We start from the raw sequence: 71,932 nt of genomic DNA, 5'->3' as shown, positions 1-71,932 counted from the left end.
GACCCCGCCGTTTCTGGACGGTGTTCAAATCTCCCTCTCTTTGATGATGTCTTGGTAGCTCAAAAGAAGAAGTCTTGGCAAAACGCCCTTTCTCCCGAAGAAAAGGCGACAGCCGATGAACTGTTTGATCAGATAGTCACTTTGAAGAATACAGGAGGCCAGACGATGTGCGGCACTGAAGTAGTTTTAGTGTTCCTACAACGTCGAGTGCAGCCGCTGATGTCCCGCCCTCACCAGTTGTGGCTTTATACTGGCAAAAGTGACAAGTCAAGGATCAACTCTGCCGACCTATCGGCAGATGAGCTTCGAGACGAAGTTCGTCGCCTAACATGCCTTAGTACGAAGGACACCATTGTCTTGACATCGGCCCGCCCTCCTTATGATCTCAAACACCTCCCGTCCGAGGTAACCTTACCGCTCCTCGTTTACTGTTATTACTTCTTTTCCTGTTTGTGCCTTACAAGTTTCTCTCCTTCTACAGGCTCCCACTGTTGCCCAATGTTATCCTCCCTCACCCGAGAGCGGCGTGGTACTGGAGGATGACGATGATGATTCTGAGGGAACCGAGGACGTTCAGCACGTTCTTGAGGACAGCGATGTCCAAGAGGAGGAAGCTGCTGAAGATGACGCCTTCCTCAGGAGCAGGCGTCGTAAGCAGGTACACAATGACCTTATCACATCGGCTGAATCAAGTCCTAGAGGAGGAGATAATGATGCCGACGAAGCTGCTTCGCCTCCCCCTGCTAAGAAGAGTTCAACAAGTTTCTTCGTGGACAAAGATGATCTGGACATGTGAGCATCTATACTCTCTCTTTTTTAATTTATTTCTTGTCATCCCGCATGCTAACTGTGCACTGTACTTAAGTAGCTCCGACGATGACGATGTTCCTCTCGCGAAGAGGGCCAAGCTAGCCTCTGAGAGAGCAGTATCGGTTAAGGAGTCAAATCCTTCTCCTGCCAAGTCAACACCTCCCTCACGAACGGGTGTGGGGAAGATCCCAATATCGAGAGTTATTCCTTCTGATGATGCTCCCACCCCGTCGGCTGGCCGTGATCATGTAAGTACTTAATCTATCTTGCTTTGCCGAGTTTCTATCGTCTGACTCCTCTTGATTTTTACGGGCTGCAGCCAATTTACGCTACAGTCGACGCTGTGGCGGACTTTGCTGAGCAATTCACTCGCCTCGAGGCCGAAAACTCCCAACTTCGGAAGGCCGTCAAATCTTCGGCTGATCAGGTGGTTGAGGCCAACAGGCTTGCTACCGATGCCAAGAATGAGAACGCCTTGTTGAAGGAAGAAGTGAAGAGGCTGAAGCGTCAGATGAAGGATGATCAAGATGCCAGGCGTGCAGCGGCGGCTGCAGTCGATGAGAAGGAAGGTGTCCTCCGTGAATCCGTCAAGAATTTATTGGGTAAAAATCCTCATGGTATTGCGCTTCTTTCTTGATGTTTCTTCATTGATTACTGATATGTCTCTCTTTCAGAGGCCGCCAATATAACTGTCAGCCGACGCCATCAGCTTCGGGAGGACTCCACAGCCGATGCTTTGTCACTTGCCACTGAGTCTAATATCCAGGTCCTTGGACTACTGCAAAAGACCAAGGGAGCACTATCGAAGCTATACTCAATGATCTTCCCAAAGATGAAGCTGGACAAGACTCTCGACGAGATGGCGGAAGCTTTCCTTGTCGATCCTTCCGAGCCTGTGGAGGTACTGAAACGCCGCTGCCGCTTGATTGGAGCGGTTCTTACTTTTCAGTTGCTTATGGGCCATGGGATGGGGTCAGAATTGGAGGAGTTTTCTAAGGCACTGCCTGTTGATGATGAAAACCATCTGGTCGATCTTGAGCCTTTCAAGAGATCGGCAATAACTTGCGCCAACCGACTTCTGAAGCTGGTGGATGAAGCACAAGCCGAGCCTGTTCCTGAGTCTGCCCCTGGTTCATCGTTGGCGAATCCTTGAACTTGTTATTTGACTTGTTGTACATAAGATCATCTGTAACTCGAAAAATTCGGCTCTGTTGCCAATTTAAACATCCTTTTGTCTGTATGATGTGTGCTCAATGCTCCCGATGGGAGTTTTTATATTAATGCTTGGTCTGAACTGAGGACTGTACTGCAGATTCCTTCATCTTCTTCCCGTGCCGAGCTCTTTCCGAACCCTTCGAGTAATGACGAGTCAGGCCTTGTTCGTCGCTTACATGATCAGGTGTCTTGTCTAAATAAATACATCACTTCTCTTCGTGCGATGGCTGCCTTGGTGAAGAAAAAGGGAGAGATAGCGACTGCTGTCGAACAATACGCTCTCGATGGTCTTCATGTTGATACCGAAAGCTTGGGCTGTAAGTATTAGCCTATCTTCTGATTTCTGGCATAGCTTGAATGTTCTTTTATCTGACATTCGTTCCTTTTCCAGTCGTAGCTTCGGATGCGGCTGAAGAGGACAAGAAGATTCATGAAGAGGTTGAGGCGATGACCGATGTTGCGCATCCAACGCATGGTTTATGGCTGCATCGTCCGAAGGCTGTCGTCATGGCGAAGTTTAAGTACCGGGTGATGAAGGCGCATTACTATTTTGATAAGTACTATGCCCATCTCACGATGGTTTGGAACACCTTGTTTCCTCTGGACCAAGCACCCGAAACCCTGTCTGGCTTGTTTACCCGATTCAAGTCTCCTGAGAGGATTTGACAGCTGGTGCGGAAAGAGCTTCTGGCTGGTGCTGAGCTTGCCTTTGCTTCAATATTGGCGTGCCATCCATCTTTAGACTTGAGAGCCGTAGCAAATACTGAAAGGGATTTAGGCCAGTACTATGATGTTGCTAGAGGTCCTGCTTACACCGTCGTTTCTCGGATGGAATCATGCCTTGAAAAGGAACTGAAGGCCCACTGGGACCGGGGAACCCGATTATAAATGTAATAACCTTATATCTGCATAAGATTGTTTACTGCGTACGCTGCACGCTATGTTAGTTTGATTGATACTTTATTGTCGAGTGCGGCTGAGTGATCAGTTCAACCTGCTTTCTCGACGACTTCGTTGAATTTTATGCAATGTTATTGCGAAGTCGATATGTAATTTATTCGAGAGCTTGGCTTCGTCACGCGGTGCACCGATTTGAGCCTTATCTTGTGATAATGTAACCATCGACTGCAGCACTCGCGTATTTTTCGAGGCTTGGATTAGTTGTTTTTGTGTGTCATTAATCTTAGCTCTCGCTGAGAATATTTAATTAATGACACTGTGTAAGCACATTTCTTTTGGGCCAGCGCTCCCGATGGGAGTTAGAGCCGATGGTAGGGGTTCCAAACGTTATGTTCGGGTGCCAAAGCCTGAAGCAAGAAAAAAGGTAGAAAATCTGATTAGATCTTTATTCATAATGTAAAAGCAACCTTATAGGCCGTTGTAAAAACAATCGTGTCCTATGTATAGAACCGTCGCAACTGCGCGATGTTCCACGGATTCTCGACGTCTTTGCCTGAAGCTGGATTTTTGAGCCGATAGGCTCCTCCTGGTATCACTTCGGTGATGATGTATGGTCCTTCCCATGGAGATTCTAGCTTCAAGGGTCTTTTTTGCTTCAGCCGAAGTACCATATCCCCAACATTGAAACTTCGACTGCGTATTCGTCGGCTGTGGTAGTTTCTCAGCGCTTGCTGGTATACCGTTGTTCTTGCCAAGGCGATATCTCGTGCTTCGTCAAGGAGATCGACAGCATCTTGTAGCGCGATGTTGGAAGAGGACTCTGTGTAAGCTGTCACTCGAGGAGCTTCAAATCGGACGTCGGCTGGTAGGACTGCTTCGGCTCCGTGCACCAAAAAGAATGGAGTATATTGAGTCGACCTGTTGGGTGTGGTGCGCAAACTCCAGAGTACAGATGGTAACTCTTCGACCCAGGCTCCGGCTGCGCCTTTAAGGCGTTTCTTAAGGCCATCTCCTATTAAACAATTGATCCTTTCCACCTGGCCGTTGGTCTGGGGGTGAGAGACTGATGCGAATTTCAATTTGATTCCTCCATCATCACAAAATTTCCTGAACTCCTTGGAATCAAAGTTGGAGCCGTTGTCTGTGACGATGCTGTGGGGCATACCGAATCGACAAGTTATTCCCTTGAAGAATTGAACCGCTGTTTCAGCTTTTTGGTTTCGCACAGGTACTACCTCGATCCACTTGGTGAATTTGTCGACTGCAACCAATAAGTACGTGTGTCCTCCGGGTGACGATCTTGGCAGCGGTCCAACTTGATCGAGTCCCCATTGAGCGAAAGGCCATGCCAAGGGTATTGTCATTAGGTCCGTTGCAGGAGCGTGTGGTTTTGGTGAAAAATGTTGGCAGGGATCGCACTTCATGACTAGATCCCTAGCATCCGACGCTGCCGTTGGCCAGTAAAATCCTGCCCTGAAGGCTATTGCCACAAGGGCCCTGCTCCCTGCATGATGCCCGCAGGTTCCTTCGTGTATCTCGCGCAACAGTGCTTTTCCATCGTCAATGGCGATGCACCTTTGGAAGATCCCTGAGATGCTACGCTTGTAGAGCTCACCATTTATCACGGTGAAGGCCTTTGAACGTCTGACGATTCGCCTAGCTTCCACAGAGTCCTCTGGCAGCTCTTGCTTTGTCAGATATGCTAGGAACGGTTTGGTCCATAGTGGCTCGAGGAGGAGGACTTGTTCGGCAGGAGGGGCTGGAGATTCTTCAGCCGAAGGAGTTTGCTGTGAGCTTGCCCCTAATTCATCAGCCGATGATTTTGGAGATGCCGACGTCTTTTCTTTTATTGATCGTTGAGTGATCACTTCGTAAAACACTCCGTCTGGGATGGGGGAGCATGTAGACCCGATGTTTGCCAAAGTGTCGGCTTCCTCATTACTGGCTCTGCCGATATGTTTGAGCTCGCATCCTTCGAATTTAGCTTCCATATTCTGACTGCCGGTAGGCGATCATGTTGTCGCTGACTGCATCGCACAGGTTCATCGACTGCTGCACCACCAAGTTTGAGTCTCCATAGATTTCTAGGCGAGTAGCACCACACGCCTTTGCCATTTTCATTCCGTGTAACAGCGCTTCATATTCTGCTTCGTTGTTTGTCGGCAAAGAGAAGTTCATGCGTAGTATATACTTCATCTTATCTCCCTGCGGTGATATCAGCACCACTCCTGCTCCTGCACCTGTACTCCGTTTTGACCCATCGAAGTACATTATCCATGACCCCGACATGTCGGGTGCTGCCGGCGTCTATGATTGGATCCAATCTGCCACGAAATCTGGGAGGATTTGGGATTTTATCGCCGTTCGATTAACGTAAGTTATGTCATGTGGCGCTAGTTCGATAGCCCATTGGGACACTTGACCTGTGGCTTCCGGATTGGTCATTATGCTCTTCGGGGGTGCTTCACTTACAACTTTAATCGGGTGCTCCGTGAAGTAGTGCTACAACTTGCGAGCTGACCTCCATACTGCATATGCCAGCTTCTGGTGATGGGGATACCTCTGCCTTGCAGGAGTGAGCACTTCACTGAGGTAATAAACGGGCCTCTGCACACCATGAACTCTTCCTGCTTCCTCTCGTTCGACGACTAAAACGCTGCTGAAGACTTGTGCTGTTGCGGCTATGTACATGAGCAACGTCTCCTTCTCGCGTGGAGTCACAAGCACTGGGGAGGTCGATAAGATTTTCTTCAAGTTGTCGAAGGATTCCTGTGCCTCCTTTGTCCACTCGAACTTTTCCGACTTTTTCATCAAGTTGTAGAAGGGCAAGGCTTTCTCCCCTAGCTTTGCAATGAACCTGCTGAGCGCTGCTAGTCGGCCTGCCAACTGCTGCACTTGGTGCAGGTTCTTTGGCGACTCCATATCGAGAATAGCTTTGATCTTTAAGGGATTGGCTTCGATTCCTCTGGCTGATATGAAGTACCCAAGTACTTATCCTCCTGGCACTCCGAAGAAGCAATTTTTGGGATTCACCTTGATTTTGTATCTGTCCAGATTGTCGAAGGTTTCCCGCAAGTCATCGATGAGTGTGGCTGCGTGCTTCGTTTTCACCACGATGTCGTCGATGTAAACTTCAATATTTCTTCCAATCCGCTCCGCAAGGCAGGCTTGCATGCAGCATTGGTAAGTAGCTCCTGCATTTTTCAACCCGAAGGTCATGACGTTGTAACAGAAAACGCCGTGTGGAGTGATGAACGCGGTTAGCTCCTGGTCTTCCTTCTTCAGCTTAATCTGATTGTACCCGGAGTATGCATCGAGGAAAGAGAGACGGTCGCACCCGACCGTGGAGTCGACTATCTGGTCTATTCGAGGCAGTGGGAAATGATCTTTCGGGCAGTGCTTGTTAAGGCTGGTGTAATCGATGCACATGCGGAGGGCGGTTGTGTCCTTCTTCGGCACCATGACGGGATTGGCCACCCACTCAGATTCCTTAAGCTCTTGAATAAATCCTGCCTTGCGGAGTCGATTAACTTCTTCGCCAATTGCTCTTCTCTTTGGTTCAGAATATCGTCGCATTGATTGCTGTACTGGTTTGGCTGTCGGGTCAACATTTAGGGCGTGCTCAGCGAGTTCCCTGGGGATACCTGGCATGTCGGATGGTTCCCATGCAAATATCTCCCAGCGCTCACGGAGGAACTCGATGAGCGCGCTTTCCTATGCGTTAGTGAGGTCAGCCGAAGTATTGACCGTCTTCTTCGGATCAGTAGGGTGCACCTGCAGCTTCTTAGTTTCCTTTGCAGCGTCGAACTCATCGGATCTTACGTTTCGATTGTCGGCTGGTGGTTGTGTGTGGTCTGTAACGGTATCGATCGCGTTGAGTTCTTCCTTGGCTCCAAACTTCGAGGCGATCTTCTGAAATTCCCTATCGCAGTTGTCTGATCGAGCAAAGCTGCCGTGAACGGCTATTGGGGTCCCGTTGTTGCCTGGCATCTTCAGTTTCAGGTATGCATAGTGAGGCACGGCCATGAATTTAGCAAACGCAGGCCTGCCGAGGATGGCGTGGTACTGAGATTCCCAATCGACTACCTCGAACTCGATCGTTTCTTTCCTGAAATTACTGGGCGTGCCGAAGACTACGTCCAGCGATGTTTTGCCAAGCGAGTAAGTGGGTCGAGTCGGTATAATGCCGTGGAACCCGGTGTCAGATTCTCTTAGCATATCGACTGTTAAACCCATTGCTCTCATTGTGCTGGCGAATAGCAGGTTCAAGCCGCTTCCTCGATCCATGAATACTTTGCCCATATTGTACCCTCCAATCTGCGCTTCAAGGACAAGGGCCGCGTGACCGGGCCTTGGGACAGCTTTCGGGTGATCTGCCCTGCTGAAGGTGATGCTTTGTTCTGACCAGTCGATGAAATCCGGTGTATCAACCATGGCGACTTCCGCATATTTTACTTCTCGGGAGAACTTTTTGATTTCTCTCTTTGAGAAGCTGGTTTTATGGATCATGTTGATTTGTCCACGCAGCGCTGGAAATACTTCGGCTGGTACATATTCATCTTTTTCCATTGGCTCGTATGGTTCTGGTACATACGGTTCTGGCGGATGGTCGTAGGACCTTGCCTTCTCCTCCATCATGTGAACTCTTGATATAGCTTCGGCTCTAAGATCATCACAGAACCGTCGAATCTCTAGGAGGCAGTTCCTCAACAAATGACTGGACTTCTCCCGACCATCTTTTGGATCAAAGTAGGAGTGGAGGTAACATGGCGCCTCGAGTTGCTCTGTAGCCGAAAGATACGGAGAACGGGTGCGGCCCCTGATTGCCGATGTGTCGTGGCATCCTTGCTCGAACTGTCGAGGGTGAACTGTTGTTCTGCCTTCCTCCTCACGGTGTGAGCTTCTTCGTCTCTTTCTTTGTCCAGCCGTGGTGTCGAGATTCCCTCGGTCGCTCTCTTGTATGCTTCTGGGCGAAATTTTTAGGGTTGTCGCTGAAGGGACACCCTCCAGAGGTACGGCCTTTGAGTCGGACGCACCGGCCCTAGGGAGGCGAAGGAAACCTCCAGAATCGATGACGAAGTGGACGCCACCGAAAATAGCCTCCACGTCATGAGATGATGCCATAGAATTTGGGTGAAGTACTTCGCGGCGCGGCACGAGCTCGAAGGACCCGCAGCGGATCGGATCCCTTGACTCTGCCGGCGTCGGTGATTCGAGTAAGAACGCCGCGGACGTGACTAGTACTGCCGATGACTTGCCTTGTGCCGACAAGTTTCCCACAGACGGCACCAATTGTCGAGGGTACTCCTCGCCAATGCCCTCCGATAGGGGGTTAGGGTTGATGGAATCCTGCAAGCTGACACGTGACATCGGTTCACAGACAAGCGGGGAGAACGATTTACCCAGGTTCGGGGCCCTCGATGAGGTAAAACCCTTACGTCCTGCCTGTCTGTTCTTGATTATGATGACAATGGGTTACAATGGGGTGCCGAATAATTCGGCTGAGATCTCGTCGAGATGGCTATTGCTAAGGTGACCTAGCTCTAAGCTTTTGCTGGCTAAGATTGCTAAGATTGATCGTGTCCCTCGGCAGCCCCTCTCCTGGCCTTTATATAGGAGGCCAGGTCTCAAGAGGTCTCACCGAGTACGACTAGGTTTACAGTAGTTTTAGATCCGATCTTTCCTTGTTCGATCGCTTCCTTGTCTTGCCCGTCAAGGAACCTTCTGGTGCACCGTCCTAGTGGCCCATCTCGCCTTCAGGTGTCTTCATGGGCCTCCAATTAGTCAATACAGGATAGGGTAATGTGGGTTACCCGAAGGGTAGTGCCCACGTCAATCGGCGAAACAAAGTAGAGTACGCGAAAAACTTGTCGGAAACGGCGCTCTTGGCGCTTGCTTTTTCATAGCTTACAAAAGGAGTACAAGGGATACATACATTCCTGCTCTCAAGTGTAAAATGGGCGGAGCAAGTTGACATTCCAGGGACGTTTAGTCTCTTCGTCAGCCTTGTCCGGCTTGTTCTTTCTAGCCTCTTGGGCATCTATGAGATAGTAGGAATCATTGCCTACTGCCTTGCTCACGATGAAGGGACCCTCCCATGGGGATGACAGTTTATGTTGTCCGGCTGTCCGCTGGATCAGCCGGAGCACTAGGTCTCCTTCTCGGAATGCTAAGGGCTGGACCTTCCGGCTGTGATAGCGTCGAAGGCTTTGCTGGTAAATGGTGGATCTGGACGCAGCCAGCAGCCGGGCCTCTTCGACCAGGTCGACTCCATCTTCGCGAGCTTCTTTGGCTTCAGCTTCTGTGTAGAGCTTGATCCTTGGCGCGTCGTGCTCGATATCAGTCGACAGGACGGCTTCGGCCCCGTATACGAGGAAAAATGGTGTGTAGCCGACTGAGCGGTTTGGCGTTGTACGCAGGCTCCACAATACACTGGGCAGCTCTTCAATCCAGCAGCCGGCTGCTCGCTCGAGCGGCTCCACCAGCCGGGGCCGGATGCTGGCTAGGATCAAACCGTTGGCCTTCTCCACTTGTCCATTAGACTCCGGGTGCGCCACAGAGGCTAGGTCCATCCGGATCCCCATTTTCTCGCAATAGCGAGAGAAAATGCCTTGAGAGAAGTTGCTGCCGTTGTCGGTGATGATGCTGTGGGGGTAGCCGTATCTCACGATGATTTCCTTGAGGAATGTGACGGCTGTGGAGCCGTCCAGCTTCTTGATTGGCTTGGCTTCGATCCACTTGGTGAATTTATCAATCATCACCAAGAGATGTGTCATGCCGCCTCGCGCCGTTCTGAACGGGCCCACCATATCCAAGCCCCATACGGCAAACGGCCATGTGATGGGGATGGTTTTCAAGGCGGAAGCTGGCGAGTGCCTCTTCTTTGCGAAGCGCTGGCAGCCGTTGCACTTCTTCACCAGTTCTTCTGCGTCTCTGAGCGCAGTCGGCCAGTAAAAATCGTGCCGGAAAGCTTTGGCCACTATGGCTCTGGATGAGGCGTGATGGCCGCACTCTCCTTGATGGATTTCCCGTAGGAGTTCAATCCCTTCAGCCGGCTCGACGCACCGCTGGAACACCCCACTTAAGCTGCGTTTGTACAGCTGGTGGTTGATGATTGTATAGGCCTTGGCCCTTCTCTCAATCTGCCTGGCCTGGACTCTGTCATCAGGCAGCACACCGTCGGTGAGGTAGGAGAGGAATTCTTGTGCCCATGAAGGTATGCATCTTATCTCGAATACGCTAACCAACAAGGCCTCCTGCGTGGGAGCTTCCGGATTCGACTGCATGGTCACCGGGTTCGGCTTGCTAGCCCCCGAGTTTGGCGATGAAGCCCCCGGGTTGGACTGAGAAGTCCCCGGGTTCGGCATGGAAGCCGGCGGGTTTGGATTTGAAGCCCCCGACTTGGGCGATGAAGCCCCCGGGTTCGGCTGAGCAGCCCCCAGGTCAGCCAGCACGAATATTGAATCCGAGTCCGGTGACGGTGTGATGGACGGCTTCTTGAGAACCGCCAAGGCGACACCCGGCGGAATAGCTTGCCGGGTTGAGCCAATCTTGGATAGGGCGTCAGCCGCCTCGTTGTTTGCTCGTGGCACATGGTGGAATTCGCAGCCGTCGAAGAAGTCGGATAGCTGCTGGACGTGGAAGCGGTACGAGGCCTTGTTGGCGTCCTTCGCGTCCCAGTCGCCAGACGCTTGCTGTATAACCAAGTCAGAGTCGCCGAAGCAGAGTATGCGACGCACGCCAATCTCCTTGGCCAGCTTCAGCCCATGGATGAGCGCTTCGTACTCCGCCACATTGTTGGATGCGGCGAAGTGGATCTGCAGGACATAGTCCAGCCGGTCTCCCTTGGGAGAGGTGATGACGGTGCCGGCTCCCAAGCCGTTGCGCATCTTCGAGCCGTCAAAGTGCAGCTTCCAATGTGTGGAATCCGGCACAGGCGGCAGGTACTGCATCTCGGCCCAGTCGACGAAGAAGTCCGCGAGGATCTCCGACTTGATGGCCGTGCGTGGCTCGTAGAGGATGGTGTGGGCGGCTAGCTCCAGAGCCCACTTGGCAACCCGGCCGTTGGCGTCCTTGCTGCCAATGATTTCCGCCAAAGGCGCTGTGGCAACCACCTTGATGGGGTGCTCCTGGAAGTAGTGCTTGAGCTTCTTGGCCGCCATGTACACGCCGTAAGTGACCTTCTGGTAGTGGGGGTAGTTCTGCTTCGACTGGGAGAGCACTTCGCTAAGGTAATAGACCGGGCGCTGAACCAGCTGCTCCCTGCCATCTTCTTTGCGCTCCACCACCAGGACGACGCTAACCACTCGATTGGTGGCAGCGATGTACAACATCATCGGCTCCATTGAAGCCGGCGTTGCGAGGATTGGCGCGGTTGAGAGCATGCGCTTCAAGTCACGGAAGGCCTCATCCGCCTGTGGTGACCAGACGAACTTGTCCGACATTTCTTCAGCAATTGGTACAGGGGCAGTGCCTTCTCCCCCAGCCAGCTGACGAAGCGGCTCAAGGAGGCCAGGCAGCCAGTGAATTTCTGGACGTCCTTGAGGCACTGCGGCAGTTCCATCTTCTCTAGGGCACTGATTTTCTCCGGGTTGGCTTCGATCCCTCGCTGAGAGACGAGGTAGCCAAGGAGTTGGCCGGACGGCACGCCGAATGTGCACTTGGCCGGGTTGAGCTTCATCCGGAATCTTCGCAGATTGGTGAAGGTTTCTCTCAAGTCATCAAGGAGGGTAGTCGTCTCCTTGGTCTTTACAACGACATCATCCACATATGCGTGAACGTTTCTGCCGATTTGATCCTGCAAGAATTTTTGCATGCACCTTTGGTAGGTGGCGCCTGCGTTTTTCAAGCCGAACGGCATAGTCGTGTAGCAATAAGCCCCATACGGGGTAATAAACGAAGTCTTTATTTGATCATCCGGATTCAAAGGAATCTGGTGGTAGCCTGAATAGACATCTAGAAAAGACAACAGTTCACAGCCGGCAGTCGAGTCTATGACTTGATCTATGCGCGGCAGGGGGAAGGGGTCCTTCGGGCACGCCTTGTTCAGGCTGGTGTAGTCGATACACATGCGCCAGGAGACGTTCTTCTTCAGGACCAGGACCGGGTTCGCCAACCAGTCCGGGTGCAGCACTTCCATGATGAAGCCGGCTGCCAGCAGCCGGGCGATTTCTTCACCGATGGCCTTCCTTCTTTCTTCGGCGAAGCGCCTGAGAGGCTGCTTCACCGGCTTGGCTTTAGGCCGGACGTGGAGGTGGTGCTCAGCCAACTCCCTCGGCACACCCGGCATGTCTCTTGGAGTCCATGCGAAGATGTCCCGATTCTCACGGAGGAAGCTGGTGAGCTCGCTTTCCTATTTCTTGCTCAAGACGGCACTGATGGTGACGTACTTGTCCGGCTGCGCCGGGTCCAGCAGGATCTTCTTGGTGTTGTCGGCCGGCTGGAAGTGAGTCGTCCCAGCCGGGTTGCCTGCAGCCGGCATGTCCGTCTGCGCGGCCTTGGCCAAGGTGACAGCGTCGTGGATGAGCTGCTTCTCGGTGGCGATGACCAGCGTCTGGGCCATCTTGGAGCTCTGCGTGGCGCAGTCCATGGAGCGGCGATAGTCGCCAGCTATGGTGATGACCCCTTTAGGGCCAGGCAGCTTCATCTTCAGGTACCCATAATGGGGCACCGCCATGAACTTGGTCAGGGCCGGCCTGCCCAGGAGCGTGTGGTAGGGACTGACGAGGTCCACCACCTCGAACTCGATTCTCTCGGTGCGGAAGTGATCCGGCTTCCCGAACATCACCTCCAGCGTAATCCGGCCGATCGGCTGGCAGCAGTGGCCCGGCACGATGCCATGGAAGACGGTGGGGGTGGGACGTAGCTCGGCTTCTTGGATGCCTAGCTTGCGGGCGGTGTCGCGGTAGAGGATGTTGATGCTGCTGCCGCCATCGATGAGGACGCGCGAGAAGCGCACGCTGCGCCGGGTCGTGCCAATGGTGGGGTCGAGGACCATGGCGTAGCTGCCCGGCTTCGGAAGGACAGCCGGTGTGTCGCGGCGATCAAAAGTGATGGCCTGCTGTGACCAGTTTAGGTACTGGGGGACCGGCGGTATGACCGCGTTGACCTCAAGGGAACGGCTCTGCTGGCTCATCTTGTCCTCGGGCTCGGAGGTGAAGATGATGTAGGTAGCATCTTCGGCCAGGTATCGGCCATGGTGCACTTGGTTAGCCTCGTGGTGCTCGAGGTTGGTGTTCCCTGCGCCGGCTTGGCCACCCGGCCCGCCGGCTGGAGGGGGCGTGGGTGGAGGCAGGAGGGGTTCACCGCTGGTCAGCCGCTTCATGAAGTGGCAGTCGCGGGTGGTGTGGTTGGAGAGGTTCTTGCCGCTGTGGTACTTGCACGGCGAGTCGAGCATTTGCTCGAAGGTGTACTTCGACTTCCATTGCCGGTCTTGCTTTTGGCGGCGGCTGCCGCCTGCCGCGTTGTCCGACACGGCTGCCACGTGGGCGGAGCCGTACCGGCGGTCCGGCTGGTCGCTGTGCCGCTTGCCGCGGTAGTTGTCCCGCCGGCTGCCATGAGAGGCGCCCTCTGCCGGCTTGTGCTCGGCCGACTTGTGGTGGTCCCGCCTGGAGGGAGTCGGCGCTGGTTCAGCCGGCGCCTTGCCGGCTTCTTCAGCCAGCACGTACTTGTCAGCGATGGCCATGAGGGAGGCCATGGACTTGGGCTCGCTGCGGCGCAGCTTGTGCCACAGCATGGTGTTGGGCCGGCAGCCGCCCATGAAGAAGCTGATGGCCTGGATCTCGTGCACGCCCTCGCAGGAGTTGCGCGTCTCGCACCAGCGCGTCAGGTACGCGCGACCCGTCTCGTCCGGGCCCTGCTTGCACATCTCTAGCTGCTGGGGGCGACCCGGCCGGCGGTAGGTGCCGGTGAAGTTGCTGATGAAGGCCTCCTCGAAATCAAGCCAGCCGTTGATGCTGCTGGCTGGTAAGTTGTTGAGCCAGGTGCGGGCGGAGCCGACTAGCATCAGGGGGGAATACCGCACCGCCCAGCGCGTATTGCCTCTGGAGATGCCGACTGCGGTGGAGTAGTCCAGCAGCGAGTCCTCCGGCTTGGCGGTGCCGTCGTACTTGGGCGTGTCGCGGGGGAGCTGGAAGCCGTCGATCATGGGCTCATTGGTGATGCGGGGCCCGAAGCACTTGGGGCAAGCCGGCCCCTCTTCTTCCGCGATGCGGGATTCGACCAGCCGGTCAAGGCGGCCCCTGGCGTCGGTGGGCTCGATGCGGGGGCCCAGCCGGGAACGTGCCGGCTGGCGGGTGCCGGTTGGCTCTGGAGCCGGCCGGTGCTGGCGCCTTGGCGCCGCCTGCTCGGAGTCATGCTCCTGGTTCCGGCTTGGTGGTGGCCGGCTGCGGCCGCTGTGGCCGCTGTCCAGCCGGCTTGTCCGGCTTGAACCTGCGTCCGTGGCGCGGGAGTCTTTGCGCCGGCTTGGCGCGGGCGAGGAGGACTCGGCCGTGTCCCTGTGGGGGTCCTTGCTGTTGCCTGCAGCAGCGCGGACGTGAGGAAATTTGGGAGCACCATACCTGGGGTCCTTGGTCTGCTCAGCCGCAGCCCGGCACAGGTCAGCTACGCGCTGTGTCTGGCGGCGTAGCTCTTCTCCCTCGAGGAGGCTTAGCTCCTTGGCAGCGGCTTCGGCTGCGAGGATGTTCTTGTCGGGGGTGTTGTAGACGGGTAGCTCCAAGGATGGAGCCGGCGCTTCCGCGCCGTCGCGCTCGATCTCGGCGCCTAGGCTGCCTCCTCGCCGGCGGATCATGCCGGCTCGGCTGGGGTTGTTGCCGCCTGGCGTGAAGCCATGGGCGTGGTCGTACTCGCGCTGGGTGATTGCCAGCTGGCGCTTGGCAGTGGCCAGCTCGTCGGCCTGCTGGAGGAGGAGCTGGCGATGCGCCTCCAGGTCCGCCTCGACGGTGGTGGCGTCGGCGCCTGCGGTGAGCGGAGAGCTCAGCTTTGCCCGGACTTCGTCCAGCCGGGATGGTGGCGGCGGCGCCTTTGGGCCCGAGCCGGATGCGTTGGGGTCGACGTTGCGCTCCAAGTTGGGGCCGCGAACGCGAGTGGACTTGGTGGGGGGCTCCTCGCCAGCCATCATGACTTGCACGACGGCGGGGCTGGCGGGAACGCTGCTGGCGCCGGCTCGCGGAGGAGGGCTTGCGCAGCGCAGCACCTGCCGCGGGTAGCGCGGCGGTGCGATGGTGGCGACGTAGACGCCGTGGCCGCCGAAGGAGATGACGCTACCGCTGGCTGGGAAAGGCCGGTCGGCGAAGCAGCCAGCGTTGTCGCTGACGCGGTCGAGGGAGCCGAATCTCCAGATCAAGCCTGAAGCGACTCGCTCGCCGGTGCTGATGGTGAGGCCCGTCCGGATGAAGACACCGGCCGAGGACGCTGAAGGCCCCATGGTGGGCGCCAAATGTCGTGGTATCGTCACGGCATATGCCATAGGGTGGCTAAAGAGAGTGGTTCCTAGATGATCTCACGGCGGTATCCGGATGCGGGTATGGGGACGAGCGACACGGCGACGTACCCAGGTTCGAGGCCCTCCGATGGAGGTAACACCTCTACTCCTGCTATGAGTGTATAAGATGATCACACAGTACAATGGTGCTCCTAGAGCTGTGTCCGGCTTGCCCTGTGAGGCTAAGGAAGACGATGGTCTCTCTCACAGGGCAACGCTAAGGGTGGAATGAAGTGAGAATGATCGATCCCCTGCACGAGAGGGGGTAGTGCGGCTTATATAGACGCCGACACTTTACATAAAAGACCCTATAGTCTACTGGCCGGCTTGGCCGGCTCAGGCTTCCGCTCCTTCCCGAGGCGTTGACGTCAGTAGCCGTTGAGACCTCATGGCCTGTCCCATCCGGCTGCCTGAGTCAGCGGTATGGAGAGGAAGCGTCCCTGTCGCCATCATGCCCTATAGTCGGTACGGATCGACGTACGCCATGATGGCCTGTCCGGCGCGTGGCACTATTGATCCACAGTGCCCCGCGCTTTACGGGAGATGAGGTCAGCGTGGACCTGCGAACCCGAACCACCTACCCAGTTCCTTCTAGTGCAAGACTCGCCAGCCTCGAGTCGGTCTGAGGTACAAACCCCCAGTCGGATATGGCTTGTAGAAGCCGGCCCAGCCACAGCACTGACGGCCGTAGCCAGGCCGACTAGGACTTAGAGCCAGCCGGCTTCCGGACCAGCCGGCCACGGCTCCAGACGGCTGCTCCTCAGCCGGCCTTTGCCGCGAGCCGGCCAGTGGCCAGCCGGCTGCTCCGCGTCCATTGCCCTACCCGGGGTCTTCCCCCCGACACTGCATGACACATTTTCGAACAACAAAACTTGTGTGGCCCATGGGTGGACCCAAACCAAATGTTGAGTGGGATAGTTCTAGTGAAAATTCCAATTTTTTTGCAACTTTTCCTTCAAATGTAAACAAATAGCAGTGAAATTTCAAAAATTAAGTGGGGGCTACTGACCCCACTCAGCTATACATGGGTTCACCGCTGGTTTGGCCTGTACTCGTGATTTTGCAGGCTGCGGTTTGAAGGGTCTGCTTGAGATGCTCTTACCCATAAATGGAAATGCTTTTTTTTAATATAGATCAATAGGGAGGACCCCTCCCCAGTTCCATTGATAACATCAACGAAACCAAAAGCATTTCTATTACCCATAAATGGAAATGCTTCATCCTCGCCAAGACAATGTGTCAGCTTCGCCCTCTCCGCTGATTTCTATTACCCTCTCCTCCCATAAATAGATGTTTTAGATTTATTAAAATTTTAAAAACACCTATTTATGCATAAAGGTCGTATAATATATGTATGTAAAGACCAACAAAATTATAAAATTCAGAAAGAGACATATCTACGATTTTCAATTTTCCAATCTAGATAACTGAAATGAAAGTCAATGGCATAAAATTTTAACTGAAGGCATGTCCGAAACATCAACTGTTGTGATATGTAGGGAGTAGACTGGACAAATTGAATTTGAATATGTACGACTAGCAACAGATGAATAATGCGACGTCCCAACGGATCAGATGGTCAGATAGATGCTTGGTCAACCAGGTTGTGATTGGAGCAAGAGATGAAGACGATGATCGAGCCGGCATGAGGGTGAAAGGCTGGCGGAGGGGAGGAGGCGGAAGGATCGAGCTACATGACGGAGATCTTTGTCCAATTACACCACCTCGCAATGCCATTAGATATCAACAATTTGAATGCTGAAGTGATCAGTGCTTGACCCGATCGCGACTGATTCAAACTAAACCTTGCCCGTCGTACCGGGCGGCCGGCCGACGACTTGACCCCGGCCGCCCTGCGTCCCACGCTGACTGAGATCGTGCCATCGGTCAGTCCATCATCCATCACGCATTCACGGCATGAAGTGGACTCTCGCCCCCACCCCCGCCCCGATTTCAACCCTTTATCAGTCTTTAGTGTTAGTCTTGATACCTCGTGTGGAACAGTTAAGATGTAGGGTTTGCCTACGTCTCAGGTAACTGAGATTTTCTTAAGTCTCAGTCACCTCAGAAAAGTGCAACTGCAGTTCAAAAAAATATGCAACTGGAACGAATTGCACTTTTCTGGTAGAAATGTGCAATTGCACTTTTCAACCAGAAATGTGTAACTCATGTACATTTTTCTGGGTGACTGAGACTTACGAATTGGGGATGCCTATGTCACTCAGTCACCTGAGATTTAGCAAAACCGTAAGATGTATGGGTATCTCTAGATCCCCGGTGTATTCTAGATACCAAATATGTTCGAGTTGGATTGGGAATATAAAATCGGACGCACCGCCTTTCTTGTTCATTTGGATCGACAACAGATCCAGCAGCTCGACACATTTTTTCTTCCATAAATTTTATTTATAGAACTTAATTTACATAGGTAAAAAGAGAAAAAAAATACAAAATATATTAAAAACATGCCTCCAACATGTGGGCAGCGGCAATCCTCAAGGCCTCTTCCTCGGAGATCCCCGACATGTGGGCAGCGGCGTAGTGCGGCTGGTAGACGAGGATGGCGAGCCTCGGTGCCTCCTCTTCGTCCAGTCCTTCAGCATGGCGGAACTGGATCCTCTAACGTTGGGAAGGCAAGTCAGCTAAGCTACAGCTGTCAGTTAGTGTAAAACGAAGAAGCAAAGTCAGAGGATTGTAGCCAAAACACTGTTTCACTATACTGTAGCAAATTACTGTACATGGTTACTGTGCATACAAATCTTCTAAACTAAAAAAAGTCGCTTATAATTTTGATTGTAAGCAATTATAGTACATGGATATCACACATATATTTTTTGCAAGTTAGTTTAGATCAAAATAATCCTAATCATGTGAATGTGAAGAAGGAAAGTTAGAGGGGTGTAGCATACCTGACTTCCCTCCTCACCGTCAGAGGATCCAGTTACCAGCATGGCAGGGAACTGGTCATGCGTGCCCTCCTCCTTGGCCTTCTGCACCAAATAGGCGAGGTAGCAAACGTAATGGTTGGTGTTGTCCCGAGTTTGCTTGTGTAGGACGTCATCGCTGACGAAGACATCCTCTTCGAGCGTTAGCGGCTCGTGCGCTACTCCATCTTCACGTCTAGTGCAAGAGGAGGGCTGTAGAAAATCTCGTCGTCGTCGAGGAACCCAGAGTGTCACCTTAGATCAAACTCGATGTGGCCAAACGTGACCCACAACGGCAAGTTCACACCAAATGCGAGTCAGCGAGCAAGTCAAGAGGCATTAGGCCGCGCCGTCGATTGATCTCCCGGCGCCACTCCCGACCCTGCCACGGTTGTGGCCGGTCACTCTGAGTCGGGCCGCATGGTTAGAGAGTTTTACCTATTTCTTATCTGTGCCAACTGAAATGGATATATTTAGTGAGTTTATGTCGTGCCGATGCCTTAAGTGGGCCAAGACTGGGTACCCTCCACCTTTTTATATTTTAAAAATAAACTAAACTTTTTAGATGCATCAGTATTTTAGTTTATGTTTTTGCCAAAAAAAAAAAGGAAAGGTACCTAATATTGAGCCACTTCCATGTACACGGAAAAGTCGAGTTTGTTGGAAAATCAGACGGCACTCGTGGTCTCGTGCTATCATGCCAACCGGTCTACGTGAACCAGGAAGTGACGTGGGATCCACGCTTCGGGTTGGCACTTGGCAGACTGGACAGTTATCATCGCGTGGCGTGTTGCGTCGTCTAGATATGGCCACCGCCGATAAATACAGCGGTGCGCAGGGCAGTTCCCCTCTATTTCTTGTCCCGTTCCGGCGTACAAAGACACCGGTTCCACGCGCGTCGCCTGCCGAACCACCGGAGCCATGTACCCGAAGCCGGACGACGCGGCCGCCCTGTACCCGAGGCAGGAGTCCGCCCCGGCGACGGGCATCCCGATGAGCGGCGCGGGCCGCTCCGGCGGCGTCGGGCCCAACGCGCCCAACGCGTACTACCACCAGCAGGCGGCGCCGACGGCGGCCGCGTTCGCCATGCAGGCGCCGCCGCTGGCGGCGTGGTCGACGGGGCTTTGCGACTGCTTCGACGACTGCAGCAACTGCTGCGTGACGTGCCTGTGCCCCTGCATCACGTTCGGGCAGGTGGCGGAGATCATCGACCGCGGCTCGACGTCGTGCGGCGCCAGCGGCGCGCTCTACGCGCTCATCATGCTGCTCACCGGCTGCCAGTGCGTCTACTCCTGCTTCTACCGCGCCAAGATGCGCGCGCAGTACGGCCTGCAGGAGGCGCCCTGCGCCGACTGCTGCATCCACTGGTGCTGCGAGCCATGCGCGCTCTGCCAGGAGTACCGCGAGCTCAAGAAGAGGGGATTCGACATGAACCTCGGTAAGATCTGACACCTACCACCGCCCCTTGCATCTCCATGGCTGTATCCTAGTAGTATATCTTTGTGCTAACTAGGGTTGGCGTTGGTTGATCGATCTTTGCAGGATGGCACGCCAACATGGAGAGGCAGGGGCGCTCCCCGGCGACCATGCCACCCCTTATGCACCCAGGGATGACCCGTTGATCCATCACTATATGCTGTCCAACGGCGACGGGGTGAATCGGAAGTAATTTCACTACAGAAACCAGTGTCGAACTTTAGGAATTACCGCTTTATTTATTAATAATGCGTGCATATGCATGCTTTGCAAAACTGTTGCTCGGCCGATTGAGAAATATCCATAGTCGTTCGAACAAAACTGTCTCGAATTCTGCGGATTCCCCATTGTTGCGTCTTCACATAGGTTATTGCACCACAAGCAGCGCCGGCTCTATATTTTCTGTGGCCTTTGGGCAAGCTGATGAAAGTGGCCCCTAAAACTAATATGTATGTCCGTATATACAAATATATGTGTCTAGTTTTACTAGCAAAATATTAAAATTAACATTCATCGATGCATTCATAGTATGAGTTTCTATAAATAATGACAGGAAGACAAAAGGAGTAGCAAAATATAAGTAGTAGTATTTCTTGCTAGTTTTATTACTCCATCAACAATAATGCTTCAGTGCTTCACAAAAAAACTTCTTCGAGCATTTCTTGATGCAAAATCATTGAGGACCACTTCAAGATCGATGTTGTCCAAGATATCCTTCTCAATACAACATGTAGCCAAGCCATTCAATCTGTCTTGCAACATAGTTGACCTCAAACAATTCTTTAGTAGTTTCAGTTTAGAGAATCTTCTTTCAGCTGACGCTACGGTCACAGGTATAGTTAAGAGGATCCGATAAGCAACTGATACATTCGGGTAGCAATCTACCGCTGTAACGAACTGAAGAATCTTTGGCGCTGACATCAAATCATTTGGCAAAGTTACTTGCGATACTTTTAGCTCAGAGAAAAAATCATCAAGGTCAACATCATGCGACTCTTCATGAGTAAAAGTTTTTGCAAAATCAGTGCAAGATTTCCGTAGACTACTCTCATCCAAGGACTTCAGCTTCTTTAAGTTGAATAAGAATCCAAACACCTTTTCAAACTCCTTTAGCTGCACAAATTGATCATTCAATGAAGCAATTGCCGTGTCTACAACGACAAGAAAGTAGGTAACCTTGAAGGATTCAGTAGCTGATAGTTGTAGTTCATCATCTTCATCATTTATTTCATCAAAATGCTTCTTCCTTTTACTTCGTTCCATGTGTTCATGTTTGTCAAGTGCTCAGAACTACTCTCATGTGCTTTGAGTCTTCCACTCAGACGCTTCCAGTCGCTCATACCATTAGACGCTAGCGAAGATCTGCTGTGACTTGATTTGAACAACTTGCAGCAAAAACAATAAACTTTGTCCACCTATTTGGAGTAAACCAACCACTTTCTGTCGGTAACCTCAGAATTAGCTAAATTTCTGGAGTAGTAAGCATATGAAAAATGTCTGCCAAGGTCATCCTCACGGAATTCGAGACCCAATTCTCTCACAGGCCCCTTTTCAATTAATATATCCCTTTTGCAATTGTCAAGATTATCCCATGTTCTAGGATCATATAGAGATAACAGAGAATGATCTTGTTCATCACCATTCCGGGCATCAGGCGAAGGCTGCAAATTATCCTCCTCCGCACTATCATCATTAACATCAACATCAAGATCTGCATTTAAATTCAACAAAATATAGTTAGTATGTTACATACATACTTATGCAAAAAATTGATGCTAGTTAGTGACTTACTGTCATCCAAGGGCTGTTCATCGACCACATGGTCTGCACTTAAACTTTGATCATCATCTTGTTCGGGGTCAGATTCTTGCCTTTGATTATCGCCATGGACATCAACACTAGTTGTTGCTGAAAAATACTTATTTATAGCACCTCTTTGTGATTCAATAAGTTGATTCGCTCGCTTTTTTTCGTTCCTTTTTGTAGCACCAGATTTATGTTTCCGCTTCGGCATTGGAAAACTTATTGTTTACACGGATGACGGATCAACAGATGACTCCAGAAAAACACAATTTTCAATCTATAAAAAAGGCAGAGCATAATACCTTAGTTGCATGCAGTTAGGGCGTGTTTGGTGACTCCAGGGCGTCTCAGGCGGCGGGCGCTGTGATGCTGTCCTCTGGGCATTGGCGACCTGCTGACTGCAGGGAAGTCCTTGGCGGGCCGGCGAGGCAGAGCGACAGAGCGAGAGAAGAGACCAGCGCCTCGAAGAGACGAGAGGGAGGCGCAGGAAGGCGATGCGTCCAGGGAAGCGACTGATGCGTTCGCCGATCCGCCGATGGAAAACGAGGCGTCGTTTCGTGAGTCGTGACTTCCGTAGTTCCTTCCGTGCTTGGACTGGACGTTTTCTTCTTTCCTTCTTTCCCTCCGGCTGGGCTTTTGGTCTTTCTCTAAAAAAAATCCCAATAGCAATGTATACTGTACTATATACAAAGAAAATATATGTGCTGATGGGCCCCCCAAGATGGTGGCCCATGGGCGTTGCCCATGGTCGCCTATAGCCAGAGCCGGCCCTGACCACAAGTACAAGAACTTGCACTCTATGTGCATTTTCATACAAAATCTTGCAAAGTGTGTTCAGGTGGTACAAGAACTTGTCCTGGATGTGCACCGTTGGTACAAGTGGTGCCTGGAGTTGCCACGCATTCTTGGTCCACCGTCAAAGCATTTTTTGCAGAGAAGTCCTTATAGAAATCAAGATTTCGCGCGCGACCAGAAGCTCTGTTCCCCTCTCGTCTCCACTCGTCTCGTTCCCCTCTCCTCTCCTTATAGAAAACGAGGACGGTCACGAGATGTACCGTAGTGCGGAGGTTCCTCGCGCCACTCTCGCCGGCGAGGATCGTCCACCATATCCGCTGCCGCCGCCCATGAACTCGCCTTCGTCGTCGCCACCCATGAACAAGAGAAAGGAAGGGACGTCCCGTTCCGTGATTTCTCCGGTGGTTATACAGAGATGACCGAGGACTTGTGCGCAATTATCCTTTTTCTTCAACGGTGCAATGAAAACCCTTCTCTTCCGCCTGGAAACTGCCATGTGTCACCACCACATTGAATTGTATGAGCTGTTGACATCTAGAACAAGTTCTTGTACCACCTGAACACATTTTGCAAGATTTTGTATGAAAAATGTACATAGAGTGCAAATTCTTGTACTTGTGGTGCAATTACCTCGTCTTCACAACTATAGCCGTGTGCTGAAATTGAATGCGTGCCCAGGTCCCCCGCTGCACCACTTTCTTGCATATGGAGAGCGGTCATCACCTTCTTCTCCCAACATCACAAAGGTTCAGAGATTTTTTTGAACCTGATGACAACATCATCTCACGTACATCAGCAACGGCTCCGTCAACAAGAGATAGATCTGGGTGCATAATTGGTCGATAACCTCCATCATCTGGTCCTTGAAGATCAGTTTACATCTCTTCAAAGGAACCAAGACTAGCCTCCACACCAGCAAGATATTAATCCACGGATGGCCATTAAAAATCATGCCATTTCTATTTTCCATAAGCTCCGGAGAATAACATACACTACAGAATTCAGGATAACATGTTTTTTTTATCAGCAATGCAAAATCTACCAACAGAAAAATACTTGTCTCCAATGTTTACATTAAAAAAAACCCAGCAACTACTGGCCATGTTTTTTTGCTACAGTGCAGTGGAAAAGAGATGGTGAATAGATTCCTTTTCAGCGCAAATCATGCAATCTTTGTTTATTCAAGTATTTTTTTTTATCTCTAGTCATAAGCTTCTTATGTGCAAAAGGATACAACTGGAATGAAAATAGGTGTAACCCCTCCATAATTAATTATAGAGTAGAAATATGAAACGGAGTATTTTCCTTTATTATCAAATTGCCAAATGAACATACCATTTATGGTTCACAGAAGGAGAAAAATCCTCCTAAAAGCGAGTTTTAATCGGTATCGTCCTAGACCCGCTTGAAAGTTTTGCTTCGCTCATTACAAATAGCATAAAGATCAAAAAGTTGAACAACAAGAGACAAAGTGCCCACCCACGTATCCTCCCAGAATCTAGTTTTACCCCATTTCCTATTTTCCATCTATATCGAAACTGGACACTTTTCACAAACCACATAAGCCCTTTCCAAAAGTGCGAGACACCAACAATTCTACTACAAAAAATGTTCATGTCTTGTGTATTATATTTTGCATCAACAATGGTTTTCCAAAGTTTCCCATAATCTTTGGAATACCTTTTTAACAAGGAACCTAGCAAGCAAAGATTAACATTTGTTAAGTTTGGAACACATATCGCTGCTTTGATAATGATAGTGCCATGAGGGGATGCTCACGATTTAGAGTTAGTAATGGAACTAGACGATAAGATGTTTGGGACGGTGTAACTCAGCGGTTTACCCATGTTCACGCTTCTCGGTGGAGGATTGCTACATCCTGCTAGAATTAACTATATAAGCACAAAGTATATATTACAATGATGTGTTGTACGTATTGAGTCGTTTTCTAAATACTTCCTCTAGATCGGCTTATAAAGGCGTCAAAATCTAAGGTTTGATGGAGGTAAAGACCTAACCGACTATGGAATCCTAGTCTATGTCGGTAAATATACCGTGACTTATATTACAAGTATTTATTCTTTTGAACCTTTTGAAATCCAGCTTGGACCTTCCTTAGTCGGCTCGACCTCCATCTTCTAGCAACTGGGCCACCCGACTACCTTGAAAACTTCACCATCCAAGTGGGCCACCTAGGGCCCGCTAGATTAAGCCCATGTCGTGATATAACCTACTCGACATAACCCCGACAGAACATTTTGAGATTTGCACTATCTTGATGAAGGACTTTAAGATGATCATCCACCTTGCTTTGTCTTAGTCGGAAAACAGTCTTCAAGGGTTCCAAGATGTCTTGATTTGGAACTTCTCCGTTGTAGCAAAAAAGCTGGTCGACAATCGGTCATATTTTTCTCCGCGAAGATACTAGCCGACTGAACAAGAATGACGTCTACATGAATAATTTCATATCATTACAGCTGACCGGTTGATGCGGCGCTTCACTGCCTCATCCCCATCTTTGTATCAGGATGGAGCGATATCCGTGACTTTCGAGTATCACGCCTATGGAAACAAATCAACACATTTATTGTATTATGATATGATTTCAAACATATCGATCCCATTCCTTTTCCACCGAGGAGAGGTTGGTACAAATACGTGGCTTGCTATTCCCCTGTCTCACTTCTCACTTCTCCATTTCCATCTTCCCTTTAAGCATGCATGAGAAAACCCTTGCCGCTGCTACTCACCGTGTCGCCGATTTAGTGTCACCGACTCCAGCATAGGTCAATACCATTCCACGACACTCTCACCTTCAAGACCCTTGCCCAAATACATGGAGGACAAGCGCATCAAGATGCCTCTCGCGAGCCAGGCCGAGAGGGAGAAGTCCATGGCGTCACAGTCCTCCAGCGGCAACTCTAGCGACAACCTGAACCCGCCGCCGCCGAAGAAGAGCATCGTGGGGACTTCCAACACCATGCCGCCAACACATGAAGATAAGGAGCAGTTGGTGCTAGAGAGATCTGAGGCCACCCTCAAGGTGGAAGAAGAAGAGGAGGAAGACGACACCTTCGAGAAAGACTCCTAGCGCTCTTGCGAGATCAAGGCGGCGGACCTCTAGAACATGAAAGCGGAGGGCTTTCTTAAAGCTGGCTCCTGAAGGGTGGTGGAGAAGGGATAGCGACCAAGACCTCAGCGAGCGCGTATTGACCAAGGCCCACGTTGAGCGTGGCCTGTCACTGCTGCCTTCGAAGTTCTTCATTGAGGTTCTCTATCACTTTTCAACGTCTAGCCTCACTACCTGCTGCCAAATACTACTTTGTGTCGTAGTGGCTTCGTCGCTCTCTACGAAGTGCATCTCGACATTAGAACGAGTTTAGCAACCACTAAATATGATGCCAAGTATGAAAAGTTTGAGCTCTCTCCAAACGATCCCAAACCCGATCTCCCAACAAACAACATGAGAGCTATAAAACATAAAACATATAAATTACATACCTTTTCCTTGTGCATATTCTACTTGAGCTAGATGATGAAGATATTGACTACTTATAGTTGGAACATCTTCTTGACCGCGCTTGCTTGGTGAAGTCTTGTGAATTGCTCCCTCATACTCCACTATGGGAGAGCCTCTTCTTTAGCCATGTCTTCACATATTTGTGACCATAAGCGGACCCAGAAATTTGTTAAAGCCTAGGCAAATAGACTTAGTGTGCTAATTTTATATCAAATACATATGAAACAGGGGCAAAAATAAGCCTGCCGGCCGGCCGGAAGCCTGGGCGGCTGCCCGGGCAATAGGGGTGCTAGATCCGCCTATGTTTGTGACCATAATGAGGACGACAGGGTTCACGCATATGATATCTTCAAGATGGCTCATCTAACTTGCACTTAATTTTTTTGTTTCTTCATTATGTTGATGTTTTGAGGGTCACATGAGAGCACTCCATCTGTTTATTCAAGACATGAGGAGACACCTGCCTCAATAGTTATCCGGGCTCTGATTGCATATGTACACAGGCTTTGACGTTTAAATATGCATACTCTTTGTAGGAAAAAAGCCCACAACCTTCATGTTTGACCTTTTTCGTTTGACGTCATCTCCATGGAGTTATCCCCAATTTTTAGCACCAAACTATACCATTTGCAATTTAAATTGAAATATTCATGGGAAAATGGCCAAATTTCATTTGAATGTGCAAAATTAGCTAAAACAATTTAAAAAAATCAAAATTTGTGATTGGTTATCCACTATAATCTAATTTGTGTGAAAATTGGAGAGGTTCCATCTTGACCATATTATTTGCACCTGTTTCACAAAAATCCCCATTTTATTACTTAGAAAATGGGAAAAAGTACTGTAAAAAATGTTAAAATTTGTTTTGATAGTATTGTTTATCATGGAAAGGTGCACCTATTTTCCAACGAACACATGATCATTAACCATGCAATCCAAATGGTCAGTTGGTCATTTGGCGTGAAAGTCATAAATGTTCGTGATAGGCCGTTACGCAAATGCTTTAGAAAAAACTTGTGAAAATTCAAGTTCATGTTTTTCCCTCCGAACTAGTACACGTAAAAAGATTCCATGCCAATGTATTGCATTTTTTTTAATATTTTCTTCATTTTTTTTTCTTTAAAATGGAGTCAAAATTGCTGACACATCTATTCATAGCACGATCCTGAATCTCTCGATAACCTTCAGGGATATTGCATAGATTTCTACTTGAATATATTAAAATGAGTTTTTTTAAAAAATAGGACCAAACTTACAGACATACATTTCGAATTACTTTTGAGAAATCTATCGAAATTCATTTAAATGTGATAAAGTAGCTAGAAAGTTGGAAAACTCAAAATATTTGGGAATTGGTAATCCAATATGGCCCAACGTTCGTTGGAAAATTGGGAAGGTGTCATTTTCCTCCATATTATTTCTATCTGCTTCAAAAACCTCATTTTGACACCTACAAAATATAAATTATTATTTCTATATCGAAACATTAGAATTCCTTTTGCCAATATTATTTTGCATGGAAAGATACACCCATTTGCTAAAAGTATGCACATTATTGTAAACTATAAATGAATATGAGCCGGGGATAGAAACTAGAAAAAAACAAATATTTTCTGAGCATCTATTGGGAGACACTCGACAAAGATGAATGCACCATCTCTTCTCGGTCCACCGCATTATTGGCACATGATAAAGTATCAAATTTACCTAAAATGGGAGATAATACTATATTCGTTGAGTGTTGAATTTTGTAGGGCGAGCTAAAGTCAGCTTTTTTTGAAGAATAAAAAAATAAAATTGCACTTTCAAGTTTAAAAAAATCTGAAAACAAATCTAGATGTAGATAATGTTGAGTTCTGTCAATGCGCAAAATTTGAACTTCATATACCTTTGAGGCCTTGTAAAAAAATTATAAAATCTGACAGATTTTGAGGCTTTGAAAGTTTGCACTGTCCACTATTATAGATGTTAGATTCTATCATTTTCGCACGGCCGCGGTTATAAGATATTTTGAGTAATTTTTTTTATGTTACAACATTGTTAACATCAAGATTTCTTTGTCAGATTTTTTTAAAACTTTAAAATTCTAATTTTTGGATGTTTCAAAAAAGAGCTACATGTAGCTTAAGCTGGTTTCCGTAAGTAAGGCTGGTGCCAATGGGGGCGGGAGTGGAGGCGGCTGGCGCCGGGCGGTACCAGTGCCGCACTCGGCTACCGCCGCGTTAGAAGCGACAATGAGAAGCGAGAGAGGGGCGATAGCGGTGCTAGTGGGGGCGGTAGAGAGGCGGTAGGGAGGAGAGAAAAGTGAGAGCTGGCACCATAGCCCCGTGCATTGGCACCGTGGGGTGAGAGTGGGGTGAGAGCGGGTGAGAGTAGGGTGGTGCATTGGCACCAGCCTAAATGAGTATTAGCAAACACTGTAACGCTTAATCTCCTAGGATCTATAAAACTATGCTACCACCTAAAAAGGCCAACATCTGGCTTTCTGGCGAATGTATGCAGCTTCGCGTGTCAGCGACGTGGTGCACTAGAAGGGATGAGCAATGACCAGTTGTACTACCGGTACGATTTTCCCCAGGGACTCGCAGTACCATCCTACTATTTTAGTACCACCAGGCCGTTGTTTATTCACTGGAAATCTCCTATATCTGGAGGCCGTGGTTCTTATCTTGGTTGGATCCGATAACCCGTTTGATAGGGTGGACAGGTGTCGGCAGATACGAGATCTCAATGTAGGTGTTCGTCCGCGCACGGCCTAACACTATTTATCTTATCGGCATTTCTACCCTTCTCAAGTTCCCATCCTGTAAGATCTCTCATCTATACGCTGTAATGCATCGGTGTGTTAGCTCAGTGTATTCTCACGGACATGTGAGCTGATCCTTCTGATCATAGTTTATTACGAGTACCAATCTTCATTTTTGTGGCACCATACACAAGCAGTAGAACATCAAAGGGTAAAACCACGATCAAAATAATCAACTGAGCTATCTCCTTCATGTTGGGCTGCCACGATTTATCCAACATATCTAACCTCAGTGTATTCGTTTATAAACATTCTGGGAACATTGTAGTACATAGTCACAATATCAGTCTCACTTGGTACATAATTTCAAGTAAGAAACATAGCTGGAGGACCAAAAAAGTATTCAAATCTCTATCTGAAGTGTACTCAATCTAAACTAGGCCATGGATTTGTCTCACTATTACGTATTAACAGACTTGGCTACCGAGTTGTGTGTTAACTTTGGATATGGTTTCTTATAAAATTTTCCATATACATGAGAGGGGACGGGTGGCGACCTGTGGTAGGGAGTGGGGGGGCGGTCGGCAACGCCGTGTGGTAACGTAATTTTTGGCTGCATTAATGGTGCGCGTTATACTGCGGGGTGGATGACGAACGAAGGCCTCCAGCGGAAAAAAATAGCTATGCAATGGACGAAGCGGCGAGCGAAACACGCCCGGGCTTGAGGGAGGGCGTGGTGTCGAGATATGTGGTTTCCCCTGGCGGCGGAGACTTAGGCCAGGGCGCTTCTCTGGAATATGAGGTGCGGATGCGGCCGTGTGAGGACGGAGGAAGAGGAGGTAGAGTTGTGAGATGTGAGAGCCGAGATCCAATAACTGTGCTATGGAGAGAAATTAACCGAGGCATCTAATTGGGCAGGCGGTAAATGTTGTGGGTATACTTCACGGGTGTACCATCGACATTGGCTAGATTCGGCAGGCTTGGGTGACCCACAAACGGTGATGGTGGCGTGCGGCCCATCGGCGACCCAGTTGCTGTTGATCAAGATGAAGGAAGTCCAACCCAGGAACAAGGAGCCGGATCCAGCCGACCTTCCCTTGGAGCCGGATCCGGCCTGGCCCACCAGGGGTAGCCGGATCCAGTACGGCGTATTAGGAATAGGCGGATCCATAACGTGCACGACAATGTAATGTTTCATAGTTAGGCAAGATTGTAATCCGGTTAGGACTCTCCGTAGAAACCCTAGATCCTAGCGCCTTTATAAACCGGATCCTGGGAACCCTAGTGGTACAACCATAACTCATTGTAACAACGCAAAAATGCCCAGATAATTTCAGACAAGCAACAATAGGCCCTATCCTCGAACAGGTGTTCCGAAACTGGGTAAATCGCGTATCACCGTCCCGAGTGCTCTCCGTCCTATGGCTCCTACTTCTTCCCCCCTCCATGAGGATCCCTCCTCCAGGGGATCGTCGAATAGGCAACGACAGTAAAAGAGGTGAGGACAGACATCACGACGAAGGACGGAGAGATCGACGTAGTGCTCCGTTTGGCAGAGAACAGAACGAAGAAAATGTTTTGACCGTATTGAAAGAATAGGAAACCCGTTTAGTCTTTTTAAATAGTAGAGATCAAATACACACCCATCCCATTTGTGACTAGGCTACTTAAGACTCCTCCACTCAAATATCTGCAATGACTCCATTTCTCCTCAAATATTTTTCATATATGGTGATTTCCTCGTCTTATGTGAAATATTTTGCATATAGACATAAAAAATAATATGTGCTGGAATTCGACAAAACTAGCACATTATTTCTAAATATAACCTATTTTATGGAAAATAATACCGTTGAATTTCAAAAGTTGTAGATATATGTTTTAAACATGTCAAAGTCAAATGATTTACTCCACTCCACAGTAAACAATTGTCTAGACGAGCTAGACATCCAAAGATTGTCCAAAAATGTATATTAATTTTTAGCATTACCTAATAATTAATATATGGGCGTGGCAAATTCTCATTCGATAGTTAGTTTATTTTTCTATTCAAGCGATTTGATTTCATCTACTATGTGAATATTTTTTCTTAGTTGCAACCCATTTACAAATTTAAAATATCATTTACATCTTGTGGCGAATCCAACTCAATATGGATTCACAGATCAAAAAAAAAAGCAAGGAGCTCCTCATTAGAGGACAGACCTTTCGCTCGAGGATACGGATTCGATTGACCCGAGAAGACATAGTGGCCTATTTTTTTTTTCTACGGTATATAGGCTACATGGAAATACCAGGATGGTCCATTGACCATCCTATCAACCCGCTTTTGTAACAGAAAAATCTTAGGCACAAATTATTTGAAACTAGAAAGAAAATTTAAATTGCAACTCATGTAAATAAAAAAAAAATCAAATCTCAATCGTATCCCACTTATGACTGAAAAAATGGTACTTGCAATCCACTTGCAACTCATGATATCATGATGTGCATGAATCACAATGTGAATTGAACATTATTGAAGTTGATTCGGAGTGATGTTTTGGCACATGGGAGCGTATGCTCCGTTTATTTTGAAATACATGTTAGACATATTTTAAAATGTCAAAAAAATTGAAACAAAAATTTTGCACGTACATCTTCATGTGCTACGCGCTCACAAAGTCGTTTCATGAAAAATTGACATGTCATGTGACGTGTGTAAAAATTGACATGTCATGTGACGTGTGTAAATTTTTTTATTAGAATTTTTTAACACTTGAAAATATATTTTTATGGTAGAGGAATCATACGCACCTGGGAGCCTAATTAAGTTTGTGAAGTTGGACTAATAAAACACACTAGCGGTAGTGAGCGGGCGTCCGCAGCCGAAATGGGTCGATGCTAACGGGTGGAGGGGCGCCGTGTGGGTGAGCCCACTGCCCACGCACCCGCGACAGCCAAGGGGGCGACGTGTCCAAAGGTGTATCACTCCCGAGCAACCTTCTTTAATCCTCCGAAAACCCTAGATATTTTTCCTTCCTCTTCCTCCTCTCTCTCTCTCCTTTCCAATAGCAGGAGCAATGGCTTCTGCAATCGAAGAATTGCGTTCCACCTCCTTCTCCTGCGAACTCCTCGCTGTCACCGGCCGCGGGCGACGTGTGTCTCGCCGATTTGCTTCCATCGGCCATCTGTTGCATCGCCTAGCATACGCGGCGCGCACACCGATCTCTTGTTGGTTTCGCTTTCGCCTCCCCGATTTGCCTCCTAAAGGCCCAGCATCAAGCTCTCCCGAGTCCTGAGCAGCGGCGGATGGCATCGGCGCACACGTCTCTCCAGCGGCTAAGGTGAGCGGCGAACTACTTAATTTTGCGGGTCTTTCTCTTTCCATGAGTGTTAATTCTGCGATTATGGCGTTACCACCTGCAATGGAGGTGGCATGGAATTACGGTGGGGGTTTTCATGCTGTTCAACCACAGATCTACGAGTTTAAACCATTTCTGTGCAGGCTCTAGGGCATATGTCGTTTGTCGATGTTGTTTTTAGATCAATACCGTGTGTGCTTTGTGCACAGACATGCCAGAGAATTACGGTGGGTCGGGATCCACAATTGACAGGAAATCCTACGATTATGACGATTTCGGGATCTAGAGTAGTGGAGGATGCATGGATTCCACGAGCGGTCAATTTTGCCCAACTGGTTTTCGGAAACTCACATAGTTCGCTTTGCTTTTCTGTTTACTGTCAGTGTGTGCAATGTAATTTTAGTATGTACGACCGTTAGTCTGGCGATGCATACATTTGGCAGTGTTATAAGAGCGCATATAGCTTGTTGGTGGTTTCACAAATCTACACTTCTAATAACACACCTTTAAGGATCGATTGATGTAACTAGCTTCATGGTCGCGACTTGTTGTATTTGTGATTAAGCGATTCATATGGGTATAATACAGAACATTATACTATTGTGAAAGGAAAGAAAAATGGTTACCTCACAGAATGTCGAGAATTTCACTTCAGTGGTTACTGGATTTTTGGTGATATTGATACTACATGCTGTAGAGTTAGCTATTATTCTAGAATTGCATATGCATTTTTTTTCAGTTAGTTACTTTAGCTCTATTTGTTGTTGACCTAAATTCTGCCAGCTATTTTGTGACAGATCGATGCAAGGGGTGGCGACCAGCTTGGGGCAGCAACTGCATCTTGTGAGAAAATTGTAAGCCACTTCATACTTGCTATATATATGAAAATGTCTATGAGTTCCAGAAATGCTTCAAGTATTTGTGAGATTTGTGTCAGAATTGTGAACGAAGTTCTTCTAGATCTGTATTTGAATTGCCAATGAAAAGTCACTAGAACTTACAAGGTTATATATGAGCATATTCGTATAGCTGTAGAGGTATTATTATCCTTATTAATGTGTTCCCATCTGCGGGTTGTGAGTGTCACCAAAACTCCATTATGTTCGTTACACAACACTTGAAAATAATTCTGGAGTGACACTCTTATGGGAGTAGTGCATCAGTTTTGTTGCAAGAGCACTAAAGTTTCGAGATAGCATGGATTTAGGCTATCCCTATGGTTCATGAAAAAACATTTCCTGTTTGGGCTCAATGCTATTTGGGCTCTGCTACGTAAGAAAGCTAACACGCCTTGGTACAGCTTATTCCGGGGTAGTGGGCCTGCCATAGGTGCAGGTGCTGTCTCCAATTCAATGCAAAAGCCTGTACTACTTTTCATGACTGGACATTTGGTTTTATTGGGCTTTCTTATCCCCAAATAGGTTTTAGGCCAGGATATTTCCATTGTTTTGAACAGGGAAAGGATTTTGTTTACATTAGTTGCATTCTGAGAGTCACAACTATCTATGTTGTCTTCAGCATAGTTCTCTTGGTTGCTGATTCCAAATAGGCCCCTAGAGGAATTAGGATGTGTGCTGTTAATGTTGAGTTACTGTGCACTTGAACTCTCCATCTACTCCTTGGTCATCTTTTTTGTGGACACAGCTATGCGTGTATACTTAATATGACCTTGTAGCCGTAGCAATTGTTTTTGACCTTGAAAAATAGGCACTAAGTGAGACCCAGTGCACATCCGTAATAATTTCAGCATGTGCAACGAATAATTTTGTGGTAGAAAGTTGATCTAGCATCTGGAACCTGATTGTCTCATCACGGCACGTTCTCCTGTAGACATGGTTAGATTATTCAGTAGTTATACGAAGTTTCGTGTGATTGAATATATTAGATTATTATATTCAATTGTTGGTAATTTTGTGAGACCCGGTGCACATCCGTAATAGTTTCATCATGAGCAACAAATAATTTTGTGGTAGAAAGTTGATCTAGCATCTGGAACCTGATTGCCTCATCACGAGACGTTCTCCTGTAGAAATGGTTAGATTATCCAGTAGTTATATGAAGTTTCATGTGATTGAATATATTGGATTATTATACTTCAATTGTTGGTAATTTCGCTGTTATCAAGTCACAAAGTGGCAGAGTGCTCTGCGTTATAAGCCTTATGTTTTAATACATGCCACGAGATGACAGACATAACAATATATATCTCTTATTGCTTGTGACATGCAAAGATTTTGGTTGTTAGTAATGCCTGAAGACGGTGCAGCACACATAACAGTTCCATTTTCCATGAGGACTTATGCCTATTCAATTTATGGAGTCACATGTACGATAAAAATTGTTATAAAAACAATAGTGCCCTCAATTTCAGTGTGACACTTATTTGCAATAGGTTTACAAGTTAACTTCTCAATGACTCATTGAATAAATACTTTGCTCTGTCTTGCTCTCATTATCAACTCTTTACATCAAACAATATCCTCTTCAGCTTAGAGGATTATCTCTATGTCTCATGGATTTAACTGTAATCTGCAGTGTTTGACTAGTTAAGAATAGTGAACAAATAGAAAGTATGTCGATTATATAGTAGATAATAAAGGTTACCCTAGCTTTGGAGCAGCTGATTGCTCAGTGTCATCCTGTTGAGGCAGTGTGCTGAGTCCAAGTTGCACAGGAACATTCCTGTTTTCAACAACTGCAAAGTTGTATGGTGTAGGTGAATCCCGATTGACTTCACTTGGTCCTTCAGCCTCATATATCTGATAACAAAATCAATTGCAACTCAAGTCAGTTATGTTGATAGGCGGGGTGCTCAGTAATATTCTTGTTTAACTTTGTCTGCTACCTTCTTATATAACTCAGCATTTTCTTGGCCAATCATACTGATCTTCTTGTACAATTCCATGTTTTCTTGGTGAACTAGACTTCCCTGTAAACAAAAAAGTGATACAGTCAGTCTATTATAAGAAAAACAAGTACGTCACTAGAAACTGCAGAACTTATATTTGACAGAACCTTCCGATTCAGTTCATGAATTTCATCAAACAAGATCTGGTCCTGGAAATAACAGTAGTAGCAATTTTCAGTCGAATCTTCATGTAGGAATGGGTTGAGTGTGGTAAGAAATTTGGTTATGGTTTGACCTTCTTTGTGCGGACGCCACGTAGGCTTACTTCCAGCTGATTCTCTATGGACTGCAGTTCCTTAACATTCAGTCCAGATAGATCTTCTCCCATCAACTGCCTGTAGTAAGTCAATGTAAAATACTGTTACGCTGCATTATATCTCATTGACGGTTAGGCAATATGTTCTTGTGATAGGAGGTTTAGCATTGTTATTTTGTCTAGTAAATATTTTAGTGCCAGAATATGACCTGCTATTTGGACAGTCTGATTCATAAATTTTCTGGGGAATAACTATAATATGATTAGAAACAATACACCAATCTGTCCTGGTTTAGATAACTGGATCTTAGTGATAGCCATCTCGCATTGTGATTCAACAAATGATTCTTTACCTAACACAACAGATATTAGAACATTGGTGTGGATAGTAAGATGATTGCAGTACATCATGTGCTTGGTGAAGATGAACTACTTTCTGCCTGCTAGATTCATGCTCGGAACTGTGGTTGGTTTCTTTGTAATTTCAGCCACTTATAGGACCTATATTGGCAACACAATCGGAACAGATACTAATACCCAGCTATAGGACCACCATGTTTTTTGCTAGACTATGGGAGCCGAGTTCAAAGCTGCACAATGTAGTTACTGTGTAACAGTCTTCATTTTTTTTTTGGTTTCCTTTCTAATTGTCTTCTGTTAGTCTTTAAATGATAATTCTTACCTTGGGGCGATTCTAGATTATTGAATATTGTATCTATTAGTTGTGTCTAGTACATCCCCACGTTTCTGATGAATAATTTGTTGGAACTTTTGCAGGGATTCAGAACATACCGATGATTTTCTTGCAAGTTGTGCAGTTGTTGTCTCAAGCTTGCTGCCTCCCTTTGCCAAAACTAAGAAGTGCAATAGCAGAATTATGCGATGTAAATACATGAAAGTAACAAATTTCTTGACAACAGATATGATGGCTATTTACCATGGAACATATTATGATGCATGATGATATTAAACAAAGCAGCTGGATAAGCCGTTTTATTGTCATACATGTAGGCACTAGTGTTCACTTTTGCAATATGGACGCTACGTAGCTACATATGTCTTAAATTCTGTAGTGAGCAAAATGTATTTAGGATGGCGGACGGTTATGCACATTTTGGTAGTGCCACAACCACTATTTAATGGCAAATCAGCTCAAAGACAAATAAAGTCATAACAGAGTAAGTGATCACTCATAGCTGACATGTTTGTTACTACATTTGGATAATGTTATTGTTTGATTTTGCCTTTTCTCTTCTCACTTACGAGGACAGGACTTTGGGGAGCAGTCAAAGGTGCAAACTAGGAGTGGTTGCGGATCAACACTCTGATTGGTTCATACAGAGAATCCACCTTCGTTCAGATTGGCAACGGTGAATGTACAGCCTCGTGGAAAGATAAATGGACAAGCAACAAGCCATTGCACATTCAGTTCCCTGCTTTGTTCTCACATACTAATTGACCGAACATCTTGGTCGTTGATTGCTTTCAGAACGGAGAATGGGTGATACCTTTGATGCATATTACTCCGGATCGTGCTGAACAAGAAAGGTGGAATTGCTGGCCTTCCTGAATGCATGCTCTCTTGACTCGCCAACTCCAGATAGGAGAGGATGGAAACTGAATATTACAGAGTCCTTCTCAGTCAAAAACATGTAATATGAGTTATGCAACTGGGGGTGGATTGCACACTTCAGTGCCAACACAATCTGTAGCTGTGCTGCCCCATGAAAAGGGAAATTATTCGTCTGGCTCATGATAAAAAGAAGGATCAAAGGTTAGGACAGTTTTGTTCAAACAACACTGGATGATGAACTCTGCCCCTTTGGGTGCAAAGAAAAGAATCAGTTGAACACTTAACATTGTACTGTCGTCGGACCAAACAAAATCATGGCGATGTTCGGTATTCAGCTGACTGGTGTTAATGATCTGGATAACATCTACTTGGAAGCAAGAGAGTGATGTTCAGACATGAAAAAAATTTATGCATGGGGCCTGGTTATAACGGCTGTGTACTGAGTGTCAAGAAACAGAAAGGTTTTTGACAAAATAGTTGACAGTTGCAGTGGTGGCTAGGCAGTGCATCGAGATGGTGAAGACAGTGCATGAAGATGGTGAAGCTCTAGTCGTTCAGAGCCAAGAAAAAAAGAAAAGGAGGCTGCCACCAAAGTTTCGATTATGGATTGGCAGTCCTGATGTCTCGGTTGGCTTTTCCTTTCCTGTCTTGTTGCATGTTACGTTCTTGCTTCTCTCCTCTATTTCTCTATTCCCCAACCCTCATGTACTTCTGTAATCTGTAATTTTGGAGCCCTGGTGTCTCACCTTGTTTTAATGAAAATCAGGTAAGGACCTCCCCTCCCGACCTTGTGCACAAAAATGAAAGGATTTTCAGCAGAATTGTTAGCAAACTGATAGTTTCGCAGTAGAAGAGTTCTGCTTAAACTTTTAATGAGGGGAATTTCTGGAGTCCTTGTAATTGTAAAGCAGGACTGTGACCTGTGACTCTGTGATAAGCCTTTATTTTGAAAACATCTGGAGTTTGTAGTAACGTTCAGCATTTATTCTGAAAACAATATCTGGAGTGCTGCTGTTGGCTCTATACTATCAGGATGTGAGGAGTGTCCAGCAAGAATTTCAATAGAATCGTACCCATAAACTAGAATGCGTAACTGTCACGGTTGATTTTCCATGGGCTACCGATGTCACACTTGCCTTGTAACATGTTGTTTGGTGCATGCCTTCCGCTCCGCATAAACAGAGTTGGGTACTAATAAGGGCTAAACAACTCGAGAATTGTTACAAATCCAGAATGCAACGGCCCAGCAACTGTCACATGCTGTTGCAACTCCAGTTTTACAGTCGCCTGCCAGCAGCCCACTACTAAGAAGCCAACCTCTTCGCTTCGGCGTGTCTGGTGGTTTCAATTCCAGTGCCCATGCTTTGGCCCAATGATATATGTTATGGGCGCTCTCCCCCTCTCTCGAACTGTGTCCATATTGAATGTTCATATTATTCCAAAAAAAAGTAGATTGTTCATATGAATTATCTCGAGCGACACTTGGTGAAAATTAGAATTATTAACTACTAATTGCACAAGCTTTCATCCTTTTATCACCTACTACTTTTGCACAATATTTTAGTCGGCATTCGCGCTTTGTATGACAAGACCAAATATTCTTCGGGTGGGGTTTTACCATTTTAGCCCAATCGTCCATTACAGATTTGGAGTAAAATAGTATGAATATTCAAGTAGAATTCCCTGGATCCAAAGTTCTCTAGATAGCTAGCAAATTCCATGGTTGAATCAAATCAAACATCCGTGCTAACAACTACCCGAGAGCAACAAATCATTTGTTACTTTTTAGGTTAACCCAATGATATCTATTGATTTGGTATCCGAATTTCTATTAAATTATACTGAAATTAATGGCCATTCTATGCATGCGTCTGTTAGTTTTACCATATGTCACAATCCATGTATACACTTGTTCAAGCTTGCCTCTTCGGACAGAAATGTAAAACACAAAGAAAATCCGTAATGTGTTCTAGCTATATATGTCTCAACGTGTATATACCTAATTTTAAAGGGCCAAAGACTATGACGTATGGAATAGCCTGAATTTGATTTAATTGTTTGGTTGTACTGATAGATCAACTTAAAATAAAATATCTATATTTTATGTTAACATTGATCTTAAAGAGTAGAATGCTCCAAAATCCATATGAAATTTGGACCAAAGAAACCCTTGGATCGTTTTAAGATTGATATCTGGTGCCTAAGTGCATGTTCTCGGAAATAAAAAAAAGTGTAGCCATAATTGGTGATGTCATTGATTTTTATCAGTCAAGTGCAGTTCTAGGAATGTTGTGTGCATATTGAGTATGTCAGACTTGTAACAAGTATTGAAAAATCAAAGACATGCCATTCATGCACGTTTTCTGACAAATAAATCAACTTATTGTATATGGTTAGCTTAACACAATGCATACTTAAGAAGTGCAGAACTTGAAACATATATAGCACAAGTAATATTCAAAATATCATTGAAACACCATAACACAATGTACTATTTATACTCCTTTCAAATTTCAAGTGAAATGGTTAGGCATATAAATTGGATACTATATATATAAAGTACAAACCATACATCTATATCTTACTTTAACATAAGATATCGTGATGCAAGTCATACTCGACATTTTAAATTAGTCTCTAACACTAAAACCGAACAAATGATGCGGAGAATACACCTTGAGGTAATATCGATACAATTCCTTTCTCTCCAGGAGGATATATCGGACACCTCTTATGGTGTATATATTTGGTGCAAGGTTCTATCTTACAACTTTATTTCAAGTGACAAGAAATTTAACATTATGGTGTGCTACTCGCGGAAGTTAGAAAACGTACATGGTAAAATAGGTTGCTATAATTAAATAATACACATAAATGTGTACGAGAAAACATATGTTTTGATTAATTCCTAACCCATGTATCGATCCATCGACCCTATTTGAGTTGTTTCGCTGGCTTGGGCTCTCCGGGTGAAAACCCAAGCTTGACTTAGTCGGAGCGGGCAACGATGGCGTTAGCATTGCATCCCTCTTGTGGGTGTCGTCTTGGAAAGTCAGCTTTAATTGTTGTACGTGGCTTCTCTTGCGTCGTGGTTGGTGGATGTCGGGGCAGCGGCTCCGGATGGTGGTTGTGCATCGAGGCGGCGGCCTCGGGGTGCATGGTGGGCAGAAGCCTCATAAGGAGTAGCGATTGCTTGCGTGGCTTGGGTGACATTCTTATGTCGTTAGTGCGGCAAGGTTGTTGGCTCGGTCGACGTGCTTCAGAGGAGGCGGTTTGACTCTATGTTGGGGCCATAGCCCTGGATGCTGGTGCGACGACTGATGTCTATGAGCGGTTTTCCTTGTGGAGCTTGGGTTGTGGGCGGCTGGGTCTTGCGGCGTTGTGGCTCGAGAGCGAGTGGTGGCACTTCGGGCAAACCACTCCAGAAGGTGGTGTTGAATGTTTGTTGGACGTGGCGAAGCAACTGGATGTATGTGCGGCGGCCCCGAAAGTTTGACTGTGTTGAGGGCGTCAACCTTGTGTCGTGCGGTCGACGAGGTAGTCGTTGATGCTGATCGTTGGTGTGTTAGCGCACCATCCCCTAGGTGTTGGTTTCTTCATATATGTTGGAGCATCCCGTGTCTTCTCCTCCCATAGCAGTCATGACGTCTTCTCTTCAATGATGGTGTGAGGCCATCTAATCTCGGTGGGGTGGAGTGGTGTCTTGAGTTTGGTTATGGCTGTTCTCTGACCTTGAGTGGCTTGGCCCTTTGGCGAGAGTGGACATGGCCCCGTGGTGTTGGTGTTGTTTTATGGTTTTGACCCGTTGGTTTTCCGCTAATTAATTGGGCACATTCCGCTTAACTAATGGATAAGACAAATCTTTTGTCTGAGTTTTAAAAAAAACCACACATAATTTGTATCCAGGGCTATCTGTGTAAAAGATGTCGTATCCAAGGAGGAGTTGCAAACAATGAAACAATATGTATACCGTCCTAGGTTTAACCTTGCATGTCAAATATTATCATGAGATCAAAACAATATATACATTAATTTTACTTCTAAGGGAACTTCAGAATATAGCAATTGTGTAGTGAATACCTTAAGCTCCGAATTGGGATTTGTGACAACCTGCTGCTCTTCCTTGGTCTTGCCATACCGATCTATCACCGACTTCATACTGCACAACATAAGTTACGAAATCAACATGTTATCAGAGCAACAGTGGCTGGTATTTCAAGAAATAAAAGCTAGTATAACATCTCCTTTTTATTTAAGTTAGATCCATGCAATATGACTTGAAATAATCCAGCAAACTGCAATATTTTATGACATGGGAAGACACCACTGACTATGCATATATATATTAGCACGAAACTCCAAATATTTCTTGATGTAACGCATGATGTACATCACATGAAGCAGTGTACGACATATTACTATAGAAATGGTTTGAATTAAAATCAATAAATAGGGGAAAATATACGGATGCTAAATCAAGGAAGAGACAGTGCATCTGCCGTTTCAGCTCAACAAACCTAAATATTAGAGAGACAGCACCCTCCAAGACAAGAATAGCGACGAGGCTAATATCCTCTATGTGAAGTGCGAATTCCATATGTGGTAAGTACATTTTTATTAATTCCATGCCATTGAACATGTGTATGTGTATAGAAGATTTCAATTTCTGACCAAGAAAGGCTAGCTAGCTTCTTATATGTCAAGGAAAAAATGTAAGCAGGGAAGAGAAAACGGAAACTAGCACACAATACGATGAAATTACAAACATACCTGGTGCTAGAGTACTCATAGAGGCGTCCCGTGCTTGAGAAGATCATGAGGCCGACCTCAGCGTCGCAGAGTATGGCGAGTTCCTTGGCCTTTTTGAAGATCCCGTTCCGCCGCTTGGAGAAGGTGACCTGCCGGCTCGTCGAGTTGTCGATCCGGCGGATCACGATCTTTCCCCTCCCCATATCCTCCTACCCAACACACAAACTAAAAATGGCCCGACTGATTAAGAGCCAGGAGATAGAGGAAGCTGATGAAATCTCTCTCTGACGGACCGGAAGCCGAAGGCAGTGAATGTGTGTTGTAGCCAAAGAAGGTAAGTAGGAGATCTAGGGGAGCTGGAAGAAGAAAGCTCAAAGGTTTCCTTATGGGAGGAGGAGATGGAGAGAGGGAGGCTTTTCTTGGTGGTGGCTGCAACTAATTGCAAGTGGACTTTCCTCAATTTGCTACTTGCTTTATTTAGCAAGAAGATGCGAGAGGTGGAAGACGGCACCCGATTGGCTACCTGATCGTCGAGGTTAGTTTATTGGTCCGCGCTAATTAAGTGGAGAGAGAGAGAGGAGGGAGGGAGGGAGAGAGGAGGAAAATTGTGGCTCGCACGAAAGGTGGTGGGTAATCTTTGTCTACATATGGCAACGCTGTCCCTGATCGTATGCTGGCCTAGGCATATGTCGTATGGCCCCTGTAACATTCATGGATTAATCTAATTAATCAATCTCTAAATGTGGCACTAAAATATACAAGGTCTTTGTTATAATATACAAGGTCTTTTTAGATATATTTAAAGTGTCTAATTAAGGTGACACTATGACCATCAATTTATGTAAAAACGTGGTGTTCTAACAAAATAAATAAATATGTACACATTGTGAAGCCATTTCTCAATGTAAACAATGTAATTGGACCAGCGAAAGATAGATAATGCAATGCTAATTTAGTGTTAAGAATGTTTTAATAAGAACTATATGCACCAGCCAATGCAGGCCAGGTACTTGGCCAATTTATTCTAATTTGAAAACCAAATTTAGAAGTGTTCGATTTGCTTGGATTCCTATTGATGACTACCCTAAAAAGGTTAAACTGATGGAAACAGTCTACAAGCTATAGTATAAAGAGATTAATTTTCTGGCCCATTACCATGATATGCGCGCATTACACACGTGCCAACACATTTAATAGGTTCCCTGGTGCTAAATTAGGAAACGCAGCAAGTGCGACAGACTGATAATAAAACAAAATTGATTAGGTGCTCGAGAAAAGTAGGCGATGGCCGCTGCAACAAAATTTACATGCGCACAGAAGATCAGAGAATGTTAGATGTGTGCATGTAGCGAAGTTCCATAGAAAGTAGCGTTAAATAATCGTGATCGGTGGTGAAGATAATATTGTTGGTGTGCCCTAGAGACGGGTGAGAGGTGCTCGTGGTGTCCCCGCCGCCTGCCGGCCGGTTTACCGACGCGTGGAGAGGCGGCTCGTGTGGTATTAAAATCGTTAATGAAGCAGATTTAACTTCATTCGCCAATTTTATTAAAATCGTCAAAGCAAGTATACGACACTCCATGTCCAAAAAAAAAAAAATACAATACTCCTCCCCTTCCTTTGCATAGAGTGTATATCTTGTAGCGCGTCGCTTAAGGAGACATCCACAACCATTTTTTCCCTACCTTACTCCTCATTAATCGCAGCACCGTTCCCACGACAGAAAAAAAAGGATACTGTTGTGTAAGAACTTGGCAAACCTCGATGGCCTCGATGGCACCGTTCCTATCGTCGGGGGGCGGCGCCTAGCCTCGGCTCGGCGACGGCATGACGGACGACGTGGCGGTGGTGTGCCCTGCCGGCGGCGGAGGGATGGGTGGGGGCGTGTTGCAGGGGGAAACCCTAGGTCCCCTTCTCCTCGCCTCTCGGCGGCTGGCGGTGGAGGGTTGGCGTTCGACTGCGGCGGTGCCCAGGCATGTTCGGTGTCTCCGGACTACGCGATCTGCTTGGCGTCTCTGGAGGCAACCATGGCCAACCTGGGATGGTCGCCGGCATGGGGGCCGACCTGAATAAAGGCGGCGGTCATAGGGTCTCTCTTGGGTGAAGATGAAGACCTGTCGGAGGCCTGAACTTCATGATCTGGCTGGAGTGTTGAGTTCCGGAAGGCGCCGGCGGTGAGTGTAACAGTGCTTCTATTGCCTGGAGTTTGCTGGATCGGTGGTATTCGGTCGTGTGCACCCATGCTTTTATTCCTACCGGTTGATCTGGAGGAAGCGGTGCGAAGCTCTTTTCTGTGTTGACACCAAGTGACAGCTGATCCATGGTGAAGTCAGAAGAAGGGAATATCATGAAGGCCGGGTTGGAGGACTGACTAATGGAGATTCAAGTCTTTCCGCTGTTGAGGGGCTTGCTTTGTGTTCCGGCCTTCGCAACAGTTGTATGAAAGTGGGGGCGGCAGCACATGTGAAGTTCGGAGTCTTACCTTTCAGGGTGAAAACCCAAAGTCTGGCCTTAACTGGTTGTGCCTGGCAATGTCCTTGTTGAAGGTATTGTTTTATGAGCGGAGACTATCTTCAGGGTGAAAACCTAAAATCTTTGATCGGGCGACGATGGTGCTGGTGCACTGTTTCCTTCTTAGAGCCGTCGCTTTTGAAGAGTCCGAATTTCAGGTGTTGTCTTGGTGGTGGTTGTATTACTTTTGTTAGGGATGGGATACTGTAGCGGGACTTTTATCTTTTCTTTTGTCTTTTTTTGGTTGTGTGCATCTGTAACTTTTTAGGGCATAAAAAGTAGTAGTACTCTTTGGCGTTTAAAGACGAGAGATCGTGACATTTGGGTAGCATCAGACGTTCACGTGGCCTTTGCCGTTTTCGTGCTAAGGGCATCTGCAATGTCCCGACGAAACGGACGCGGAGCGACCGTTTGCGACTGCGCGGTCGAAAAATACGCTTGCACTTAGGTTCAGCGGCCCGACGTATAGTGATCGGGTTGTCCGCGGACACAAACGCGACCCAAATATGCGTCTTGGATGCGTCTCGACGGGTCGCGACGCGTGACCGCTCGCTGCTTAGTTTACTTTATTTTGTTTTGTTTGCTTTATTATATCAAAAACACAAAAAAAATAGTTTACTTTTATAGTTGTCTTTATATAAAAAACACACAAAAAATTGGTTTTTATTATAGCTGTTATTTCTGTTGCTTAGTTTTAATTTTGCTAAAATGTCTATTCATGTTACTATGTTGCCTAAGAAAATGATTTTCACTTTCAAGCAAGGGAGTGAGGAGAGTTTCAAGGAAGATTGGTCTAGAATTAATAGTTCTTATATTAAAACTGAACCGAGAATGACTTCAGGTTTGCTTCTTAGTAGCTTTTATTTTGGTCTTATTCTGTGTTATAGATATGCTTTGGACACAGTAGCTGGAGGAGATTTCCTTCTTTGTGATGGAGATCAAGCTTTTAATACCATAAAAAGTTCATTGCAACATATAGCTCATCTAGTAATTTTGATTCATTCATTGTGAGCATTTTTGCTAGACTAAACACTCTTGAGATAAGTACAACTAGATTGAACGAATATTATAGTATGCTTCGGGAGAAATATGATCAAGTTCCAATAAATTCTGAACCCACAAATTGGCTCCCTTCAGTGAAAGTTGATATAGGTGGTGAATTTTTTTATGCTCGTTGCGGTATTATGTCTGAATTCTGCCTTATGCCTAGAGATATTTACGAGTCTTTAAATCTTTGGGGACTTTCTGAGAAAGGAGAAGAAACATATCGTACCAATAACGTTGTTATATTACCCATTGGAATTGCTGAAGGAGTGCGTACATTTTTTTTAGGGAGGATGGTATCCATTGATTATCTTGTTATTGAATGTGTAGAAAAATGACAAATCACACTTGAACGATCATTGCTAAAACTCCTGGAAGCAAGGATTGATGTTAGGGAAGGTATCATGATCTTCACCACCCCACATGGTGGTTCTCATTGTTTCCCTATGAAAAAGCTTAAAAGTAGGAGAGGTATGCGCAAGGCTTCCGCCATTTATAATGTTGATGCTTCTTCACTTGATAATACTTGATGCTCGCACTTATACTGCGTCTAGCTGAAAGGCATTAAAGAAAAGCGCTTATGAGAGACAACCATGTTTTATTTACAGTATTTTTTTTCTTTTTGTTGAGTTTTGGAAGTTCTTACCCCTGTAATGACCTCTTCTTATCATTTTTATTTCGTTTTTGTGCCAATAATAGCCTCTAATAGAAAGAAAGTAAGATTTGGGGAGTTGCTGTTAGAAAATCTTGATGGTGCTTTGCTGATGGCGCCAGACAATCTTGCTGAGCGTTGTTGTGGAAGCGGTTGGAAAACCCAAGAGGAGGTGTGATGAGCACATCAGCAAGTTTTCCCTCAGTACGAAACCAAGGTTTAATCAACCAGTAGGAGAAATGCGTGACTTCTGAAGGCGTTGCTAGCTGACTAGTGGCAGGGCGTACTTCGGCGTCAGCAACAACGTGAAACCTGCACACAGCACAACCAAAGTACTTTGCTCCAACTTGTAGTGAGGTTGTCAATCTCACCGGTTTGCTCAACACAAAGGATTAGACTTATCGAGTGGAAGGACATATTTGTAGAAAGTAAACAGAACAAGATTGCAGTTGAATTTATCAGTAAAGGAAATATGTCCGGGGTCCACAGTTCACTAGAGGTGTCTCTCCATAAAGAAATAGCATGTTGGGTGAACAAATTACAGCTAGGCAATTGACAGATATCGATCAATACATGACAAGATGATTACTATGAGATTTGATATGGGCATTACTGTTGGAGATATGCCCAAGAGGCAATAATAAAAGTGGTTATTATATATCTTTGTGTTTATGATAAATGTTTATATACCATGCTATAATTGTATTAACCGAAACATTGATACATGTGTGTTATGTAAACAACAATGAGTCCCTAGTAAGCCTCTTAACTAGCTTGTTGATTAATAGATGATTAGTTTCATAATCATGAACATTGGATGTTATTAATAACAAGGTTATATCATTATATGAATGATGTAATGGACACACCCAATTAAGCGTAGCATAAGATCACGTCATTAAGTTATTTGCTATAAGCTTTCGATACATAGTTACCTAGTCCTTTCGACCATGAGATCATGTAAATCACTTATACCGGAAATGTACTTTGATTACATCAAACGCCACTGCGTAAAAGGGTGGTTATAAAGGTGGGATTAAGTATCCGGAAAGTATGAGTTGAGGCATATGGATCAATAGTGGGATTTGTCCATCCCGATGACGGATAGATATACTCTGGGCCCTCTCGGTGGAATGTCGTCTAATTAGCTGATGTCTACGCACGCTTCTATTCCTGTAGATAGTGTTGGGCCTCCAAGAGCAGAGGTTTGTAGAACAGCAGCAAGTTTCCCTTAAGTGAATCACCCAAGGTTTATCGAACTCAGGGAGGTAGAGGACAAAGATATCCCTCTCAAGCAACCCTGCAATTACGATACAAGAAGTCTCTTGTGTCCCCAACACACCTAATACACTTGTCAGATGTATAGGCACACTAGTTCGGCGAAGAGATATTAAAACGCAGATGATATAGATGGTGGTAGATGGTAATTGCGATATGAAGTAAATATTACAGCAAGTAAACATGCAGTAGAATAGTAAGTAAGCGGTGTTTGCAGTATTGGAAACAAGGCCTAGGGATCCTACTTTCACTAGTGGACACTCTCAACATTGATCACATAATAAACAAGTTCTCTTCCTTTGTACTACTTTCAAAGACTCTATTGTTGGATAACAAACACCATTCATTGTGTAGGGCTACGAGAGCACCCTCAAGCCGGAGTAAACAAGCTCCACAACGTCATAAAGGAATCACACAAGATGCGAACACTGTCACCGTCACACCATAGAGAGTAATTCCGGAGTTCATATAAAGTAACTCTAGAGTGCATAGTAATAGTTAACTTCACAATCTACAAGAGATCGCGATCATAACCTACGCCAAGTACTACATGATGCACACACTGTCCACATTACATCATGAAGGAGGAATAGACTACTTTAATAACATCACTAGAGTAGCACATAGATTAATAGTGATACAAAGCTCATCATATGGATCTCAATAATGCAAGGCAATTCATGAGATCATTGTATTGGGATACATGAGAGAGAGATTAACCACATAGCTACAGGTAGAGCCCTTAGCCCCGGGGGAGAACTACTCCCTCCTCATCATGGGAGACAGCGATGGCGATGGAGATGGCGGTGGTGTCGATGGAGATGACTCCGGGGGCAATTCCCCGTTCCGGCGGCGTGCCGGAACAGAGACTTCTGTCCCCCGAAATGGAGTTTCGCGATGGCGGCGGCGCCCCTGGAGTCTTTCTGGAGTTTCGTCAATTGGTGTCGGGTTTTTAGGTCACGGGGGATCTTATAGGCGAAGAGGCGGCGCAAGGGGGTGCCTGGGGGGGTCCACACCATAGGGGGGCGCGCCCCCCCCTTTGGCCGCGCCACCTGGTGGTGTGGGCCCCCCTGGCCCTTCTCCGTATCTCCTTCGGTGATCTGGGTCCGTCTCGGTAAATTATGATGTTTGGTCTTCGTTTCGTCGAATTCCGAGAATATTGCCCGAACAGCCTTTCTGGAACCAAAAACAACAGAAAATAGGAACTGACACTTCAGCATTTTGTTAATAGGTTAGTGCCGGAAAATGCATGAAATCATCATAAAGTGTGAGCAAAACATGTAGGTATTGTCATAAAACTAGCATGGAACATCAGAAATTATAGATACGTTGGAGACGTATCAAGCATCCCCAAGCTTAGTTCCTGCTCGCCCTCGAGTAGGTAAACGATAAAAAGAATAATTTCTGAAGTGACATGCTACTTACATAATCTTGATCATACTATTGTAAAGCATATGAGAAGAATGCAGTGACTCAAGGCAATGATCTATAGTTTGCTAACAAATAGATAACATATAGCAAAACTTTTCATGAATAGTACTTTCAAGACAAGCATCAAAAGGTCTTGCATAAGAGTTAACTCATAAAGCAATAAATTCAGATAAGAGGGTTGAAGCAACACAAAGGAAGATTTAAGTTTCAGCAATTGCTTTCAACTTTCAACATGCATATCTCATGGATAATTGTCAACACAAAGTAATACGATGAATGCAAATAAGCAAGTATGTAAGAATCAATGCACAGTTGACACAAGTGTTTGCTTCTAAGATGGAAGGAAGTAGGTAAACTGACTCAACATAAAGTAGAAGAAAGGCCCTTCGCAGAGGGAAGCAGGGATTAAATCATGTGCTAGAGCTTTTCAAGTTTTGAAATCATATAGAGAGCATAAAGACAAAGTTTTGAGAGGTGTTTGTTGTTGTCAACGAATGGTAGCGGGTACTCTAACTACCCTATCAACCAGACTTTCAAGAGCGGCTCCCATGAAGGACGTTATCTCTACCAGCAAGGTAGATCATCCCTCTTCTCTTTTGTTTACACATGTACTTTAGTTTAAATTTTTTATTTATGGATGACACTCCTTCCAACCTTTTGCTTTCACAAGCCATGGCTAACCGAATCCTCGGGTGCCTTCCAACAATCACATACAATGAAGGAGTGTCTATTTGCAAAATTAAGTTGCTTACTGATGAATCAGAGCAAAACATGTGAAGAGAATTATTAATGAAAGTTAATTAATTGGGGCTGGGAACCCCGTTGCCAGCTCTTTTTGCAAAATTATTGGATAAGCGGATGAGCCACTAGTCCATTGTGAAAGTCTGTCAAAAGTAAATGACAAGGTTGAAAGATAAACACCACATACTTCCTCATGAGCTATAAAACATTGACACAAATAAGAGATAATAGATTTTGAAGTATTTGCTTGGAATGGCAGGAAATACCACATAGTAGGTAGATATGGTGGACACAAATGGCATAGGTTTTGGCTCAAGGTTTTGGATGCACGAGAAGCATTCCCTCTCAGTACAAGGCTTTGGCTAGCAAGGTTGTTTGAAGCAAACACAAGTATGAACCGGTACAGCAAGACTCACATAAGAACATATTGCAAGCATTATAAGACTCTACACTGTCTTCCTTGTTGCTCAAACACTTTTACCAGAAAATATCTAGACCTTAGAGAGACCAATCATGCAAACCAATTTCAACAAGATCTACGGTAGTTCTCCACTAATAGGTTTAAACTACATGGTGCAAGAAATTTAATCATGATCTATTGAGCAAAACAATTGCCAAGTATCAAATTATCCAAGATAATATACCAATTACCACATGAAGCATTTTCTGTTTCCAACCAAATAACAATAAGTGCAGTAGCTTCCAACTTTTGCCATTGAACTTTAAAAGTAAGAGCGAAGAACACTAGTGTTCATATGAAAAAGCGGAGCGTGTCTCTCTCCCACATAAGCATGAATTTATTCAGAGGATGAAAATAACAAAACGAAAATAAAAGCACACATACGCTCCAAGTAAAGCACATAAGATGTGATGGAATAAAAATATAGTTTCACTAGAGATGACCTGATAAGTTGTTGATGAAGAAGGGGATGCCTTGGGCATCCCCAAGCTTAGACGCTTGAGTCTTCTTGAAATATGCAGGGATGAACCACGGGGGCGCCCCCAAGCTTAGACTTTTCACTCTTCTTGATCATAGTATATCATTCTCCTCTCTTGACCCTTGAAAACTTCCTCCACACCAAACTCAAAACAAACTCATTAGAGGGTTAGTGCATAATCAAAAATTCACATGTTCAGAGGTAACACAATCATTCTTAACACTTCTGGACATTGCCCAAAGCTACTGGAAGTTAATGGAACAAAGAAATCCATCAAACATAGCAAAACAGACAATGCGAAATAAAAGGCAGAATCTGTCAAAACAGAACAGTCCGTAAAGACGAATTTTTCTGGGGCACTTAACTTGATCAGATGAAAAATCTCAAAACTAATGAAAGTTGCGTACATATCTGAGGAACACGCACGTAAATTGGCAGATTTTTCTGAGTTACCTACAGAGAGCCCTGCCCAAATTCGTGATAGATAGAAATCTGTTTCTGCGCAGAAATCCAAATCTAGTATCAACCTTCTATTAGAGACTTCACTTGGCACAACAATGCAATAAAATAAAGATAAGGAGAGGTTGCTACAGTAGTAACAACTTCCAAGACGCAACAAAACAGTAGCAAAATAAAACATGGGTTATCTCCCAAGAAGTGCTTTCTTTATAGCCATTAAGATGGGCTCAGTAATTTTAATGATGCTCGCGCAAGAAATAAGAGTTGAAGCAAAAGAGAGCATCAAGAAGCAAATTCAAAACACATTTAAGCCTAACCCACTTCATATGAAAAGGAATCTTGTACACAAATAAATTCATGAAGAACAAAATGACAAGCATAAGAAGGCAATACAAGCGCAACTTCAAAATTCTCAACATAAAGAGGGGAAACTTAATATTATTAAGATGCATATAACCATGTTTCCCTCTCTCATAATAACTTTCAGTAGCATCATTGATGAAATCCACAATATATCCATCACTTAAAACATTCTTATTATGGTTCATGTGCATAAAAGTATCATTATTTTTGGCATAAGAAAAACTCTTCTCATTAATAGTAATTGGAGCAGGATCATTATCAAGAATTTGAACATGGTAAACAAGTTGCATACTAAGGGAATGGTTTTTGGCAATCCCATCATAACTATGACAAGTTTCATAAGGATAATTATAACATGTGTCATATCCATCTCTATAACGATTATCCAAAGCAGAATGTATAATATCATCATTTTCACTAAAAGTAAAGGTCTCAAATATAGGATCTTCAAGCACAACATCCCCAAGCTTAGAGCTTTCAATATCAACGTTTGAGGGAACATGAATAGTGCTAACATCATTACTTTCATAATCAGTACCAAAGAGATTTCCAATATCAAAGGTAGTGTGCTCTTCCAAATCATGATCACTAATATGGGTAAAGGGCATAGGAAGATCATTGTACTCAGATTCATTATCATAATAATCATTAGGAGCAACATAGTTGCGGTTACCTATCATTATCTCATACACGCGGGGATATGCCGTTACCTCTTTCTTTTTATTCCCCCTCTTCTTCTTCTTCTTCTTCTTCTTCTTCTTCTTCGTTTCCTTCTTCTTCTTCTTCTTCTTCTTCTTTTCCTTCTCCTCGTTCCCTTCTTTAGGAGGAAGAGGCTTGAAGGGAGGCTTTTCCACAGAACCTGATTTATTTCCAGAAACAATAGAAGAAACTTGGGAGGATTCCTCCTTTTCATTAATAAGTTTAAAACACACAGCGGTCCTATCATATTTTGGCAAAGTGTCATCTTCTAAGATATTCTGTATGTAAGTATTTGTATGGCCATTATTAATGCAATAAGAAAGACACCCATGCAGGACATCATCAATATCAAGATCACTCATATGTAGCAAAGAGATTTTTCTTGATAACTCTTCACACCCCAAAAATAAAGTAAGTTCATCATGCTGATTAGGAAGGATTTCATCATCACAATACAAATTTGCAGCACTCATGGGGTTCGAATTATCATTGGAGGAACATTGAAAATTAAAATGACCCACTCTATGGCAAAGTTCACAAATAAAATGATAGAGGGCACAAAATTTTTCACCAAGATCATCTAGAGCCCTAAACCACTTTCTAGTTTTTTCATTCCTATGATGGATACAATATTCGTCTTCGATTTGATTAATTCCACAAGGTCTATGCATTCCACAAAAATTAACATGCTTATAAGAAATAGTATTTTCAGAAGTTTGGGCATGTTTATTGCAATCATTAACAACAATTTCATTTTCCATGTAAGTGTCTTTAAAAGGTTCATGATACATGTACCAATTTACTTTAGGAACATTAATATGAGAAGCAAAGGCTTTATAGCAATCGACCATAATTTGAGGATCAAGACCATATTTAGCACTAAGCTCTTGAAAATCAACATTTTCAATGAAAGACTTAATGCATTCATATTCATAGTTTATACCTGATTCTTTACCTTTGTCGTTCTCCCAATCTTCAGCGTTCTCCTGAATCCGATTAAGAAGGTCCCATTTAAACTCTTCTTTATTGCGCGTGAATGATCCAGAACAAGCAGTATCCAGCAAGGTTTTATCTTGAAAAGAAAGTCTTGCATAGAAATTATCAATGATGATATTACCAGGAAGCTCATGAATGGGGCATTTGAGCATTAAAGACTTCAATCTCTCCCATGCTTGGGCAATACTCTCTCCATCATGAGGCCAGAAATTGTATATGCGGTTTCGGTCTTTGTGAATTTCACTTGGAGGATAGAATTTAGAATAAAATAGAGGCACAATATCCTTCCAATCAAGAGAATGCCCATCCTTCAGCAGTTTATACCAATGCGCCGCTTTACCAGACAACGACATAGAGAATAATTTCTTCCTAACTTCATCCATAGAAATACGTGCACACTTGAATAACCCGCATAATTCAAGTAGAAACAGTAAATGATCTCCAGGATGAACAGTTCCATCCCCTTCATAGCGGTTATCCATAACACGTTTAATAATTTTCATGGGTATCTTGAAAGGAACACTTTCATTAGGTGGATTTAAAATATCACAAGCATCATTAGAGTTATCGCATATGGAAGATAAAGTATTATCAGAGCAAATTTTCTCCCCTAAAGATGGGAAGCTAAAAAGATCATGAAAACTAGCTTCCCAAAGCTTAGACTTCTCCATAGCATTAGCAGTAATTGCATTCATACTAATAACATTGCTTCTAGCATGCAAATAAGGTTCCATAGGTTTTTTAATTTTCGCATCAAACAATTCTAACTCAGGAAAAAGATTAAAAAGCTCACCAATTTTGTTGTTGTTTTCCATTATGCCTAACTAGTGAAAATAAAAACAAGAAACAAAAAGATATAATTGCAGAATCTAAAGGAGATAGCTTCGAGCACTCACACACCGGCAACAGTGCTAGGAAATAGCTTAGTAGTCGGAGGATGTGAATACCTTTTACCTTACCTCCCCGGCAACGGCGCCAAAAAATAGCTTGATGTCTACGCACGCTTCTATTCCTGTAGACAGTGTTGGGCCTCCAAGAGCAGAGGTTTGTAGAACAGCAGCAAGTTTCCCTTAAGTGAATCACCCAAGGTTTATCGAACTCAGGGAGGTAGAGGACAAAGATATCCCTCTCAAGCAACCCTGCAATTACGATACAAGAAGTCTCTTGTGTCCCCAACACACCTAATACACTTGTCAGATGTATAGGCGCACTAGTTCGGCGAAGAGATATTAAAACGCAGATGATATAGATAGTGATAGATGGTAATTGCGATATGAAGTAAATATTGTAGCAAGTAAACATGCAGTAGAACAGTAAGTAAGCGGTGTTTGCAGTATTGGAAACAAGGCCTAGGGATCCTACTTTCACTAGTGGACACTCTCAACATTGATCACATAATAAATAAGTTCTCTTCCTTTGTACTACTTTCAAAGACTCTATTGTTGGATAACAAACACCATTCATTGTGTAGGGCTACGAGAGCACCCTCAAGCCGGAGTAAACAAGCTCCACAACGTCATAAAGGAATCACACAAGATGCAAACACTGTCACCGTCACACCATAGAGAGTAATTCCGGAGTTCATATAAAGTAACTCTAGAGTGCATAGTAATAGTTAACTTCACAATCTACAAGAGATCACGATCATAACCTACGCCAAGTACTACATGATGCACACACTGTCCACATTACATCATGAAGGAGGAATAGACTACTTTAATAACATCACTAGAGTAGCACATAGATTAATAGTGATACAAAGCTCATCATATGGATCTCAATTATGCAAGGCAATTCATGAGATCATTGTATTGGGATACATGAGAGAGAGATTAACCACATAGCTACCGGTAGAGCCCTCAGCCCCGGGGGAGAACTACTCCCTCCTCATCATGGGAGACAGCGATGGCGATGGAGATGGTGGTGGTGTCGATGGAGATGACTCCGGGGGAAATTCCCCATTCCGGCGGCGTGCCGGAACAGAGACTTCTGTCCCCCAAAACGGAGTTTCGCAATGGCGGCGGCGCCCCTGGAGTCTTTCTGGAGTTTCGTCAATTGGTGTCGGGTTTTTAGGTCACGAGGGATCTTATAGGCGAAGAGGCGGCGCAAGGGGTGCCTGGGGGGTCCACACCATAGGGGGGCGCGCCCCCCCTTTGGCCGCGCCACTTGGTGGTGTGGGCCCCCCTGGCCCTTCTCCGTATCTCCTTCGGTGATCTGGGTCCGTCTCGGTAAATTATGATGTTTGGTCTTCGTTTCGTCGAATTCCGAGAATATTGCCCGAACAGCCTTTCTGGAACCAAAAACAACAGAAAACAGGAACTGGCACTTCGGCATCTTGTTAATAGGTTAGTTCGGGAAAATGCATGAAATCATCATAAAGTGTGAGCAAAACATGTAGGTATTGTCATAAAACTAGCATGGAACATAAGAAATTATAGATACGTTGGAGACGTATCATTAGCTTGCAAGCATATGAATAAGTTCATAAGAGACTACATACCATGGTACGAGTAAAGAGTACTTGTCAGGAGACGAGGTTGAACAAGGTATAGAGAGATACCGATGATCAAACCTCGGACAAGTAAAATATCGCGTGACAAAGGGAATTGGTATCGTATGTGAATGGTTCATTCGATCACTAAGTCATCGTTGAATATGTGGGAGCCATTATGGATCTCCAGATCCCACTATTGGTTATTGGTCGGAGAGAGTTCTCAACCATGTCTACATAGTTCGCGAACCGTAGGGTGACACACTTAAGGTTTGATGTCGTATTAGTAGAACTTGAATATGGAATGGAGTTCGAAGTTTTGTTCGAAGTCTCGGATGGGATCCCGGACATCACGAGGAGTTCCGGAATGGTCCGGAGAATAAGATTCATATATAGGAAGTCATTTTATAAGTTTGAAAATGATCCGGTGCATTTATGGAAGGTTCTAGAAGGTTCTAGAAAAGTCCGGAAGAAATCACTTTGGAAGGCAGAGTCCCGAAGGGACTCCACCTCCCATGGCCGGCCAACCCTAGAGGGGTGGTGTCCCAGGTGGACTCCACCAAGGGTGGCCGGCCACCCCCCTCATGGAAGGGTGGGAGTCCCACTTGAGGTGGGAATCCCACCTTGGGTAGGTTTCCCTACACATGGAAGGTTTTGGGTTGGGGTCTTATTCGAAGACTTGTAGTCCAACACTTGGGGTTTCCACCTATATAATGAGGGCCAAGGGGAGGGGGCCGGCCACCACAAAGCCATAGCTTGGCCGCACTGTGGGGATTCGTTGCATAGAAAAACAAAAATTTTCCTACCGCGAGAACGCAATCCAAGCCAAGATGCAATCTAGAAGACGGGAGCAACGAGGGGATGAACGAGACTCACCCTTGAAGATTTCCAAAGCCTACAAGATGAGGCTCTTGTTGCTGCGTTAGACGATCACTTGCTGCTTTCAAAAGCGCGTAGAAGATCTTGACGGTGCCACAAACGGGCAGCACCTCCGTACTCGGTCACACGTTCGGTGTTGATGAAGACGACGTCCTTCTCCCCGTTCCAGCGGGCAGCGGAAGTAGTAGCTCCTCCTTGAATCCGGCAGCACGACGGCGTGGTGGCGGTGGTGATGGAGATCTCCGGCGGAGCTTCGCTAAGCGTTGCGGGAGAGGTGGAGGAGTGGGGCGGCTAGGGTTTGGGGAGAGGGGGTGGCCGGCCACTTAGGGGTGCGGCCAAGCTATGGGCTTGTTGTGGCCGGCCCCCTCCCCTTGCCCCTCATTATATAGGTGGAACCCCCAAGTGTTGGACTACAAGTCTTCGAATAAGACCCCAACCCAAAACCTTCCATGTGTAGGGAAACCTACCCAAGGTGGGATTCCCACCTCAAGTGGGACTCCCACCCTTCCATGAGGGGGGTGGCCGGCCACCCTTGGTGGAGTCCACCTGGGACTCCACCCCTCTAGGGTTGGCCGGCCATGGGAGGTGGAGTCCCTTCGGGACTCTGCCTTCCAAAGTGATTTCTTCCGGACTTTTCTAGAACCTTCTAGAACCTTCCATAAATGCACCGGATCATTTTCAAACTTATAAAATGACTTCCTATATATGAATCTTATTCTCCGGACCATTCCGGAACTCCTCGTGATGTCTGGGATCCCATCCGAGACTCCGAACAAAACTTCGAACTCCATTCCATATTCAAGTTCTACTAATACGACATCAAACCTTAAGTGTGTCACCCTACTGTTCGCGAACTATGTAGACATGGTTGAGAACTCTTTTCGACCAATAACCAATAGCGGGATCTGGAGATCCATAATGGCTCCCACATATTCAACGATGACTTAGTGATCGAATGAACCATTCACATACGATACCGATTCCCTTTGTCACGCGATATTTTACTTGTCCGAGGTTTGATCATCGGTATCTCTCTATACCTTGTTCAACCTCGTCTCCTGACAAGTACTCTTTACTCGTACCGTGGTATGTGGTCTCTTATGAACTATTCATATGCTTGCAAGCTATTTAGACGACATTCCACCGAGAGGGCCCAGAGTATATCTATCCGTCATCAGGATGGACAAATCCCACTGTTCATCCATATGCCTCAACTCATACTTTCCGGATACTTAATCCCACCTTTATAACCACCCATTTACGCAGTGGCGTTTGATGTAATCAAAGTACCTTTCCGGTATAAGTGATTTATATGATCTCATGGTCGAAAGGACTAGTTAACTATGTATCGAAAGCTTATAGCAAATAACTTAATGACGTGATCTTATGCTACGCTTAATTGGGTGTGTCCATTACATCATTCATATAATGATATAACCTTGTTATTAATAACATCCAATGTTCATGATTATGAAACTATAATAATCTATTAATCAACAAGCTAGTTAAGAGGCTTACTAGGGACTCATTGTTGTTTACATAACACACATGTATCAATGTTTCGGTTAATACAATTATAGCATGGTATATAAACATTTATCATAAACACAAAGATATATAATAACCACTTTTATTATTGCCTCTTGGGCATATCTCCAACAGTCTCCCACTTGCACTAGAGTCAATAATCTAGTTTACATTTGTAAAGATATAACACCTTGGCCTTCTGATGCTTTATCATGTTTTGCTCATGGGAGAGGTTTTAGTCAACGATTCTGAAACACTCAGAAACATATGTATTTTGCAATTCATTAGCGTCTTCATGCATCACTCATTTTCCAAATGAGTCGGCATTAAATATGTTTGGTCTTCTAGTGGAACCTTAATTCCGCGGTCTAAAATATGTCACTAATATTGTCATACACAATATAGCTTCAAAGTTCTTACACTATCGGAACTACACCAAGTTCACAAAGAACTTCTTGACTTAACATCCTCAATCATTGTCAAAACAATGACATACTCTGCCTTCTTTTGTAGAATCCGTCACAATATTTTAGAACTCTTCTAAATCTAGCATTGTGCTACCTTTTAATCAACACTTAGCCTAATTGAGATTTGAAATTAATTTTATATGTGACCAAACAAATATCGGTGCAACACCTTACAGCGATTTGTTTGTCATTACCCCATATAAAACTATATATATATCCTTGGTTCTTCTAAAGCACACAGGGATATTCTTACTGTTTGTCCATTGATCATCACATGTATCATTCTGGTATATGCTCCTAACTTTTTAGAACACGGGACATCTGATTGTGTACATATTATTCATGATCTATAATCACTCATGTGTTTTTACTCATTGAGTGTCAGATACACTCAAGTCTTGTTAAACCTTCACATGACAAGAACATTTTCTTAATATTTCTATATTGAACTACTTCAATATCCATTCTAGGTACTTGTTGCGGTCAGAAACCCACCGGCGAGCAGCGACGGGCAACACAGTAGAGCCGGGAGGCTCCCAGGATTGCGGCTGACCCTGGTCCCTCGGGCGACGGCCCGCAATGCCTTCTGGCACACGCGTCCTGGTGCTTACGAGGGCGTGCCACCTGACCTATACCTGGTCAGGAAGGTGATGGATTGCTTCGACTAATTTCCTGCATGGCAAACACGTAATCATTAAATACGAGCCCCAATCGGCTCTTAAATTGTTCTGTGGATCGGCTCAAAGAGCCGATTGCCCCATGGTTCATGTTAGATTTATAAGGACATGGGGATCATGCTTTATCGATATCAAGCTAAACTAATCTACGATAGTCTAGGGTTTTCACCGTATAATCGGAACATCCTATGCGTAGTTGAGCCTAACAGATACGCAAGATAATGGAAAACCAGCCCTAAAGAGGCCTAAAAACCAATGTGAAGTTGATCCCCGGAACAATCCCTCTAGAGCTTAATAAACCACATCCTACGCACTACCGGATCGTTCAACCCGTTTATAAGGCCTAACCATACAGATATCAAACCAATCCTTGAAGAACAAGGAGCAACTATAACGGATTAGATCTACTAAATAAAGAACAAGCAAGATGCTACCCCTACACCTAAAATAGGTGTAAGGGCAGCTAGATATCGAGGGGTAGCGTAGCTAAACAAGTGCATCGTGAAAGCATTGTGATCAACCCCAAAACACCTAAGATAAGGGTGTTGCCCACCATCAAAAAGGCTTCAGCATGAGCAACACCAATAACGAATAAACTGATACTGCCTAGATCGCAAGATGCGATCTAGGCAGCATGTTGCTTACCCGGGAGAAACCCTCGAAACAAGGGGTGGCGATGCGCCTAGATTGATTTGTTGTGAACGTGTTCGTCCTCCTTCTCAATAACCCTAGATACATATTTATAGTCCGTAGACTTTCTAACTTGGGAATAAACCCAACCGTGTACGAGCTAAACTCTATCTCTTAATTCTAATCGACACGTACCCTACTATATTTACAGATACACGGGCAATCTTGCCCAAACTTCTTGTACAAGGCCGGTTCGGGAGTATCTTCCATGTATATCTTCTAAGCCCATTTAATCACGGCCCATCTCCAGACTTGGTTAAATTCTGGTGATAACACATGCCCCCCTGGTTTTGGCAATGATAATTTCAAAACCACTCTGTTTTTCCTTCGTAGGGTCATGTCGTGGCAGAGCAGAACCGTCGCAGTATCCTTCATCATGATGCCTTGCCTTCTGAACTTCTCTGCACGATTTGATAGATTCGGCACCATGCCCTCGGAAACCGCTATTGCATTAAATCTCCACTATATCCCCTTTATTTAACTTCGCCAAGCAACTCGCTTCTTCATCCCCCTGTTCAGTACTAGCCACCGAAAAACCCTCCTCCACCATGGACTCATCCTCCTCCTCTGCTGCATCGGCTCTCTCCTTCCAATCTTCTTCCTCAGACGAGCCGATGCCAGAGCCCGACCAATGGGATGAGCCAGAGTGCGACTTCGACTTTGTGCCAGATGGCCCACCCGAGGCCCTCGTCGGGTCAGATGGCGACTTGCCCCTGACCGATGGGGAGGACGACCTCCGGTTCCTCATCGACGGGGAACTGGTGGCGGAGAGTGAGGATGACCTCCTCTCCTGGGGTAGCTTCACCCCCTCTGACGAAGAGGAAGAAGAGGAGGATGAGGAGGACGACGCCTCCTCCCACGAGGAGGAAGAGGAGGACGACACCTCCTCCGACGAGCCGCCGGCGAAGCGCTTCCGCGACTGGGCCTGGTCAGATGACGACGAAGACGACGATGATGAGGAGGAAGAAGCCCCCATTGAGGGCTACGGCAGTAGCGACGAGGAGCTCGCCAGCAGCAGCACCGGCGGCGGCTACAACGGCGACGACGAGGACAACGACGGTCCTTAGAGTAGGGGCCACTTCGCATAGGACTAATAGTAGCAATCTGTCCTCCTTTTGTTCCTCCGTTCTTGAGCAATCGACTCCTTCTTGTAAAAAATCCCCTTTTTAAATCAATGAAGAAGGATTCTACGCTTAGTTCTTCCGATCATCAAAATAAATCATTGCTCGAGAAGTCGATGGCAATACAACGGTCTTTGCCCACAACGCCATCAAGGCCAGACCCACAATCAAATATAAAATTGAATGGTGACCTGAAATAGTAGTTGTTCCTCTATAGTCGATGGCTGCGCATCGGCTATTTTATTCTTAAGTCGATGACCATGCATCGGCTCTTGCTTTGCACATATATTTCCTTTATACCGGCCGATTCCATACATCGGCCCCCATATTTCACTGCTCCAGTTGATGTAAAAAAAAATTTACTAGCCGATTTTAAATCGGCCCCCGTATTTCACTGCCCATCATCCCACATACTTGGGAAATACTTCTTGAGATGCTGGCCATTGACGGCCACTGGGAACTTCACACCATCCAACTGCTCGAGCATGTATGCATTGCCCTTTAGGACTTGGTCAACCCTGTACGGCCCGTGCCAATTTGGAGACCATTTACCATACGCCTTATCCTTAGTTCCCAACGGCAATACAGCTTCCCACACCAGATCACCAACATGGAACTCCTTTGGCTTCACCTTCTTATTGTATGCACGAGCCACCTTGGCCTTGTTCTCCTTAATTTTCTCAAGTGACCAAAGTCTAAGTTCCGTCAGATCCTCAACGCTATCACTCATTGATGGCGTGTATTTCACACGTTCGTTGGGCAACCCCAAGAGGAAGGTATGATGCGCACAGCAGCAAGTTTTCCCTCAGAAAGAAACCAAGGTTTATCGAACCAGGAGGAGCCAAGAAGCACGTTGAAGGTTGATGGCGGCGGGATGTAGTGCGGCGCAACACCAGGGATTCCGGCGCCAACGTGGAACCTGCACAACACAACCAAAGTACTTTGCCCCAACGAAACAGTGAGGTTGTCAATCTCACCGGCTTGCTGTAACAAAGGATTAACCGTATTGTGTGGAAGATGATTGTTTGCAGAAAACAGTAGAACAGTATTGCAGTAGATTGTATTTCAGTAAAGAGAATTGGACCGGGGTCCACAGTTCACTAGAGGTGTCTCTCCCATAAGACGAACAGCATGTTGGGTGAACAAATTACAGTTGGGCAATTGACAAATAAAGAGAGCATGACCATGCACATACATATCATGATGAGTATAGTGAGATTTAATTGGGCATTACGACAAAGTACATAGACCGTCATCCAACTGCATCTATGCCTAAAAAGTCCACCTTCAGGTTATCATCCGAACCCCCTCCAGTATTAAGTTGCTAACAACAGACAATTGCATTAAGTATAGTGCGTAATGTAACTAGTGACTACATCCTTGAACATAGCACTAATGTTTTATCCCTAGTGGCAACAGCACAACACAACCTTAGAACTTTCTGTCACTGTCCCAGGTGTCAATGCAGACATGAACCCACTATCGAGCATAAGTACTCCCTCTTGGAGTTACAAGCATCTACTTGGCCAGAGCATCTACTAGTAACGGAGAGCATGCAAGATCATAAACAACACATACCATAACTTTGATAATCAACATAACAAGTATTCTCTATTCATCGGATCCCAACAAACGCAACATATAGAATTACAGATAGATGATCTTGATCATGTTAGGCAGCTCACAAGATCCGACAATGATAGCACAATGGGGAGAAAACAACCATCTAGCTACTGCTATGGACCCATAGTCCAGGGGTAGACTACTCACACATCACACCGGAGGCGACCATGGTGGCGTAGAGTCCTCCGGGAGATGATTCCCCTCTCCGGCAGGGTGCCGGAGGCGATCTCCTGGATCCCCGAGATGGGATCGGCGGCGGCGGCGTCTCTGGAAGGTTTTCCGTATCGTGGCTCTCGGTACTGGGGGTTTCGTCACGGAGACTTTTTATAGGCGGAAGGGCAGGTCAAGAGGTGGCACGGGGGCCCCACACCACAGGCCGGCGCGGCCAAGGGGGGGGGGCCGCGCCGCCCTATGGTCTGGCCCCTCCGTGGCCCCTCTTCGTCTCTCCTTCGGACTTCTGGAAGCTTCGTGAGAAAATAGGCCCCTGGGCTTTGATTTCGTCTAATTCCGAGAATATTTCCTTACTAGGATTTCTGAAACCAAAAACAGCGTAAAAACAAAGAATCGGCACTTCGGCATCTTGTTAATAGGTTAGTTCCAGAAAATGCACGAATATGACATAAAGTGTGCATAAAACATGTAGATAACATCAATAATGTGGCATGGAACATAAGAAATTATTGATACGTCGGAGACGTATCAGCATCCCCAAGCTTAGTTCTGCTCGTCCCGAGCCGGTAAAACGATAACACAGATAATTTCTGGAGTGACATGCCATCATAACCTTGATCATACTATTTGTAAAGCATATGTAGTGAATGCAGCGATCAAAACAATGTATATGACATGAGTAAACAAGTGAATCATATAGCAAAGACTTTTCATGAATAGCACTTCAAGACAAGCATCAATAAGTCTTGCATAAGAGTTAACTCATAAAGCAATAATTCAAAGTAAAGGCATTGAAGCAACACAAAAGAAGATTAAGTTTCAGCGGTTGCTTTCAACTTGTAACATATATATCTCATGGATATTGTCAACATAGAGTAATATAATAAGTGCAATAAGCAAGTATGTAGGAATCAATGCACAGTTCACACAAGTGTTTGCTTCTTGAGGTGGAGAGAAATAGGTGAACTGACTCAACATTGAAAGTAAAAGAATGGTCCTCCATAGAGGAAAAGCATCGATTGCTATATTTGTGCTAGAGCTTTGATTTTGAAAACATGAAACAATTTTGTCAACGGTAGTAATAAAGCATATGCATCATGTAAATTATATCTTATAAGTTGCAAGCCTCATGCATAATGTACTAATAGTGCCCGCACCTTGTCCTAATTAGCTTGGACTACCGGATCATCACAATGCATTGTTTTTACCAAGTGTCACAAAGGGGTACCTCTATGCCGCCTGTACAAAGGTCTAAGGAGAAAGCTCGCATTGGATTTCTCGCTATTGATTATTCTTCAACTTAGACATCCATACCGGGACAACATAGACAACAGATAATGGACTCCTCTTTTATGCATAAGCATATAACAACAATTAATAATTTTCTCATTTGAGATTTGAGGATTGTTGTCCAAAACTGAAACTTCCACCATGGAGCATGGCTTTAGTTAGCGGCCCAATGTTCTTCTCTAACATATGCATGCTTAACCATATGGTGGTAGATCTCTCTTGCTTCAGACAAGACGAACATGCATAGCAACTCACATGAAATTCAACAATGAAAAGTTGATGGCGTCCCCAGTAAACATGGTTATCGCACAACAAGCAACTTAATAAGAGATAAAGTGCATAATTACATATTCAATACCACAATAGTTTTTAGGCTATTTGTCCCATGAGCTATATATTGCAAAGGTGAATGATGGAATTTTAAAGGTAGCACTCAAGCAATTTACTTTGGAATGGCGGGAAAATACCATGTAGTATAGGTAGGTATGGTGGACACAAATGGCATAGTAGTTGGCTCAAGTATTTTGGATGCATGAGAAGTATTCCCTCTCGATACAAGGTTTAGGCTAGCAAGGCTTATTTGAAACAAACACAAGGATGAACCGGTGCAGCAAAACTCACATAAAAGACATATTGAAAACATTATAAGACTCTACACCGTCTTCCTTGTTGTTCAAACTCAATACTAGAAATTATCTAGACCTTAGAGAAACCAAATATGCAAACCAAATTTTAGCATGCTCTATGTATTTCTTCATTAATGGGTGCAAAGCATATGATGCAAGAGCTTAATCATGAGCACAACAATTGCCAAGTATCACATTACCCAAAACATTAATAGCAATTACTACATGTATCATTTTCCAATTCCAACCATAGAACAATTTTAACGAAGGAGAAACTTCGCCATGAATACTATGAGTAGAAACCAAGGACATACTTGTCCATATGCTACAGCGGAGCGTGTCTCTCTCCCATAAAGTGAATGCTAGGATCCATTTTATTCAAACAAAACAAAAAACAAAAACAAACCGACGCTCCAAGAAAAAGCACATAAGATGTGATGGAATAAAAATATAGTTTCAGGGGAGGAACCTGATAATGTTGTCGATGAAGAAGGGGATGCCTTGGGCATCCCCAAGCTTAGACGCTTGAGTCTTCTTGATATATGCAGGGGTGAACCACCGGGTGCATCCCCAAGCTTAGAGCTTTTCACTCTCCTTGATCATGTTGCATCATACTCCTCTCTTGACCCTTGAAAACTTCCTCCACACCAAACTCGAAACAACTCATTAGAGGGTTAGTGCACAATATAAATTGACATATTCAGAGGTGACACAATCATTCTTAACACTTCTGGACATTGCATAATGCTACTGGACATTAGTGGATCAAAGAAATTCATCCAACATAGCGAAAGAGGCAATGCGAAATAAAAGGCAGAATCTGTCAAAACAGAACAGTTCGTATTGATGAATTTTAAAATGGCACCAGACTTGCTCAAATGAAAATTCTCAAATTGAATGAAAGTTGCGTACATATCTGAGGATCACACACGTAAATTGGCATAATTTTCTGAGCTTCCTACAGGGAGATGGACCCAGATTCGTGACAGCAAAGAAATCTGGAACTGTGCAGTAATCCAAATCTAGTACTTACTTTTCTATCAACGGCTTAACTTGGCACAACAAAACACAAAACTAAGATAAGGAGAGGTTGCTACAGTAGTAAACAACTTCCAAGACACAAAATAAAAACAAAGTACTGTAGGTAAAAACATGGGTTGTCTCCCATTAGCGCTTTTCTTTAACGCCTTTCAGCTAGGCGCAGAAAGTGTGTATCAAGTATTATCGAAGGGTGGTGCATCTACAGCGGGGTGTGGGCTTTTCTCAACAAGGCATAGTATATTAGATACATAAGTTTTAGCATCTCCCTTTTCATTAGTCTTAGGCGTGCTACTCTCATCAAACAATTTTTTAGGAACAAGCCAAGCGTAGTTATTTTCTAGTGCATCATTCATAGCTAGGAGCTTACATGGTATTGGTGCTTTGATCTCCCCTCCATCATCAATATTATTTGTGTATCTTATTCTATCCATATCCATCTTTTCAAGGAGACTAACAAAATTAGTAGGAGAACCAAGCATATTAAATTTAGCAAACACCTTTCTGGCTTCTCTTGCTAGACCACCAAATTCTCTAAGAAGGGTTTCTAATACAAAATCTTTCTTTTCCCCTTCTTCCATATCACCAAGTGTGAAAAACATGTGTTGGATTATAGGATTAAGATTAACAAATTTAGTTTCCAACAGGCGAACTAAATGCGCAGCAGCAATTTCATAAGTAGGCGCAAGGTCTACCAAGTGTCTATCTTCAAAATTTTCAATAGTACTAACATGGTTGAAGAATTCTTCTATATTATTTCTCCCAACTATAGACCCACGTCCTACCTGTATGTCTTTTGTGGTAAAATTAAAAGGAAACATGATGAATAAAGTAAATGCAAGTAAACTAATTTTTTTGTGTTTTTGATATAGCAAACAAGATAGCAAGTAAAGTAAAACTAGCAACTAATTTTTTTGTATTTTGATTTAGTGCAGCAAACAAAGTAGTAAATAAAACTAAGCAAGACAAAAACAAAGTAAAGAGATTGAGAAGTGGAGACTCCCCTTGCAGCGTGTCTTGATCTCCCCGGCAACGGCGCCAGAAAATGTGCTTGATGGCGTGTATTTCACACGTTCGTTGGGCAACCCCAAGAGGAAGGTATGATGCGCACAGCAGCAAGTTTTCCCTCAGAAAGAAACCAAGGTTTATCGAACCAGGAGGAGCCAAGAAGCACGTTGAAGGTTGATGGCGGCGGGATGTAGTGCGGCGCAACACCAGGGATTCCGGCGCCAACGTGGAACCTGCACAACACAACCAAAGTACTTTGCCCCAACGAAACAGTGAGGTTGTCAATCTCACCGGCTTGCTGTAACAAAGGATTAACCGTATTGTGTGGAAGATGATTGTTTGCGAAAACAAGAGAACGTATTGCAGTAGATTGTATTTCAGTAAAGAGAATTGGACCGGGGTCCACAGTTCACTAGAGGTGTCTCTCCCATAAGACGAACAGCATGTTGGGTGAACAAATTACAGTTGGGCAATTGACAAATAAAGAGAGCATGACCATGCACATACATATCATGATGAGTATAGTGAGATTTAATTGGGCATTACGACAAAGTACATAGACCGTCATCCAACTGCATCTATGCCTAAAAAGTCCACCTTCAGGTTATCATCCGAACCCCCTCCAGTATTAAGTTGCTAACAACAGACAATTGCATTAAGTATAGTGCGTAATGTAACTAGTGACTACATCCTTGAACATAGCACTAATGTTTTATCCCTAGTGGCAACAGCACAACACAACCTTAGAACTTTAAATCCTTGTCCCGGTGTCAATGCAGGCATGAACCCACTATCGAGCATAAGTACTCCCTCTTGGAGTTACAAGCATCTACTTGGCTAGAGCATCTACTAGTAACGGAGAGCATGCAAGATCATAAACAACACATAGCATAACTTTGATAATCAACATAACAAGTATTCTCTATTCATCGGATCCCAACAAACGCAACATATAGAATTACAGATAGATGATCTTGATCATGTTAGGCAGCTCACAAGATCCGACAATGATAGCACAATGGGGAGAAGACAACCATCTAGCTACTGCTATGGACCCATAGTCCAGGGGTAGACTACTCACACATCACACCGGAGGCGACCATGGCGGCGTAGAGTCCTCCGGGAGATGATTCCCCTCTCCGGCAGGGTGCCGGAGGCGATCTCCTGGATCCCCCGAGATGGGATCGGCGGCGGCGGCGTCTCTGGAAGGTTTTCCGTATCGTGGCTCTCGGTACTGGGGGTTTCGTCACGGAGACTTTTTATAGGCGGAAGGGCAGGTCAAGAGGCGGCACGGGGGCCCCACACCACAGGCCGGCGCGGCCAAGGGGGGGGCCGCGCCGCCCTATGGTCTGGCCCCTCCGTGGCCCCTCTTCGTCTCTCCTTCGGACTTCTGGAAGCTTCGTGAGAAAATAGGCCCCTGAGCTTTGATTTCGTCCAATTCCGAGAATATTTCCTTACTAGGATTTCTGAAACCAAAAACAGCAGAAAACAGCAACTGGCACTTCGGCATCTTGTTAATAGGTTAGTTCCAGAAAATGCACGAATATGACATAAAGTGTGCATAAAACATGTAGATAACATCAATAATGTGGCATGGAACATAAGAAATTATCGATACGTCGGAGACGTATCACTCATCAGGGCTGCATACTCTTCAGTTGTCAAGTCATTCTGAAACGTGACACGTCTCGACCCAGCCGTGATCTCCCAGGGTAACACGGCTTCTTGTCCATAGACCAAATGGTACGGCGAGGTCTTCACCGCCCCATGACATGACATGCGATAAGCCCATAAAGCCTCCGACAAAACCTCGTGCCACCGCCTAGGGTACTCGTCGATCTTCCTCTTGATCAGCTTGATAAGGCTCTTGTTGGACGCTTCAGCTTGTCCATTTGCTTGAGCATAATATGGGGACGATTGGATCAACTTGATTCCCATGTCGTCGCAGAACTCTCTGAACTCTTTAGAGACGAAAACCGAACCTCCATCGGTCGTGATGGTCTGGGGAATCCCAAATCTGTGAATGACATGCTCTTTCACAAAACTGATAACATCCTTCGACGCCACAGACTTCATAGGGACGGCCTCCACCCATTTAGTGAAATAATCTGTAATGGCCAAGATCCACTCGTGCCCTTTGCTCGATGCAGGATGGATTTTGCCGATCATGTCCATGCCCCATCCTCGAAATGGCCAAGGCTTGATGATGGGATTCATTGCTGATGCGGGTACCATCTGAATGCTCCCAAACTTCTGACATGCTTGACACCCTTTATAGTAATTAAAACAGTCCTCAAGCATGGTGGGCCAATAAAACCCTGATCGCCTGATCAACCACTTCATCTTATGAGCCGATTGATGAGTTCCACAGGCGCCTTCATGTACCTCGTGCAAGAGCCGATTTGCCTCGGCTGTTCCCAAGCATTTGAGAAGTAACCCTTCCAAGGTCCTGTAGAACATGTCATCCCCAATAAGGACATACTTCATAGCCTTGTACCTTATCCGTTTAGATGCCCCCCGAGCCGGATCTTTCAAGTAATTGAAGATATCGGCTCTCCAATCATCTGGCTCCATGAAATGTATCTGGACATCGGCTCCTTCCACTGTCTCCTTATAGCCTGACGCCATCTGTGCGAGATCGTTTGCCTCCGTATTCTGCGACCTCGGGACCCAATTGAAATTTATGTACCTGAACTGTGTCATCAGCTCGCGGCAATGCATCCATAACGGGAAGAGCGACTCGCTCTCACACTTGTACTCGTCCGTGAGCTGGGAGATCACCAACTTTCTCCAAAGAGTTCTACTGCTTCTGCCCCGGCTTCAATTAGCAACTCCATCCCCTTACGTACTGCTTCATACTCAGCAACATTATTAGTGCAAGGGGTAGATAGCCTGATGGAGAAGTTGTAGGTTGCCCCCCGGGGCGACACGAGTAGGATGCCGATGCCGCAACCATCGTCGCAAACCGATCCATCGAAGAACATGGCCCATGCACGTATAGATAGTGCAGCTATATTAGTGTTGATTCGCTCAGCGATCAGATCGGCCAGGGCCTGTCCTTTAACTGCTTTCGCAGGTTGATACCGGAGATCCAACTCCGATAATGCAAACATCCATTTATCGAGTCGTCCTTTCAGAACAGGAGCCGACAGCATGTGCTTGATGACATCTCGTTTCTGCATCCAACATCTTTCTGCTGAGGTAGAAAACAACTCTTTCCATGCCATCATAGATTTGCACTACCACTGAGGCGATAGAAGTATCGGCTACTGACAGGTAAATATAGAATGGCCTGTCTTGCTGGGGCGGAACCAACACGGGCGGCTTTGTTAGATATTCTTTAATCTCATCAAACGCTCGCTGTTGCTCTACCCCCCAGTGAAACTCCTCATCAGGTTTGATTTTCACCAATCCCATGAACGGCTCAATTCGTCCTGACAGATTAGAGATGAACCTTCTGACGAAATTGATTTTGCCGATGAGACTTTGGAGTTCCTTCTTGGTGGTAGGTGGCTTCATTGTTCGTACTGCCTCTTGACTTTTCAGGCCGATCTCAATTCCACGTTCATGAACTAGGAAGCCCAGGAATTGACCGGCCGTCACACCAAAAGCACACTTCTTTGGATTCATTCTTAGTCCGAACTTTCTAGTTCGGTCCAGTATACGTCGCAAATCCTCCAGGTGCCCTTCCACTGAGACAGACTTGACCACCACGTCATTAATGTAGATTTCCACCAGCTTGCTGATCAGATCATGAAAGATATAATTCATGGCTCGTTGGTACGTTGCACCAGCATTCTTCAGTCCAAATGTCATGACCACATATTCGAACAAGCCCACCGAACCTGGTACTCTGAAGGCCGCCTTGTGTATATCTTCTGGAGCCATGAAAATCTGGTTGTAACCGGCATTGCCATCCATGAAGCTTAAAACCTTATGGCCAGCCGCCGCATTGATCAATGTCTCTACTACTGGCATTGGGTATTCATCCTTTGGAGTGGCACTATTGAGATTCCGAAAATCTATGGCGACGCGCCATCGGCCATCCTTTTTCTCCACAAGTACGACATTGGAAATCCACTCAGCATACCTGCATGGCCTAATGAACCCGGCGTTCAACATTTTCTCGATCTCTTTTTTGACTTCTACTAAAATTTCGGCCTTCATCTGTCGTGCTCGCTGCTGGAACGGCCGAAATCCTTTCTTCAGAGGGAGCCGATGCTCAATGATGCTCCTGTCTAACCCAGGCATCTCTGTATAATCCCATGCAAAATAATCTGGGTATTCTTTTAATAAAGCTATCATCAGGCCCCTCAGATGTGGATCTAACTTTTTGCTGATAAATGTTGGTCGTGGCTTATCCCCAGGACCAATGTCAATCTCTTCTAGCTCATCAGCTGATGTAAACCCGTATCCTAGCTTTCCGTCGCCTGCTAGATCAATGCTGAACACAGGCAAAATGCATGTTGAGGATAATTTTGGCCGATTGCTGGAATCGGCCTCCATGTTGATTGAGTTACTCAATGAAGGTTTACAACTTGTATGCGCTCCCTTGCAGGAGGAAGCCTCCTTACCACGACTACGTGACATGTTTGAAGAAGGATCCTTGCCTTTTATTTTTTGGGGCCGATCACAGGGATCGGCCTTGCCACGTATGTCGATGGATGCTGCTCTTGTTACTCTATCAGGCCGGTAGATAAGACCAGCCTCACCCCGTTTTTTGACACCTCGATGCGATCACAGCCGTCCAAACTGATTCCAGAGAGTGGCTCTTGGTCCGCCGAGTCCCAAATGTTCATGCCGGCTATCGAGACGTCGATCGAGTCATCTGCATGCACGACTTCTACGTCGTCTCCATCCCACTGTATCAGGCATTGGTGCATTGTAGATGGAATGCAGCAGTTAGCGTGAATCCAATCCCTTCCTAGCAGGGCAGCGTAAGTGCTCTTGCTGTCGACGATGAAGAATGTCGTTGGGATCGTCTTTCGGCCTATGGTTAGATCCACATTCAGGACACCTTGCGTCCCTGATGCTTGGCCGTTGAAGTCGTTGAGCGTGACGTTGGTCTTGATCAGATCGGCACTGGAGCGTCCCAAACGCCGTATGATACGTCCAAAACATATCTACTTTCCCGAACACTTTTGCTATTGTTTTGCCTCTAATTTGTGTATTTTGGATGCAACTAACACGGACTAACGCTGTTTTCAGCAGAACTGTTCTGGTGTCTCGTTTTTGTGCAGAAATCCAACTTTCAGGAAAATCCTCGGAATTTATGCAGAAGGTCCTATTTTCCCAGAATATTGGCGGAGCCAGAAGGGCAAGCCAGGTGGGGGCACGAGGGCCCCACACACTAGGCCGGCGCGGCCCAGGAGGGGCCCGCGCGGCCCTAGTGTGTGGTGGCCTCGGCTGGCCCCCGATGCCCTCCTTCGGACTACTTATTGCCTTCGACCTAAAAACGCACGGGAGGAAGTCGAAGTCGCCAGAAACCCTCCAGAACGCCGCCACATCGCGAAACTCCGTCTCAGGAGCCAGAAGTCTCCGTTCTGGCACTCCGCCGGGACGGGGAATTGGAGGAGATCATCGCCATCATCACCACCGACGCCTCTCCATCGACCAGCCATGTTTCCCCCATCCATGTGTGAGTAATTCCCCCGCTGTAGGCTGAAGGGGATGGTAGGGATTGGATGAGATTGGTCATGTAATAGTATAAGATTG

General features: G+C 45.7%; 3 protein-coding genes and 1 long non-coding RNA gene across 5 annotated transcripts; 2 read left to right on the top strand and 2 right to left on the bottom strand.

Moving 5' to 3' along the window:
• Positions 1-19,170: 19,170 nt before the first annotated feature.
• LOC127326431 (cell number regulator 2) lies at positions 19,171-20,127 on the top strand. Its single transcript, XM_051353288.2, has 2 exons — positions 19,171-19,768; positions 19,873-20,127. The coding sequence occupies exons 1-2, from the start codon at positions 19,252-19,254 to the stop codon at positions 19,950-19,952; spliced, it is 597 nt and encodes a 198-aa protein (XP_051209248.1). The 5' UTR covers positions 19,171-19,251; the 3' UTR covers positions 19,953-20,127.
• A 306-nt stretch (positions 20,128-20,433) lies between these two features.
• Positions 20,434-21,069, bottom strand: LOC127326532 (uncharacterized). The gene has a single exon (XM_051353378.1). It carries the CDS (start codon positions 21,067-21,069, stop codon positions 20,434-20,436), a length of 636 nt encoding a protein of 211 aa, XP_051209338.1.
• Positions 21,070-31,660: 10,591 nt separating this feature from the next.
• On the top strand, positions 31,661-37,534 carry LOC127326486 (uncharacterized). 2 transcript variants are annotated; one of them, XR_007867897.2, is made up of 4 exons: positions 31,662-31,996; positions 32,812-32,868; positions 35,956-36,356; positions 36,450-37,534. It is a non-coding gene; the product is annotated as an uncharacterized lncRNA (long non-coding RNA). The 2 variants fall into 2 exon arrangements; XR_007867896.1 differs by having other exon boundaries at positions 31,661-31,996; positions 35,956-37,534.
• On the bottom strand, positions 34,280-41,972 carry LOC127326485 (MADS-box transcription factor 27). Its single transcript, XM_051353337.2, has 8 exons — positions 41,522-41,972; positions 40,832-40,910; positions 35,971-36,032; positions 35,158-35,257; positions 35,030-35,071; positions 34,860-34,943; positions 34,619-34,773; positions 34,280-34,543 (listed from the first exon to the last, which is right to left on the bottom strand). The coding sequence occupies exons 1-8, from the start codon at positions 41,701-41,703 to the stop codon at positions 34,525-34,527; spliced, it is 723 nt and encodes a 240-aa protein (XP_051209297.1). The 5' UTR covers positions 41,704-41,972; the 3' UTR covers positions 34,280-34,524.
• Between the last annotated feature and the right edge of the window lie 29,960 nt (positions 41,973-71,932).

This window comes from Lolium perenne, chromosome 6 (assembly GCF_019359855.2).
Source record: "Lolium perenne isolate Kyuss_39 chromosome 6, Kyuss_2.0, whole genome shotgun sequence".
Classification (NCBI taxonomy): Eukaryota; Viridiplantae; Streptophyta; class Magnoliopsida; order Poales; family Poaceae; genus Lolium; species Lolium perenne.
The sequence above is the reverse complement of the archived record's forward strand: the minus strand, read 5'-3'. Positions and strand labels throughout refer to the sequence as shown.

Bases quoted from the DNA above. Each gene is read 5' to 3' on its own strand.
- LOC127326431 (XM_051353288.2), top strand. From the start codon at position 19,252: ATGTACCCGAAGCCGGACGACGCGGCCGCCCTGTACCCGAGGCAGGAG. The intron at 19,769-19,872 runs GTAAGATCTGAC...CGATCTTTGCAG, and splicing joins GGGATTCGACATGAACCTCG to GATGGCACGCCAACATGGAG.
- LOC127326532 (XM_051353378.1), bottom strand. From the start codon at position 21,069: ATGGAACGAAGTAAAAGGAAGAAGCATTTTGATGAAATAAATGATGAA.
- LOC127326485 (XM_051353337.2), bottom strand. From the start codon at position 41,703: ATGGGGAGGGGAAAGATCGTGATCCGCCGGATCGACAACTCGACGAGC. The intron at 34,944-35,029 runs GTTCTGTCAAAT...TTTTGTTTACAG, and splicing joins TTCATGAACTGAATCGGAAG to GGAAGTCTAGTTCACCAAGA. The intron at 34,774-34,859 runs GTAGCAGACAAA...TTTTGTTATCAG, and splicing joins ATGCTGAGTTATATAAGAAG to ATATATGAGGCTGAAGGACC.